Source organism: Etheostoma cragini, chromosome 13, assembly GCF_013103735.1.
Source record: "Etheostoma cragini isolate CJK2018 chromosome 13, CSU_Ecrag_1.0, whole genome shotgun sequence".
Lineage (NCBI taxonomy): Eukaryota > Metazoa > Chordata > Actinopteri > Perciformes > Percidae > Etheostoma > Etheostoma cragini.
The window spans coordinates 3600692-3661639 of record NC_048419.1 but is presented as its reverse complement, the minus strand read 5'-3'; the positions used below and the strand labels follow the sequence as shown (position 1 = coordinate 3661639).

The 60948-nt window shown below is 40.7% G+C and overlaps 4 protein-coding genes across 28 annotated transcripts in view; all 4 read left to right on the top strand.

The window, feature by feature from the left end:
- The first annotated feature begins 818 nt into the window (after positions 1-818).
- On the top strand, positions 819-30779 carry LOC117955263 (kinase suppressor of Ras 1-like). Of its 5 annotated transcripts, none has more exons than XM_034889641.1 (21): positions 819-1374; positions 10384-10524; positions 15962-16109; positions 16201-16690; positions 18704-18885; positions 19317-19386; positions 19522-19605; positions 19823-19884; positions 19974-20083; positions 20723-20891; positions 21262-21303; positions 21622-21670; positions 21797-21860; positions 23177-23443; positions 23883-24079; positions 24520-24616; positions 24890-25023; positions 25436-25567; positions 25705-25840; positions 26974-27107; positions 29114-30779. In XM_034889641.1, the coding sequence occupies exons 1-21, from the start codon at positions 1165-1167 to the stop codon at positions 29118-29120; spliced, it is 2925 nt and encodes a 974-aa protein (XP_034745532.1). In that variant the 5' UTR covers positions 819-1164; the 3' UTR covers positions 29121-30779. The 5 variants fall into 5 exon arrangements, with proteins under 5 accessions (XP_034745532.1, XP_034745531.1, XP_034745533.1 ...); XM_034889640.1 differs by having other exon boundaries at positions 10384-10528; positions 15966-16109; XM_034889644.1 differs by lacking the exon at positions 819-1374 and adding an exon at positions 3590-3685.
- Positions 30780-35254: 4475 nt separating this feature from the next.
- Positions 35255-40181, top strand: LOC117955281. 2 transcript variants are annotated; one of them, XM_034889682.1, is made up of 2 exons: positions 35255-35381; positions 39017-40181. In XM_034889682.1, exon 2 carries the CDS (start codon positions 39065-39067, stop codon positions 39812-39814), a length of 750 nt encoding a protein of 249 aa, XP_034745573.1. In that variant the 5' UTR covers positions 35255-35381; positions 39017-39064; the 3' UTR covers positions 39815-40181. The 2 variants fall into 2 exon arrangements, with proteins under 2 accessions (XP_034745573.1, XP_034745574.1); XM_034889683.1 differs by having other exon boundaries at positions 35276-35381; positions 39057-40181.
- A 1181-nt stretch (positions 40182-41362) lies between these two features.
- On the top strand, positions 41363-44978 carry LOC117955269 (oligodendrocyte-myelin glycoprotein-like). Of its 2 annotated transcripts, none has more exons than XM_034889654.1 (2): positions 41363-41664; positions 42539-44978. In XM_034889654.1, the coding sequence occupies exons 1-2, from the start codon at positions 41657-41659 to the stop codon at positions 43953-43955; spliced, it is 1425 nt and encodes a 474-aa protein (XP_034745545.1). In that variant the 5' UTR covers positions 41363-41656; the 3' UTR covers positions 43956-44978. The 2 variants fall into 2 exon arrangements, with proteins under 2 accessions (XP_034745545.1, XP_034745544.1); XM_034889653.1 differs by having other exon boundaries at positions 42536-44978.
- Positions 44979-54383: 9405 nt separating this feature from the next.
- msi2b (musashi RNA-binding protein 2b) overlaps positions 54384-60948 on the top strand; it is a 236699-nt gene continuing 230134 nt past the window's right edge. For all 19 annotated transcript variants that reach the window (XR_004658998.1, XR_004658996.1, XR_004658997.1 and 16 more), the window contains exons 1-4: positions 54384-54623; positions 54954-54994; positions 55288-55369; positions 55920-56004. Coding sequence is in view for 16 of the 19 variants with exons in the window: in XM_034889676.1 (XP_034745567.1) it covers positions 54562-54623; positions 54954-54994; positions 55288-55369; positions 55920-56004 (270 nt within the window). In the remaining 3 variants the exon portion in view is untranslated. The remainder of the gene's footprint in view (positions 54624-54953; positions 54995-55287; positions 55370-55919; positions 56005-60948) is intronic.

The following is a 60948-nucleotide window of genomic DNA, read 5'->3' as shown; positions in this document are numbered from 1 at the left end:
TTTCCAGGGCAGACCACTTGTTGCAAAAAAAAGCACAGGTTGAAACTGATACATAAATGATGGCTATTCCATTTCAAAGATATTATGACAACTGTAATTCAGCCGTCATTAATTCTATTATTTGCGTTTCTTATTGACACATATGTGTTTAGTGAACAAGGGTCTAGGCCCTAACCAGAGCAACTAAATGGAATGCAGTCATTAATAATCCAATTTAGGGCTGGGCATTCTATCAATATTATATGGATATCGTGATATGTGACTAAATATTGTCTTAGATTTTGGATATTGTAATATCGTGATGTGACATAAGTGGTGTTTTTTTCCTGGTTTTAAAGGTTGCATCACAGTAAAGTGATTATTTGCCTTTTCCCCACTTAGGCATTATGTCCACATTACTGATGATTATTTATCTAAAATCTAAGTGTGAGGATATTTCGTTAAAGCACCGTTTGTCAACCCAAGGATATGGTCGCAAAATCGATATCGGGGTATTTGGTCAAGCATATCGCGATATTTGATTGTCTCCCTATCGCCCAGCCCAGCCCTAATCTGATCACACTTAATCTGATCCCACCTATGATTTCTCTGTTATTGTTTTACAAACTGGTGCTATATAGCCTACTTTCCTGTACTTATATGCAGTAATTTCCCTTTTTTCCCCACGTAATCAAGGTATTGTTGTAATAAATGTGCAAAACAATAGCTCTGTTCCTTCTTTAAGTGTGAGCACGCGCACGAGATGGTTTGGGGGAAGGTTGAGTGCCCGTGTGACTTCGTTTCCCAGATTGCACCGCGCCCCATGATGTTCCCAACAGCTGACAGACGGTGAAAGCCTCTGCCAGAGCTGTCGGTGGAAGAGAGTAGCTCGTCGTCGGTAGCCTACACGGACCGAATACACAAGTCGGGCACTGCTGGACTTCGGACCGCTTCACAGCCTGGGCCGCCGTCGAGCATCTTGTTTTGATAAAAAAAAAAATATTAATAATAATAAGTAGGCTAGATTTCGTTTTGCATCCTGACTTTTCCCACATTGGGAGCTGGGGACATTTGCTGTCAGCTAACTTCCACAATAGGTCGCTGCGTCTGCTGGACTGCTGCATGTGTTTCCTTTTAGCCGAACAGTTCGACTCCAGCACTTCCAGCCGTGCCCGATGCTGAGGCATGGATAGTGTGTCTGCTAAAGGTGGGAAGATGGTCGAGAGTGATGAGCAGCCGGAGAGGGATAGTAGCGGTGGCGCAGCCATGGCCGCACTACATCAATGCGAACTCATCCAGAATATGATTGAAATCTCCATCTCCAGTTTACAGGGGCTACGGACCAAATGCGCCGCGTCCAACGACCTCACACAGCAAGAAATACGCACTTTAGAGGTAATGAGCTTTTCACATATGTCACAACCCCGTCCTGCGATACAGAGCAGTCTAGTCAAATTGCGGAGTCATGAAGCCCTAATACTATGTCCGCCTCATATATATAGGCTGAATATTGGCTGCAAGCGACGCGCTCTGCCGCTGAGTGCCAGTGAGCATGGGCGCATTTTGTTGCTTGCAATATCCTACTGGGTCGATGCATTGAGGTGCAAAGACTCCCCAAATGATATTCGAGTGTTGCCTTCGTCATTGCTGTAGGCTATAAGATTCCTAAATGGTCGAGATGTGACTGATGTCTGCTCCGGTTATTTGCGTGACCTCTTTCTCTAGGTGGAGATATTCAGGAGCCCCCCCGCGGTTAGTTCACATGCACCGTGGCGTGCAGCTGAATTCAGCCTGGCCTAATGGCACACATTCAATAATCTGATACTGCTATCATTTATGCCGACGTGTGCTGTTCTCTGCGCAAGATTTCGCGTGTGTGCACAATAGGCACGCTCCACATATATAGCTACAAAACGAATTGTACGACGTGTGTGTGTGTCTGTTTCCCAGGCGTAATACGTGCACGGTTGGTGTGTACGCGCTGCTTTTCCAGCATCTGCATCTGGATCCGGATTCAGTTCAGTCGTGTTGGGACGACTTGACATTGCTTTGCTCAAAAAGCCATGGCTTTTTGTCGGGCCTTTTGTGTATTTGACTATAGTGCAGTGTGATAGAGAAGTCATGCCTGCATGGTCGCGTGCACGCATCAGCAAAGGGTGCACCCAGTATTTGCTATCTCTAGCCTTTCATCCATCACCTAACATACAAACAAATCTTCATATAAAATCCAGATGCAGATTTGAAAATGCTTCTTTTTTTTAAAGTAACTACACCAGAATGAAATGTGGCTTTCGGGCCCTTATTTATCATTTTAAAATGATTTTACTGTGTGCATTTTATAAGCGGTGGTGTTTTTTAGTCGTTTTGTGTGTTTTTTTTTTTAAATCTCAGGCCTGCATGTTTCCACCCATGGGATGTTTACAGTCACATTGTTTTTGTAATATTCTCAGCTGCCAGATGACTGAGGGAATCATGTCATGGATAGCCCAGCTTCATGTTGTTGCAACAATGCATGATGGGACAACAGGCCCTGCTTCTGCTGGGGAGGGGGGATTAGAAGAGGGGGTTGGTGTGTGGGTTTAAAAGTTGATACATTTGAGGAGACATGGAGTTGTAAAAGACACTGAAGGCAACACGGTTAATGCTTACAAATTTGAACTTTGTATGTATCTTTGCTCCACACATACTGACATTCTAGAGACATGGTAATGGCTCATGGTTTATTTAAGCGTTAGCATACATTGGATAAAAGGAATAGTCATTCCTGATTGGCTGGAGGCTATTAATTATCCATGTCTGTTTTATTTCTGTATAACTGAACACCCCCATGAACAATTGTGCCGTTGCCCCTAAAACTAATGTTCCAGAAAGCTCTGAGCATTTAGTTTCAGCCGCACAGACACGCAACAGCCTGGCTGAACTGGTTTTTAAGTGACCTTCACAATGGTCAAGATGCAACATTATTTAGTTGCCAAGTTACAGTGTATCTGCTGTAACTTTCTCATTGTTTGCCTCAGCAGGCCAGGTAGCAACACAAAAGCTCTATTTGTATTTGGGATGGTAGTATCTCTATGTCTAAGCCTGCAGGATAAAGGGATACACAATCCTAGGTTTCTAGATGCATCTTTGTTAAATGCATTTTCACAATTTGTCCACAAAATCATTTGGTAGCTCCTTAGCTGTCTGGCAGGCACGAGGTGCAAGTTGGCAAGCCACTGTGTGGGAACACCTTCACACAGGCTCATGTGAAAAAGCCCAGTGTTAAAAGCAAAAATTCAAAGTATTAACTGAAATAGAAGCGAGACACGACCGGTTTGCCAGTTTGCATGTTGTCCATGTTAGCCCCCTCCCCTCTCTTCTTCGTCCTTTGTCGTGAGTATCTTGTCACTGCGTGGGACAGGATGTGATCTGGCAGAGTACTTCCTGTGGTACGCCGTCTTTTTTTAGATGCATTTTTGCACCGGCATTGTTTTACATGACAATGGGCGGGCTGTGCCGGCCTTGCATGTTTCTTGAAGGCTACTGCTCTGAGGTCTCTTTCCTGTAGTTGTAGGCCATTGGGAGGGGGAGGGGGACAGGGACGGGGACGGGGACGGGGGGTTAAGGGTCAGAACAACTAGGAACCTTTTTGATTTGAAATCTACCACTTCCTGCAGTGGACATGATGTGACTGGTCACTTGCTTTTAGCTGCAGCGCTGGGAACAGGTATGGTAGACGCTTTCCTATCTACAGCCCAGCTGAATGGAGATCTTTAATCTCACTTTCACTAAATTATAACTGTACTTTTGTCTCAATGGTCAACCCGTTTCTGCTGTTTAGCTTTACCTAACTTAGTGTCTGTAGTAAAGAAAAAATACGGGAGTTAAAATGGGATTAACTTGTCTAAGAACATATGAGTGGCATTGTTTTTTGTCAAAACTTTAAGTGAACTAATCATCATTTGCTCTTGTTCTCGTCATGCCTCAGCAGAATTTCTGATTCATTTGAAGAAGTCTCACATGCTTTATTAACTTTAACAGTTCCCGTTGGATTTTTGTTGTGATGTGTAAATATTATCATGGTTTGCAATTCATAATTCATGTGTTAACTTTACTTGGTTGTGTGAGCTTAAACTCTTCCCTTTGTTGTAGCGGCATGTGTTTTGGGAAAATCATCTTCCATTTTTAGCTGTTTTAACTGGTTTTTACATTTCTACCACCTGTTTTACTATTACTCACGGTTTGCCTGTCACACTGTTTTTCCTCATTTTCTTCTTGTATGCCATTACAATGTTTATGTTGGTACAAAGGGGGTTGAACTGACCACAAAGCTGGTGATTGGCTCATCTACTCTACATCTACAAAGATTTGAAATGTTCATCGTCATTGCTGAGAAGCTCTGTCTTTCAACAAGCTTTTGAGAGGAGCTGGCACGGCATGGTGCACTGTCTTTATGAGCAGTCTTCTTACTTCCTATGTCGTTACTGGCACCCCATTTTGAAACCACGTCTTGCCACACGTGTGCACTTTCACTTCTTCATTCAGCCCGTCCTTGAGTTTCCAATTGCTAAATCCTTCAAACCGTCAGCTGATTGTGGAGTTAATCATAGATCGTGGCTGACTCCTGGTATACGATTCCAAATTTCAGCCGATAATGTCGAGTTCTATATTTCAGACATGCACAAAACGTCCCTAAAAACTCATCTCTGTTGTGCCTGAACCTTGACCCTTTTGATGTGAAAGGTTTTACAATAACCCTCGCCATGATCTTTTAAAAATCTAGCAAGCACACTGTGATGCAATGCCCACATCAATGTCCAGGTGATCGCATGCAAACCATCTAGACATGATAGGTGTCATTACTACTAAAGCTTTAAGCACCGTGAGGTCATAGTAGTTGTCACACTCGAGGTGCAAACGGCCATCGCTCCCATATTACACAGGAGGACTATCAAGAGATGCTTGAACTCACTTTATACTCTCATTGAGAGAGCTTTATTATTTCACTCGAACTGTGTGTGTGTGTGTGTGTGTGTGTGTGTGTTTTTTCTGCCCTGCCAGTGAGAGGATAATGATACAGGCCTCTTAAATGGAGTGCTAACTAGTACTTCACTTTTCACATGCTAATCCCACTCATCCTGGTCTCTGCCTCTCATGCTGCCTCTGTGTTACATTTACTGTAGCTCTTTATGTATGCCTGACTTTTGCTTCATCATACCCACTTGAATGGCCTTAGCAGCTTGGTTCTTAACCATCAAAATCAGTCTACATGATCCAAACCCTTAGAAACATGAACTCAAAACATCCTGCAAACAGTAGAACCAAAGTGCATTGCGTATGTGCTGTGTTTTACACAACCTTAAACCTCGTTGCTGTAAATCTTTACATAAGAGCAATTCACCACCTTATCTTTTTTTAATCACTGCTTTCTGAAATGATCGGCAAACAGCAAAGCGTCACTCTGTTTTGTCTCCTCGTGGTGTTGGAGAGAGTTTGCTGTGCGAGCTGTTGTGGCTGCATCTATTTTTAGACATCTTTTCTTCCTACGCATTTTCAGGGTTGGTTGTTAAATAAGAAAATCAAATGACGCGCAAAGAGCCTGTGCAAGAGGGGAGAGCAAGGAGGAAAGGGGAGGAGAGAATCAAAGCCAATCGGCTGGTCTGCTTCTTATGACATGACAACCACTCTGTGTGTCTGTCGGAGGCCTAGGAGAAGACAATGGAGAATGTCCACACATGAGGATATAGAGGAAACACAACTCGAGAGATTGTAGCAACATTTCCTTTTTTTGTGGCGTAGTCAATAAGAATGGACTGCATGATGTGGAAATCAGGATGGTTGAACAGTGTAGGAAGGCCTTAATCTATTCTTAAACCGACTCAAGATGAGTTGCGGTACATCCTGTAATTTTGAGGTCTGCTGTACTTCTTCTTTTGTGGAAGAGGCAATTGACTTGTTCCAAATTGTAAGAAAGTTAGCACGATGTGTGTTGTTCAGCTTAAAATAGCTGCATGATATAGCTGTGTGTGTGTGTGTGTATGTGTATATGTATATATATATATAGATATACTTCCTTTTAAACTTTTAATTTCTTTAATCTTTTTTAGTTTTCACCAAACTTGTTTTATTGTCAACTATTATCAGCGGTTCCGTTACAAATTGGTACTCTGGTATATATTTTGAGATCTACAAAAAGGGGTCACTGACCACATGGTCTGTCAGATCCATCATAGTGGAAGTCTGAAAGAGGACAAGGTCTGTCTGTGTGTAGTAGTTTGTAGGCAGGGACTTACCTTGCACAACCTTACCACAGAGAGTTGGAGGCCACTCTATCACCTCCTACCACCCCCCCCACCCCCACCCCTCCCCACCTAGCCAAGCCCAGCCCAGCACAGGGGTCAACTTGCGATTGGTGGTAACAATGACGGAGGATGGGCAGCAGGCCATTGTCCGGGTCTGTCAACCATGTTAGTTCAATCCCCCTTTCACACTAGGTCTCCCTGAGTCCATTGTGTTTTTGTCTTTTGATATTTTCACCTTTTTTTCTAAAATTGTGCATGCATCAGTCATCGGTTTACTTGCATGATCCTATATGAAATGTGAAACCAATACTGAAATTACCCTTACATTTGTCTTATGTTTTAGCTCCAGTGCTACTGTTGTACACTGCCTATTACACTGACTGGAAGCGCCTAAAAGCTGCAACCTAAATAACATATCTAACAGTGATAATTTTGTGTAGTTAACCCCAATTGAGATGTGGTTTTCCCCAATTGCATTTGATCCATTGATTACACTGTTAAGCAAATGGCTGTCAAAGACATCTGAGAAGGGCGCCCACATAGCTCAGTTGGTGGATTGGGCAACCATATTTGAAGGTAGACGCAGCAGGCCCGGGTTCGACTCCAACCTGCGGCCCTTTGCTGCATGTCGGATGTCCTATCAATAAAAATGCCCCCAAAAAATCTTAAAGACCTCTACAAAGTTCTAGGTTTTGCATGGGCTTTTAATGATCAATAGCTAATATGACACGGAGTAGAAGTGCTTCGCTAAGCCTGTCCTGACAACAAGAAACATGAGCATTTTCAGTCTGAGAGAAATAACTGACCTTCCTGTGCAAATATCATTTTCTGGAATAGAGCTTTGTTACTCAGTTCCCAGACAGGTCTTGCTATCCTTGGCAGGTGCACCCAAAGTGGCTGTGTCAGCAAGAGCCTTGAGAAAACAATTGGAGCAGCGGGATCTGCTCCCCGAGTCTGCTGTGACTCGGGCAGGCCACTGCTAGGGCTCCTTCTCTCCCCTCTCTGGTGGCAGACACACTGGTTGTCACTCATCTCCTCACAGCTTTAGGCCGTTGCCATGGTGTTGTTTAGCACTGCCGACAGGTGGGCTCTGACGCCATTTCTCCTCCCCCTCCTCCCACCCCGAGGCCACACGTCAAACGCTGCTATCTCCACTCTGCACCAAAAATAATACACAGGGCCTGTCGTTATCTCTTGGTTTGTTGATGTGCTTGTCTGTGCTCTCAACACCAACACACACATCACTGATATCAATGATGGATTTGGGGACGTGCATGCTCGTGTAACTCTATCCACCTTATTTATTTAGGATGTTAATGAGAAAAGTAAATGCTCTGCGTGTGACGGGAGATAAAGGAACGTTGGTCATGTTTTATTGCAACTGCTGTTATTGTTGTGCGGAGACACACGGTGACATTTGTATTTTGCTATGTGTTACGTCTGAGCACAGGGTTTCACATGTATGGGAAAATCCCACTGAAATGTTGCTGACGACTCAGAAGAGGGGTTGCTAAGTAACCAGACGTCACAGGATTGCACTAGTGTATAGGGGGGTAAAACAGGGGGCTAGCTCATTAGCCATGTTGAGTAAAGGCCTCTCACTGCTAGCCATGCTAGTACAAAGAAACACTATAGTCAGACACTTAATGAGAGCTCTGAATAATCTTTGTAATTTAGAATTTCGGTGTGAAATGAATTGGATGTACCATTATCACAGCATTACATAGTTTGCTCTCCCGTCTATATACATGCTTCTCTAGCAGTATGTCCGCATGTGTGCTGCAAATACGTATTTCCATTCAAAATGTGTATAAAAGAGAATATCAAAGGTACCAAGCTGCCAGTTCTTACTGGCTCATCGTTGTTTGCACATCTACACAGCCTCTTTCTTTTCTTAATGTCACATAGGTATGTGTGTGTTACTTATTTCTGTATTTATTGTCTGTTTATTTCATATCAAAGCTTTAATGTCTAACTTTCTTTGCTATGAACGTACGTCAGTTACATTCAAGCCATTGCCAAATGAGTTGCTACAAAGCTAATCAGCGCCACACGACTCTCTCTGTATTTCTCAGTATGGATGTTCAGAAGATTGTGGTTGTTCGAGGATAATTACCTCTTCTGAAGAGTCCATGTTTTTTTAATCCTCCATGTCCTCTGTGGCTACTAGAAACTGCGTGGGAGGAGGGTGGGACCACGTGCGCCATCACAGAAGGCTTGTATGTGGTCCTGCGGACAGTGTGGTTGCCATTACTTCGATTCCTCATTGGGGGAGACATAAACTACGCACTATAGCTTTAATGTTTAATATGTGTATGTATGCACCAACAACCAAAGCAAATCCCACAAAAGTGCTACTTACTTGGCAATAAATCTTTTATGATTCTGATTCTGGCTGGGCTCTAAGGTCAAGTGCATCCAACTAAAACTCTACAGATATTTTGGACACAGTAGGGCATTTTAATGTTAAAACAAAAAAAAAAGATTATGTAGGCAGTCACATTTGAGGTGAGCTTTGTTTTTTTGCATTTATTTTCTTCTCAACAAGCTTTTATGACATGGTCCTTGCTTGTAAGTTTTGAAAACATCCCTTTTTTTTATCAGTTTACATTCAATATTGCATGCTGTTTGTATTATTTGATTACGCTCTCTGAGTGCAATTGATAATAGCTGAGTATTTTCTGAACTGAAAAGCTGCAGTCGGAGTCTACACGGAGAGCATTTACTTCGTTTTCATCCGCTTTCATCCCTGTGGCCCTCGGTGGAGATGCTTTTGTCAGCTGCCACGAAGCAGCCTTTTCACATCCCAAGGCTACACATTTGGAGTGCAGCGTGGCTGGATGAGTTTCTGTACGGCTGGCAGGTGGATGTGTCACGGAGCACGTTGAATGAGCGGAGAAAGACACACGCTCCTCATTGTTGCTCAGGCACTCGAGAGTTGCGTGGTGGGTTGAAAGCTAGCTGGTGTTGCACAGCTCGACTAAAGGTGCTGCCTGCTGTAATGGACTCTTACAGATAGACTGCGAGATAAGGAGACACACTATACGGCCGCGCTGAGCTGCACAACGCGGGCCGCTGCAAGCCAATACCGCGGCGTTCATTGTGATACTTACTCACAGGACCACTGCACTTGACATTGGCTTTGAAAGCGCAGGGGTAAGAGTCTCTCAGCGTTATATGTCGTTGAATATGAGTGTTTTGAGACAGGTGACGGTTCTGTCTTTCAAACACAGCTGTGTTTGGGGTGTTCTGGTTAGGTGATGCGCCCCATGTCATGAGATACTACAGCAAAGGTCTTCACCAGGGCTTTAGTCATTAATGTGGTGATTAGCAGATGCAGGCCTCAAGAGGAAGATTGTAGGGGGGGGGGGTTGCTGTGCATTCACTTGCCTGCTTCATTAGCTGCACGTCCACAAAGTGGAGACATTGGTGATGCTTTCTGCAGAGGATGAGGAGACTCAAGTTAAAGGAAGGCAATCATTCCTCGTAACTCATAGATACATAATATGGCGTGAGAAAAAGGTTCAATTCCAAACCCTGTTTTTTAGAGCTGGTGAAACAAGCAGAGAGAGTACAGTACCTCTAACACTTACTGGAAATTTGACTTTCCTTCGTCATTATGTCACTGAGCTGCTTCCTTGTACCGCATATACTTTCATTAGATGACCAGCTCATTGTTCCTCTGTACGATAATAGCTGTTGATATCTAATTAACCGTCTTGTGCACTGGGAAATTGGGTTACAAACAAACACTGGAAACATTATGCAGGTACATAGAGTTCAGAATAGAGAAAAACGAGAATGGAGTAATCCATGGATCAGGTTAACCTTTATCGTACTGAATAGGCATCTGTTGATGGAAGATGCAGTATATCAGCTGAGGTGATGAATGTAAGATGGATTTTGCATGTGATGTCACTTTTATAGACGTAACTGTAGTAATTGTATTATTTTTCCAAAGAATTACTTAATATATGTGGTATTGCAATAGAACACACATACTGCATCATTTCTATGTGTGACAGTGAAGTCCTGCTCCTCTGCTGTAGCTCCCTGCACGCTGCGAGTCTCCCCTCTAACCTGCCCCTCCCATCTGCGCTGTGTTCTCTATTGCTCCCTGCAGGTGAAGCTGATGAAATACATCTGTAAACAGCTGCAGTGCAAGCAGAAAGTGCCCGAGACGGAGAGGCCCGAGGCCCTGGACAGCTACCCGCATTTACGAGACTGGCTACGCACCATCAACCTGCGACCGGAGCTCATTGAGGTGGGTCACGTTGTTTTGTTTGAATATCAATATCTCTCTCTACCTCTCTCTTTCTCTATGGCCATGACGACTTTGTTGGTGTCACATTTATGTGGATTCAGAATGTGTACTCAGTACGCGCTCGCATGTGCATGAGGAATACTTGACCGGTGACCATAAAAATGTCTTTCTAAGAGAGGAGCTCGGTCATTTTTTATGATCATCATATTTAAGCAGCAAACGGTGGGAACAATTCTTAACTAATTAATTTAACCCTTGCGTTGTCCTCCCGGGTCCAAAACAGACAAAAATTTGACATTTCTTTCCCTTTTTTAGACTTTTTCCCCTTACTATCACTAGTTTTACAGTACTTTTTGGAACTCATGTTCAATAACCCTCATTTATATAGAATTATACCTAATGTTTGAGTTGAAAAAGCAGAAATTAGGAATTATTTTAACTAAAAATTAAGATCAGAGGAAAGCACAGATGAGGTTAGTCAGGAATGAAAGTGATCAATTGTATTTGCATAGAGCGTTGTATGGAATCCAATCCATTTTCTTGTGGTAATTTGGTTAAAAAGAAACCAATATTTCAGATATAAACATTTTTTTAACCCTTGTGTTGTCTTCCCGTTAACCATGAACTTGTCCTTCCAGGTCAAAATTGAAAATGAACATTTTTGGGGGGCTTTTCCGGTGTTTTTGTTGCTTTTTCTGATTTATTTGTCACTTTTTCCATGATTTAAAAAAAAACCTGAGTTGGTTTAATGATAGGTTTTACACTTATTCTTGTAAATTATGGTCAACAAACATCAATAATATGAAATTATACATAAGGTTTTAGTTAAAAAAGGCAGAAATGTTGAATTATTTTGACTAATAGGATCACAGATGGGTATATGTGAAAGTGTAGTCCAGATACTGTTTTGAAACCATTAAAAAACACCCACAAAGTTTAATGAAAGTAATCTTTAATTTTACCTGAGAATGTTGTATGGAATCATCCATGTATTGTTTGGGCAATTTAGTTGAAAGAAATCCATACTTTGGATATAAAACACTTTAAAACACAACGGGTCAATTTGACCCGAGGACAACACAAGGGTTATAGAGGTCAAATTTGACCCGAGGACAAAGGCAAGTTTATTTTCCATATTTCTTTTAAGGCAATATATAAAGCATCATTCATGAGGCTAATATGGATAGCAAAGTGACACCTCACTACAATATTAACTTGTCGTCTTTTAGGCTTAACTTCTCTGAGTTGCCTTAAAATCTTGTTCTAAGCCTACTGCCATGTATATTTTGGGCCATGCTAGTGAGACTGGAGAGAACTTTTTTTTACAGACTCCCCACCAGTTAATCGGACCTATGGCCTCTTTGTTGAGGGCCCTAACAGACATAATGCCGACAGAAAAACCTACTTAAAATCAAACATTCGCTCACTTTTTGCTGCTAAAAAAAGAGGTTACTGGGTGCCTGGGTAGCTCACCTGGCGGAGCAGGCACCCATATGTAGAGGTTAACTCCTCAACGCAGCGGCCACAGGTTTGACTCCTCCCTGCGGCCCTACTACTGCATGTCTTCAGCTGTCCTTTTCTAAATAAAAGCCTAAAAATCACCCAAAAAGGATCTTGCAGTGTGCAGTTATCTTAATACTGAGGTTTCTATTTAGGTTGTTCTGACTTATGAGGTAACAGTCTTCTGTTGAGTGTCTTCTGGATCTCCACTTCTCCTTACACCAGCATCCAACAGCTTATTCACCCCTTAAAAAAATTAATTAAATTCCTTATTTCGCAAGTTTAGTCCAATTCTCATTCCACCACGCGATTTGTTTAATGCTCCCCTTCCTGCGCTGCTGTAAAATCTTTAAATACCTCTCATCGACCGTATGTTTGTATTGTTCTTGTCTGTTTTTCTTTGTTTTGCAACCTTACCGTAACCTGCTTATTTTAATTCTTTCTGCACTTGTTATTCTTTAATATGTCCCTAGCTTGAGCTCGGTTTTTGTTTTGTTTTTACTGTCTTTTTTTTTTTCTCCATATCTGATTATTTGTCTTCTGTATATGGCTTAGTCATATCAATCATGCTGAGTGCTCTGTTTGCTTTTCAGCTTTAAACTCACCAACTTTCCTGTTAAAGTCTGTGAGTTTTTGATAGTAAAATTGAACATTTGTATGTGTTGTACACAACCTGGGCTTTCCCAAAAAGATGTCAACCCGTCATGGCTTGTTGAGGACCCATTTAGATCAAACATGATTAGATTGAGATTTCTACAGTGCATAACATTTATCATCCTAAATATGGAATGGCCGGTCCAAAAACATTACATTGATTACATTTAGTTATTGTTATTTTTATTAGATTTATTGTTAATCAAGCATGTGGATTCCATGTTGGCTTAAATGTGTCTTTATGGAACTAAATAATTATGCCTGTGTATCTTTTATATTGCTTTAAGATAAAAGATTGCCAAAGCATTTTAACCATTGCCCATATGAGAATAGAAATATCCCAAAATTGTAAAATATGACCAAAAATAGAGTTTTAATGTACATTTTGCCTGGGTGAATGTCTGTTTGTATGATAACCTTCAGAGGTACATTTATTAGTTCTATGTCTACCTAAAGTATGCAAATGTAAGTATTATATCCTGAAGACTTCTAAAATGTCAAACTGTAAGGGGCCTTATGACCTAACACCTTAGGCTTAATATGTACTCAATAACCATGTAATGATAATGGCTGTGCACACATACATAACTATACAGACCAATAATACTGTATCAAGGAGGCCCGCAGTAGTGCAGGCATGTATGCAAGCTATGCTGTTCACGGTGCCTGTAATGTAATGTTATTATGAGTGAGTGTGTAGGTGGGAGGAGAGGGCCCACAGCTGCTTTTGAACATTGTGTGTGTGTGTGTGTGTGTGTGTGTTTGTGTGTGTGTTTGTGTGACAACCTTAACACCCAAACTCAAGTCACGAACAGTGTCATCTCTGTGGTTTATACCCACACGCATGCAAACCCATGTGAGCATTCATAGTTAGAAAAATGATTAATTTCTCTAATTTGATCTGTTCTGATCAATCAGCTATCAGACCTCTGACTGTTTTCGTTGTATCATACCATGAGGATAGGATAGCAGATGTGTGTGCGCGTTTGCATGTTTGTTTTCTTTTGCTTACAGTGTACACATGACTGTGGGAGGTTGCCCTAGTTGTGTGATCAGTGTTTGCCCTCTCAGAGCAAGAGTTTAACCTGACTGATAAGCGGTTGTGTACTTCCCATGTCAGAAAAACATTCTAAACTCACAAGACTATCTCCACTAAATCCCTCTGTGATCCACACACTGTTTGCGCTGTCATTTTGCCTACTGCCTCAGTAACTAAATATAAAATAAACAGTAAAAACCTCAGGCGTGTAGCTCTGTATCCACATAGCTTCAGTTTATGTTTTCAACCACCTGATCCTCAGCTATTCTTTTCTATTCCATTCCAACTATTCTGATTGTGGTGTGCATACTGTGTAACCAATGGAAATGAGAGGAAACTGATGTGGGAGTATGTGGAATTAGCGTAAAGGTCCCATGGCATGGAAATTTCACTATGTACATTTTTTAACATTGATATACGTTTCCCCCAGCCTGCCTATGGTCCCCCAGTGGCTAGAAATTGTGATAGCTGTAAACTGAGCCCTGGATCATCCTGTTCTGCCTTTGAGAAAATTTAAGCTCAGATGGGCTGATCTGGAATCTTGCCCCCTTATGAGGTCATAAGGGGCAAGATTCCAGATCAGCCCACCTGAGCTTAAAGTTTAAAGGTTACCTCCCCTTTCTCTGCTTTGCTTGCCTAGAGAATTTGACCCACCCATGAGAGAGAAACATCAAGGCTATCAAACAAGCAAAGTGGCAGTTGGTCAAGGCCACACCCCCCAGCCTCCACCTTGCCCCAACCCCCCTCCTCCTCAGAAGCTACAGACTCAGCAATGGCATAAACTAAGCAGATTGTGGGACTGGCTCTAGTGGCTGTAATTCTGCAACAAGGCAGAAGTTTTGAGAAAGAGACTTCAGATGTGGTTTTAGGGGACCACTAAGGTCTATATAAAAGCATCCAAAGACCACCATGTCATAGGACCTTTACAAATTGTTCTTACATGTATTGCATACCGGCAACGGATCTTCCTTTTTTAATAAAGGTTGTTCTAAATACTATGAATGATCTCAATGGCTATCAAGCAAAGTTGGATCAAAGTTACAATTGTATTCAAATTCATTTTTGCTGCAGAAAATGTCCTATATATTTGTTAATTACAGATACACAATCACACTGTTCAGTGTGAAAAGGCGTGTTTCATTGTTGATTGTGAGCACTGTTTGCTGTCTAATAGTTAAAAAAGAACTCTTCCAGTACCCTCTTTCTCTCTCTCACTCTCTTCATTGTACGATAAAAGAGTCTATTTACATTATAATTTGATAAGTAGTCAATTACTAGTTGTTTGCATGTTGTCACATAATGTGTATCTACTTGGGGGGGAAATGTGATTGCAAGTCGAACTAAGTAGCAGTGTATTCAGTCCCAGCAGCCATGTATCTGTGTCTCGTCTGAGTGTTATTCTCATAATTTGTAGCCTGCCAGCTCTACTCAGACTGCCTCCTACTCAGATTTAGCCTTTCTAATGTACTTGCACAATGTTGTTTTGTGTGATGTCTGTTGTCTTCATGTTAACTGCTGTCATTGTTTCCTTCACCCTGTGTACGGATCATTCTTTCTAAAGACAGCTCTTTACTTCATCCATTGCATACATGTTAGGAAATCCTGAGTGAATCTGAATGATCACAACTGACTCCCAAACAGACAATATTGCTCAGACTTGCTGGACCCAAGTCCTACCTTTTGTGTTTACTACTACCTTCTACTACAGGCTCATACTACAGCTGTAGTACCAAATAATCCGCACAGCCACATAAAAGGAAGAAACGATATGATAAATTCCCCAAACACACAGGATTACCACCGATTTCCAGGAACAGAGCGAGTCAAAGGATTTTGTGACCTATTTAATACTGTAAAGAACTGCCCTTTTAATACTGACTTCCAGCCTGCTGCAGGCGATGGTGTTAAGACCACTGCTGTGTTGGAAGTTTTCTAACAAGTTTTTTTTTAATGTTATTTAAACCAGAGAGAGAGAGAGACTTCAAGAGTCTCTTTGCTTTCTCCTGTGGCACAAATGTCAAGAGTTGTATTATGGAGTTAAGTTTTAGATACAGGAGAAGGTTTAGCAAATAATCACCAACAGCCTGAAGACCATTTAGACACTGTAACTGATTTCTCCTTAGTGCTATACCTGCTGATTGTTTCCCACTGATACATCATGTATATTGCTTGTGTTTTTACTCTTAATTATGTAGTTATTGAGCTCTCAAACCTTTTCTTTTTCTTGGTATTGCTCCTGTGCAGGTAGTGGAAGCAAAGTTGTCTCTGGATGCCTTACTGCAGATGTCAGGTGTTCAGGTGAGGGATACACTGCAAAGACTTGGGTCCAGTTCAGAAGAGTGTGCCAGGCTCAGTGCTGCCCTCTCCTGTCTAAAGAGTGCCACTGAATCAGGTATGTGTTTACTCCGTGATCAGCGTGCATCGCATTGTATTCTTCTCATTCTTTCTATTCATGGTGTTTTTCCATGTTGTCTGCCGTCCAGGAGGAGAGCTGAGGGACGACGGCGGTCTCTGGCTGTCTGAGCCCTCAAGGAGGGACAGTGGTTCTCTACTGACTGCAGACCAGCTAACCAGCCTGGGAACTCCACTCCGCTCTCACAGTCCCTCACCTCTCGCCCGCCCATCCGCCATCCAGTCCACACCCTCCACCCCCTGCGCTACCTTCCCTCATCCTCGCTCGGGCTCTGTGTCCGGGGTGCCCACGCCTGAGGCGCTGGCATCTTACTCCTACAGTGAAAGCCCTCTTACAGATCCCTTCCCGATGTCCTTAGCTCGCACAGCTCGGCTCCACGGACACACTTCCACCCCACCCATAACTCCGCCGTCAAAGAGGCGTCACCGACTGAAGCCCCCATGCACCCCTCCACCTCCGTCCCGCAAAGTTCTGCACCTACTTCCCAACATCACCCTGACGCGCAGCAAAAGCCACGAGTCCCAGCTGGGCAACCGCATCGAGGACCCACCCACCAACAAGTAGGTGCTCACAAAGCTGTTTAATCTAACGTACTCTTGCAGAATTCACCCCTGACAAGAGATTTTCATAAGTAGGTCAGACTAGAACTAGATGGGAATCCTCAGATCACATTGTGATTGTAACAGACCTCCGCTGTTGGCTTTGTTAGCATGGGGCATCAGGGAGTGTGGGAGGAAAGTGTTGTGAGAGGAGAGCTACAGTATCTTTTAGTTAGCTCGCATTGTTTTTGCACTTCTCTGACTATATTATTCAGGCATTATCAAATCCTGAGGTCTCATTTGAGATTTACACCTTAATTCCTTTATTATTTTACTTAATAGGGTAAGACGAGTCTACATATTTCTAATTGAAGGATCCATTGACGTTACTACAAATGTCCTGTTAAGATCCAAGCTTAAATTTTTCTCAAATCTCAATTTATTCTAGCAGATTTATTGTTTACTGGAGTCTACTGCAAGTTCTGCTAATCCATGACTAATAGATGAAGCAATACAATTCATTCTTACTGACATACAGTAGTCGTATTAGTAGTAGTAGTAGTAGTAGTTTGTTTAATTGGGGAAGTGGTTAATTGAGCCACACAAAATTAATTGGCAACAATTTTATGGATAAATAGGAATTCATAATTGTATTTGATTTAACAACTAAACTGGAATCATTAGATTTTTTTTCCCCCTGTTTCATACCAATGTCCATTTATTAAGACGCTTTAGATTTTTCTTGACAGTTGGTAAGACGACTGTAATTAATAATTGTATACAGGTGGATACGATGTGTATGAGCTCTGTAAAAATTAGACAATTAACCTGTAATAATTCCCCGCCCAATGGGCAAATGGAGGGAACAGACAGCAGGAGTGGGTTCTGTAACCTGCTTAAACGAGCACGATAAAGGTGGTATAAAGGTTATTGGGTTACTTTTGCAGCCTCATGTTTCTTGTCTCCTACTGATGAAAACAGTTGCTGGTGCAGTTTTCTTAAAAGCAGTTTTGCAGTGTCTGGTTCTCACCTCAGTCTTACACTGTGTCAGGACAGAAGCAGAGCTTTCCTCAGAAACACTCGCATTCCCCCTCTCTCCTTCTTCCTCTCTCACATCCTTTCACATCCTGCCTGTTGCTCCTTTGCTCCTGCTGTATGAGTAAAGCTAATCCCCCCCCCCCCCACAGATTCCCAGAGATTATGACTCATGTCAAAACAGGAAGGTTTTCCTAGGACTAATGCTCAGAGGTGGAGAGACACACACAATCTCTCTCTCTCTCTCTCTCTCTCTCTCTCTCTCTCTCTCTCTCTCTCTCTCTCTCTCTCTCTCTCTCTCTCTCTCTCTCTCTCTCTCTCTCTCTCTCTCTCTCTCTCTCTCTCTCTCTCTCTCTCTCTCTCTCTCTCTCTCTCTCTCTCTCTCTCATATATTTGTTCTCTCTATTGTGATTGGAGGCACATACACAAACAAGCCACATGTTTATCCATAATATCCTGTATGTTTATGGAAGCTTTTGTGAAAGAGAAAAAAAACGGCATAGGCAGCAGAATTAAATATAGCTGTCATAGATCCAAAGACAGACACACACACACACACACACCCACACACACACACACACACACACACAATCCTGCTAATATATCCTGTCTTCGTACACTGAATGGTGTATTACAATGACGATTGGAAAACAGTCAGAGTTCTGATGAAATAAAAGTTGAGGTCTGATCAGATAAAATTAGACAAATTGATGATTTTTCAAACTAGGAATACTCACATGTGTTTGCATGTGTGTGTGTGTATATAATGATGCCACTGCTTGTGACTTGAGTTTGGGTGTTAGGGTTGTCACCCTTTTTATCCCGTGCCAATGCTATTTAGGTACTCTCTCTAGCCCTTACATAACATGCCTTATACAGATCAGTCCGGTGTTGAAGCAATGCTGCGGACCTGCTCTGCACCCAGTCTAGCGCGTCAGAAATGCAAGTTAAGAAAACACCGAGATTCCATTTTTTTTCTTTTGCTTATCATCTCTCCAGGTGTGTTAAAAAGAATAAGTTGTTACTGAATATGCAAGTTAACGGGAACGGATGTGAGGACTCGCCTTCTCGTTACCCCGTCACGTCAGCGCGTACCCCAGGAGTCACCCCGGCTACCACCACCGCTTCTTACACCCTGCCTGGCACGCCCACCCTCCTGGAGGAGCACAGCACCATTAAGAGTGAGTCATGCACCTGTGTGTGCTTTTCTGGACAATATCCACATATGATGTGTCATAAATAGTCTGTTTATCCAATTAGACCCGTGATGAATAAGAATAGATGGTTTGATTGGGTCTGAAAAGTTCTTACTCCTCATCTTTATTTCATATGCATTTATGTGCGTGTGCGTGTGTGAGTGTGTGTGTGTGTGTGTGTGTGTTTGTATTAGTGCTTGCACGTGACCAAACATCTGAAGCATTTCAATGTGTGGGAATCACACCCCAAATGTGGGCTGACACTGTTCTAATGACAAAATCTGAATTGTTAAAGTTAAATTGTGATTAACTACCCGGATCATTATATACCAAATTCTTTCTCAACATAACTTAATCCTTCCTCTGATCTTTCTCTCCTTCTTCCCGTCCTTCCCTCTCTCTCTTCCCCTGGCTAGATAACATAGCAGGGCATCGCAGCTCCCCACAAGCAGTGAGAAGGGACATTGGCTTAGCCGTCACACACAGGTAGATGTTTTGCTCACATACACCGCCTATCCTAAGCTTATGTCTTAATATACAGTATCTAACACACCAGATGTGTTATTAATGAAATACCAAAGAATATTATAGGTTTGATAGCATTTCTTGTGTTTTATGTAGGTTTTCAACCAAGTCCTGGCTGTCCCAGACATGTCAGGTGTGCCAGAAGAACATGATGTTTGGGGTTAAGTGCAAACACTGTCGGTGAGTTAAGCGCTTTCTTTTTTTAAAGGGTACGTCAATCAACTTTTAAGTGTTTTTGTTATTGACTAAGACAGTAGAACAGTAGCGTGTTAGAAATGCCGGTTAAGGAAACACAAGAGCTCTGACAGGATTCAATCCTTGGTCCTGAGAGTGCATGGAACTGGACCACAGGAGTGTTTTAGGTGCCATATACTGATACTCTCTACTATCTGTGCAGGTTAAAGTGTCACAACAAATGCACAAAGGAAGCCCCATCCTGCAGAATCTCCTTTCTACCAAGTAAGCTTTGTTCTTTTCTCAATCTGCATGATTCAGTGGACGCAGTGCACTGTGCATAGACATTGTGACACTTCCAATTTCTTTTCCAGTCGCCAAAATAAGGAGGACTGAGTCCGTTCCGTCTGATATAAACAATCCTGTGGACCGGCCGCCAGAAGCGCCGCAGTTTGGAACACTGCCAAAGGCCATTACAAAAAAGGTAAAATAAATATATATAAAATCTAAATGGCTTAGGAGTTCTGCATCACAGCAAACAGTATTCCTTTGTGTAGACTTATAAAACATCACTGAATCATTGTGGAATTGCAAACTATGATACCTGGAAATGAACTAGATAAGCCATAGCGTAGAATGCCACAAAAATACCAGTCTAGAGTTGTATCTCCATCTTAAGCGTTTGTGTGTGTGTGTGTGTGTGTGTGTGTGTGTGTGTGTGTGTATATATATATAATATATATATGTATGTATGTATGTATGTATGTATGTACCAAACAGATATATGTGTATGTGTGAAAATTAAGACAATATTTGGACAGAAAACCTCTCTAATTCAATTCTACATGTGTTTCTTTGGAAGCTACAAGACAAATAGTTCTGCAAGTCACTTTGCCATTGGCTTTTTCCGTCTTTTTTGCCATCCGCCCTTTAAAAACATTAGTGAAGCTCACCCCATGTTATGCCATCATGCAATTCTTATCTCTGCCATAACACAATCCAGCAGGTTTTCCTTGAAATCACATTGACTGCTGCGATGTAAAAATAAAAGTAAAGCAAAGTGGGAAAGTCACCTCAAATATCAACTCTTGATCATTGTTGGTATCCATCTCTGCCCCACCAGGATCATCCCCCGGTGCTGAACCAGCTGGACTCCAGCAGCAATCCGTCCTCCACCACCTCGTCCACACCTTCGTCCCCCGCACCCTTCCAGCAGAGCAACCCTCCCAGCGCCACGCCACCACCCAACCCCTCGCCCAAAGGCCATCGGGACAACCGTTTTAACTTCCCAGGTAAGAGACACAGGTGGAAATCCACGAGTCCAGATAGCCTGACAAACACAAACAAATCCAGAAAACATATACTGTACGTGATAAAATGTGTATCTTAACGTTTATGATCTTAATTTCTCTTAATTATATAGATTATTTTCCTGAAACCACTTTTCCAGTTTAACAGTATTTAATAGTATAAGCCACAAACAACCTTTCTCTCTCTCTCTCTCTCTCTCTCTCTCTCTCTCTCCATATATGACATTAACACTGAAGAACTGTGCTTTTTTTTAACAAGATCTGTTAATGTGAAGCTTCTCTAACCAAGAGTCTCTCTCCCTGCCATGCTTGTCGGTCTTTCCCTCTTCTTCTTCTTTTTTGTGTTCAAAAGCTGCCTGTTACTTTCAGCATAGACAGCAGTTTATCTTCCCCGGTGAGTCCCAAAGTGTCATGCTGTCCACTCTTCAAACCTTAGATTCCCCCGTACTGTCGTTTTCCCTGTCCTCTGCATGTTTGCTTTTAGGGTTGTCGCACTTAACTGTAGCTGTGTTTCACTGTGTGCCAGCACTAGGATTGCATGTCAACACCTAACAACCTTCTGACACCATCTGCTGGTGGTTGTGGGAAAATGCATGAGCAGTCATCTTCTGCATGTGGTGGGATGAGGCCTTCCTATTGGGAAACGGGGGAACGTAATGGCGAGTTTTTGCTCACCTCATTCCTTCCTGAACCATTTTAATCTTCTCTACAGATGTCTCCAGTCCTGCCCATTTGCACCCTGAAGTCCTCCAAGACACTCTGTAAGACATTTATTTATATATACTGTACAGTAGATATATATGCAGTATTTATAATAAAGTTCACTCAATACTTTGTTTTATTTTTCTTGGTTTGTACCACTCTGATATCAATTTTCTGTATCACAGCAGTGAGATAGAACAATCAGTGGATGACATACATGCTGACCTGGTAGAAGATGAGGATGAAGAGGTAATGTTGCAGTCCAGAAACTACAGGTTTTACCGTCAGTATAATGAGGTTGTTCAGAGTCATATTTTCTAAAAGTATCTTTGCATCCCATTCAGACGTTCAGGGACTAATACTGTCATCCATCAAAGGTAGCAGATATTAATAAGATGGGTTGATAGGCAGAAAGACTACGATAGTCTGTTAACCAGACAAAGCTAAAAACGGTGATGTTGACCCATGACAGACAAACTGTCTCATTCTGAATGGATGTTTGTTATGGCACCAAGGTAAAAAAAAAAAAAAAAAACAGCCGTCAAACCAGACAGTCATGTTTCTTGTAAACACATTCTAACATGAATGGCCTGGTGTTGACCAAAAACAAAGCTCCACTGACATTTGTTCAAATCCGGTTTGACCTGTTGGGATGATGCTGGTGCTCTGTTGTCTTGCTGACATGTAAATATCACTGCAGAGCTGGAGACCAAAATATAGTGGGGGAGAGCCGGGACAGTTGAAACACTTTTTAAATTAAACGTAAATTTACAAAGCGGTCAAATCGCACTGAAAGCTAATATTTTGTCAGTAGCAACCTACACCTGTCGTCTGTCAAATACAGCTGCATTTTCAGCTTCGAACAAAACTGTTCAGGAGTTAATACCACAAAACTAGGACGTGCTTAATGTTTTATCTGTCCCTCCTGGACGGGACGAATGAAACAGCATGCGGGGACATATGAAACATGCAGTTTAAGCCATATAAACTTCCCACGACTTTATTATTTTACTGTATATCATGGCTGGTGCTTCCAAAATGTGTTAGTTTAGATGGATTGTTGCAGGGCTGTGCGTCTTTGTGAATGTCTTTTAAGAACTAATTTGAAGCGGTTAGTGAAATAGCATTCACTGTGAATTATTTGACCGTTTTTATATCTAGAACAGTAGGTTTTTCTATTTATATCATGTTTCTAGTGGGGAAAATGTTGTTTCACTAGGTTTTTACATGGGTTAGACCACTGGACATCGAAATCACGCCCCCCAACCCGTCAGTCTCCACAGGTTAACATGCTCTATGTCCAGACCTAAGGAAGTCATGAAAACTGGAATGTTTCATCCGTCCCACTTTTCAATTGTCCCAGCTCTACCCTACTTATAAGTCAATGATGGCTCACATTTATCGAATATATTGAGTCACCCTATAAGACCACATGTATACCCATCCGATAGGAAGATGCAGATGCTATATGTCATTTTTGCTGTAGAAACGTAGTCTTAATTCGTCCGAATATTGCCACTAAGTAAGCTAAATAGATTTACAAAGCCGTCGCCAAACTCTCGCAGGAAGGGGAGGAGGAAATTGAGGTTGAAGACGAAGACCCCGACGCGGAGGACGATAACGAGGACGAAGACGAAGGGGAAGATGGGGAAGAGGACATGAGGATGAACGTGGGCTCAGACGGTGAGTGCGACGAGCTGGATGATCTGCCCAGCTCTCGGGGAAACCAGTGGAAGGGCCCCATCTCCCGCAAGGCCAGTCAGACCAGCGTCTACCTGCAGGAGTGGGACATCCCTTTTGAGCAGCTTGACCTCGGAGAACTCATAGGAAAGGTGAGAAATCTGACCTGAATGTTAAACAATATACAGTATGTATCGTGATAACCTATGTCGGATTGCAGGGACCCAGACACCATACAGGAAGATTATTTGTTCTGGGGAGATGGTTTTCCAGGTTGGATGTCTATGCTAGAAAATGGGGAAAGGACCTGAACTTTCTGGAGGGCTCCTAAAAAGCTTTGTGGTGGGGAGAGACGCCTATGATGGGCTTATGGTGTTGTCATTTATACATATGTTTATCTGGTTTATTGTCCTTTTTGTTTCTATTTTGTTGAGTGGTCTGAAATATTGCAGTGCACACACTCCTGTGTCATCGTTTATTGGCGGTTCATATTGCAAGTTTTATGTTTTTTTGTAAAGAAAAAATAAAATTGTTAATGTGTACGTATGTATCATAGGCACTTCAAAAGGCTCTTGTTGTCTGTTGATGCAGGGCCGCTGGGGCAAAGTGCACAAAGGTCGGTGGCACGGCGAGGTGGCTATCCGACTCCTTGAGATTGATGGGAACAATCAGGACCATCTGAAGCTCTTTAAGAAGGAGGTGATGAACTACAGACAGACCAGGCACGAGAACGTGGTCCTCTTCATGGGGGCCTGCATGGCTCCGCCCCACTTAGCCATCATCACCAGGTGAGAGTAGAAATATCTCAAACTCACCTCTGAAATAGGGCTGTGCAATTAATTGAATTTCAATCGGGGTTACGATTTCAGACGCCTAACAATCACAAAAAAACAGACTATCGAAAATTATTTTGCACATCACATTTTGCAAATGAACTCTTATTTTGTCTAGTGTACTGAATGAAAAAGGAAATTTCACATTCAATTTAAGGTGTTTTCACTGTTGATTTACGCAATTGTTTTACTGTTTTTAAAATGTAATAATTGCAATTTTTTTCCAAAAGTCAATGAGATATTGTGTTAAATAGTCGTGATTTAATTATTGACCAAAAATAATTGCGGTTATGATTTTTTTCTTCCTAATTGACCAGCCCTACTCTGACATAATTTTAACCTTTGAGACATATGTTTGGATCTTGAATTGATTCTTTTCTTCTCTCTCACCACAGTTTCTGCAAAGGGAGGACACTGTATTCAGTTGTTCGAGACACTAAGAACACTCTGGATATTAATAAGACAAGACAAATTGCTCAGGAGATTGTAAAGGTATTTTTTCTTCAACATGTATTCAGACCTCTCATTGATGAAGCCACGTTGCATGTCCACGAACTGACTTTCATTATAAGAAACAGGGAATAATATAACAAAGCCAAATATATTGAAATGATAGTGTTTATTAAATCATTTTCCATTTTTGTTTTCTTTGTATGTAATTCATTTTCCAAGAGGATGTTTTCAATTCAGACCAAATCTTTATGTGTATGAAAAACCAATGCCACAGCAAAAAGACTCAAACTGTCCCTTTGTCCTCCGGCACAGGGAATGGGCTATCTGCACGCTAAAGGAATTGTTCACAAGGACTTGAAGTCAAAGAACGTTTTTCATGATACCAATAAAGTCATAATCACTGACTTCGGGCTGTTTGGGATCTCTGGAGTTGTTCAGGAGGGGAGGTAAGAAAACGCCACTCAGGAGGCCTTAAAAACACAACCTCAGCCAAAGTGCTCTTCACACCACACTGCTATTACCTGGGGAGGTCCAGTGATTTGTAATAATTGCTGCCGTCCACAGTGGCTCCAGTCCTGCAGGTATATCCCTTTTGCAAAGGCTGAACTCTGCTGATTTTAAAATCTGAATACTTTCCAGCACACTCTTTGTTTTACGTACGTTTTGAGCACACAGCTTGCTAATGTTATACTCCCTTTGTGTATGGCTTCATGAATAGCCTTTGTTCACAGAAGTTGGAAATAGACTGCATTTAGTTAATGCATTTTCCACTCCATTTAATGCATCTCTCCACTCAGATTTTCCACTCCATTGATTTGTTACTGACAAATATATATACCCTTTTTTTTTTTCTTCCAGGCGTGAAAACAAACTCAAACTTCCACATGGCTGGATTTGTTACCTTGCACCAGAGATTGTGTGCAGGATGAGCCCAGGTAACAACGAGGACCGCCTTCCTTTTTCCACCGCAGCAGATGTGTACGCCTTCGGGTAAGTTCTGCACACTCATCTTTCTTAACTTAGTTTAAGCACTGGAGACCTACTGTTGTGTCCCACGTGTTTGACTAAAACAAGCTTACTTTATTGAGAGAGTTGACAGTATGATCATACTTTTTTTCTCCTTTAAGCACCATTTGGTATGAGCTTCAAGCTAGGGACTGGCCCATCACCAACCAGCATGTGGAAGCTACCATCTGGCAGGTGGGGAGCGGAGAGGGCATAAGGAAGGTCTTGGCGGAGATCAGCCTCGGCAAGGAGGTCACTGTGAGTTCAAACACAAGCACACGGCGTGTCAGTCTCTAAGAAAATGTCTTGTTTGTCTTTTTGTTGTGCCTGTATAATAGTGGCAAATCCTCAGCCGTGCTCTAGTGATGGACAGGTGGGAAGATGTTGCCACACTTTTTATGGTCATCGTTCATCTCCAGTTCAGCGAGTGTAGGGGTAAAAAAAAAAAAAAAGAAAGAATTGAATGTATCCTGATTTTTTTCTTCAAAAATTTTTGAACAAGGTTTAGTTTCACCTAGGATCAATATTATATTGATGTATTTTTTAACCATAATTCTCCTTAATAGTTTTTTGTTTATACGGTAATACTGACGCCGACTACATTCTATCCGTTTCCAGCAAAACAACAAAAGCAGAAAATGCAGAATATACCCACGTTCTGTACAAATGAAATAAATGTCAGACTGACTGCCATGTTGATGACTGATATGGGATGTGCATTCTTCTTAGAAAACAATACGTTTTTAGAAGATTCTTTTTAAGGGGCCTTTTCAGCCTTTATTTTGATAGGACAGTTGAAGACATGAAAGGAGAGAGAGACATGCAGCAAAGGGCCACATGTTGGAGTCGAACCCTGGTCCTCTGTGTCAAAGAGTAAACTCTAATAATAATAATAATACATTTTATTTATAATGCCCTTTACATTTCAAATGAAATCTCAGTGCTGCAGTAGCAAGGAGTTAAAAACAGTTCCCAGAATACAACAAAATAAACAAATAGCGATAAAACACCATAAGACTCAAATAAAAACTATGACTGTTAAAAGGCCTTTTGAAATAATAACTCTAGGTAGCTCTACCAATAATAATAACTCTAGGTAGCTCTACCAACTGTGCACCCAAGTTTTTAGAAATGTTTAATGATATAGTGTCTCTAGAAGTGTTCGATTTTTTTTTTTTTTTTTTTAATTAGGAAAAGAAAATTACAATACTCTGTACTATCGAATCGCAATACTTCTAGAATGGCAATAAATGAAAATCGCCATACAAATCCAATCGGCACACATGTATGGTGGAAGAATTGAATCAGGTCAAAACTGTTTGGCCCCAGCAAAGTGAATGCATGGCTCAGTGGGTCCTCAGGTGCATTGACTGAGTGGTTTGTCGTCTCAGGAGATCCTCTCTGCCTGCTGGGCGTACGACCTGAGAGACAGGCCCACCTTCACCCAGCTGGCCGACATGCTTGAGAAGCTGCCCAAACTCAACCGCAGGCTCTCCCACCCTGGACACTTCTGGAAGTCTGCAGAGTAGGTATCCAGAAATAATGGACAATGGGAAGACACTGGACGTGTGGAAAATAATATATATACCGTATGTATGTGTTATTGGATATTTTCTGGTTCCTTGTGGTACAATCGTTTGGCGGTGAGGCTCCTATTAGTCTTTGACTCCAAACTCTACAAAAAAGGGACTGAAGCCTTCAGAGGGTTAGGGTTACTGAGTCTTGTTTATAAATGACATTATATATAACACAAGGTTAAGTTTTTCATAATTTCTGTTCACCGTCACGCGTGACCTAAATACACTGCACCAAAGCACAGCTCGTCTCAGCTCGGCTGTTGCTTGCTCTCTAATGAAATGTGAACTATGTGGTTTATATGTGTAAATGTGAATAGTAGCGTTTAATTTATTTATTGTCACACAACACCCTTTTTGACAGAAAAATGTATAATAAGAAATAACTGCAATCATATGTTTAGTTTTAGAGATACACATGACTAGATAGATAGATAGATAGATACTTTATTCATCTCAAAGAAAACTTTAGCACATAGCACATTTTAGCATATAAATTCACATACATGTACAAACACATACATATGCTGTGTACACACTGTATATACATACACACACACATATATATATATATACATACATATACACATACACACAAACAAATCATCTACAGATCATCTCAATGAAGAGCCTTTAAGTGTTTTATGAGTGTAAGACATATATGAGAGATCCAAACTAATATAAAGTGATAAGTTGTATTTTTTTTATTTATTTCTGTCCTTGTGCGCGTGTTAAACATTTTGCGAGCAACATCACATGGAAGACGTCAAGTGTGTGATCCCTCAGTTAATTCATTTTTTGTTCTTACTTTTCATCTACCTATAAATACAGGCCATGTTGTGTCACAGCATCTGAAGTAGAACCCAACCGATATTATCTGCGGGCCGATATTATCAACCGATATTAGAGATTTCCCGATCTATCGGCATCGGCGTTTATAATGGCAGATTTTTTGTTATAGTCATTCATCAGAATTATTTATAATAAAAAAATAAATTATTCTGACAAATGAATATTAAAAAAAACGGACGGTCAACCATGTTACGAGTGTTGGCGTTGCATAGTTTGTCCACCAGAGGGCGCACTACAACATCCCTGTTGGCATCACTTATTTTTTTAATTTTAATGTGTTTGTGTTTAAGTTTCTTATCTTAAGTTTGAGGAATTAGAACCAATATATTTTGATGTTCTGTTGTGACTATAAAATAAATTATTATTTTAGTGAGAACTCATAAATAACTACAAATAACTAATTTTAGGGAAACCTGTTTTATTTTTTAATTAAAATAAATATCTGCTGATATATCGGCATATCAGATTTTTTAATAACCAAATATTTGTATCATATCGGCCTTAAAAATCCTTTATCGGTCGGGCTCTAAGCTGAAGTTGAGTGTAGCTGTCCAAAGTGTAAAACAACCAAGTAAAAATAGAGTTTGAATGCTTACAACAAACTAGATGACCAGTAAATCTTGAAGAAAACAACATTTAGAACTTATTTCTCGCATGTTGTCATCTCCATATGTACAGTATATGGTAATACTGTACAGTTCTACACTAGAATGGATTTCATCCTCTCTTTAAGCAGACCAGCTCTTTCAGTTCCTGTTGCTAATCACCATCTACACATTTGAAACATGACTTCATTACAACTTTGCTTTCGCACCATGTTTCTCACGTTTCCGCTTCTTATTCAGGACTTGCTTCTTCTTTTTACAAATACAAATCACTTAAATCGGTCCGCTTTGTCATCAAATTGTGAAAGGAATCTTAAAACAATTTTTTGACCTGTTTTGATGTAGTGAATGTCCTTTAACTAATACATGTGTGCAATGTCTTGCTGCTTTTCAAATGATGCTTTCTCCACTGTAAAGCCGTTACACTTCCACTAACCGTCTAACGTTTGTGTTTTCCTTTTGCTCTTTTCCCTCTTTTCTTTTTCTGTTGTCTAATCTAGGTTGTAGCAGTCACTCTGAAACATAAGCAATGCAAAACAAAGCCTGGGTCTGCCTTGCATGCTCCTGTGTCCTTAACTCTTGCAGGATTGATCAAAGCATTGCCTCCGCCTGAAACAGACACCGCTCCCACTAATCCACAGTCTGATCTTCCATGTCTAACCGTTGCGCTTTCTTGTTGGGAAGAGAGGATTGGTGGAGCCAAGGTGTGGCAATGGGGTGTGGGCACCTGCTGTCGTTCTTCACGCTTTCCCTCCTTTGGTCTAATATCTCTTTGCCTTTCTTTTAGTTTTGTTCTGTAATGTTGTTTGGGGGACTCTGGGGCTTGTGCATAACTGACTTGTGGTGTCTGGGCTGAGACTGACCGACTGGTGTGCTGTGGTCTGTGCCTGCCGACGGCTGCCATGTTCCCGGCCTGCTCATCTTCTCTGTGCTGCTGTGATGTGGTTGTTTTCGCCGAGGCTCCGACCTCACCGCTCTTTTTCTCTTTGAAACACACACACACAAACACACTCTGCTGGACATAAAATGGACCCTACCACCAAATGGACCACTTCATTTAGCTGTGTTTTCCCTGAGGGGGAACTGCCCCTCTGCTCATCTCCCGGCTTTTAATGGTTGCGTGATGGCATGCGCGGAGACGGTCACCAGCCCATGTCTCCACACATTATGCACTTTGTCACCAGGAGAAAAAAAATAATCATGCACTCTTTTTGTTGTTGTTGTTTAGTTTGGTTTTGAATAGTCATATTTGCAGTGTTTTTTCTTTACCTTTTAGGAGGGTTTTAAAGGTTTGGACAGTGTGATATGCTCTCTTGTTTGTTGTCTTTTTGGAGTATAATATGGTAAATTCACTGTTTATTGGATGCATTTTAAAAAGGGGGCACTGATGAAGACTTCTGGAAGCTAAACGGCTAAAATGAAAAGACAATTGAAATATTCCTATCATCATTCACAATCCACATGGGAATACACTAATGCTGGCTATTTCTAAGACTTTTTTAAAAAAATAATGTCCATCCATTGAAGTGTTAAGTGCACCTTATAAGAATGAGTTAATTTGAAAGATCCGTCTTTCAAGAAGTTGAGTGATTTCGTTATCTGCTCCCAAAAATATATATAAATCAGGAACCCGGCGCAAGTGTCCTATATCTTCCTTAAACATTGCCTCTTGTGCGCGCTTGTGTATACTGTTCGTGATCGCTGGCTTCAGTTGGAGTGCTTGTATTTATGTGTTGTGTGTGTGTGCGTGCACGTGTGACTGAGTGAGCGTACCGTGTTGGAATACGTAGGGTTGGTTTTTTTGTGAAAGACTGCAGTAAATGTTGTGTTGCAAATCCAATGGTATGTAATGTACATACATTATTTAATGTAAAGCAAATGAACATGATTCTTCTAATATTTGTATGAACATTTTATATGTAAAATACATTGACATTTTTGAATAGGTACTGCTATGGCTATTACAGATGTGTATATATATTTATATTTTTTTCATGTATAAAATACTGTATAAAAGCTGTACATTTTTTTTTTAGAATGGGCCAATACATGTTTTTTTATGTTATTGTAAAAATTCATATTTTTGTATTGCATGTGACTACCATTCTGTACACGCAGTTTCTGTTTTCATCCATGAAAGACAATAAAATGAGGCTTGTCATGTAACAATGGAGTGGACACACTAATTTTACTGTTGTAATGCAGTTATCTCCTCCCTGGCAGTATGAGGCTACAGAGTAACGGATGTTGATGTACGCTGAGACTAATTTTGTTTCTCACTTCCAAACAAGAGATTTATATATGCTCGATAGCACGTTCCAGTTCCAGTTGTTGGATTTCACTTATGTACGCTGGGTGTGCACAGTAAAGAAAGACAAAAGAATGGTGAGCTTTTACTGAGATTTCAGTTTCATAAAAAGAGAAAAAATGCAGACTGTTGTAAGAAATGCCATAAAAACATGCAACTTAAATCAACTTGTGATTGTGCTGAGTTGATTTGGCTTTATCTAAGAAAAAATATGGATTATGGCAATTGATAGAACTGGGACAAAGATGGGAAGCCCATGCCTATGTGGATTCAAAGCATATTTATTAAGTAAGACAATAATTTCAGATTGTACAAACCAATCAATGGGAAAGTTGATCAAGAAGGATCATTGTAGGAAGAAGAGTGAAAAGTTTGTATGTATATGAATGTAATGTTTCAAGTCTCAGTTTGCCTCTAGGTGGCATAAAGACCCAACAGAAAGTACCAGTCATCTTCAGTCTGTGGTCTGAACTGTTTTTTTTAGTACAGCTGTGCACATTTTACATGAAGTTTGCTCATATCTTTTTTTTTTTTGTGGTGTGGTATGCTATGCTTTTTTCATGTGTGTATTTATTTATGCAATGTTAAGGTGGGAACCTAGAACAGCTGAATCAGCTAAAAGGAAAACAAGCTACTATCTCCTACATCTGGAAACGGCTCGAGCTTGTGAGTTTGTAAGCTAAAATGTCTGAAGCTCTTCCAGAAATAATGCGGGGTGATTTAGAATGCATTTAGGAAGACATCTCTGCATAACAGCATATTATCTGATTCCTAACGGATTCACTTATACACAGTTAAGTGGGACTGCTTGCATCCGCATTGTCCAAATATGGCTTGGATATTGTATTGATCCACATTTATCCATAGTTGTACACTATAGCAGTATGGACTGAACTGTTGGCACAGGCAATGCTTTAAAAGCTTCAAAAAAAAAAAAACTGTCTATCTTTGTTTTTCATACATTTGTGCTCATGCAGCTTTTAAGCCATGACTATCAAAGGTTTTTAATATGAAGCCTTGGGAGCTGTCAGTAAAATGATAAATACTGCTTGAATCCTAAGTGTGGCTATGACCAGGATAATGATAGATTGATTTATGCATACTGGTATCAAAGGACCTTATATCCTGGCTGATGATGCACTGCAACCAAAAGCTCTTTGACTCCGACTGGTACTGGAGCTCAAGGCCAGCATTTGGTGAGAGGAAACTGTTTCCTTCACTGGGAGGCCAGACACAAAATGTCCTTTCTTCCCTGCATGGCAATCAAAGCAAATAACAATAAGTCATTTGATTGTTTTTGTTATGTGCTGTTCCCAAATTCTGGGTCTAATGAATATTGATATACGCAGAACCAATGCATGTGCTTTTCCTCTCCATCTACACTTTAACAGACGGAAGATAATTTATGACTCTGGGTTGAGATTATCTACTCTGAACTGCCTTCTGTAGCCCTCAATGTGAACACTATCTTAGTCAGTGGTGGAATGTTTATAAGGACATTTGCTCAAGTACTGTACTTAAGTAGAAATTGTAGTTACTTGTACTTTATTTGAGTCCTTTCATGCCACGTTGTACTTATTCTCCACTACATTACAGAGAGAAAAATCCCACTTTTTACTCCACTACATTAATCAGACTTTGTTGGTTACTAGTTAGAAATGAAGAGTTTAGCACACAAAACAAATTTAATTTATAAAATATGATGTTTTCATTACAAATGAAACTACCCAACAATCTACAGGCCTAGAATTCCAGCTGAACACAGAACTGTTTGGATCGTTGGATTGGATAAAACGTGAGTTCTTTTACTTTTAATACTTTCAGTGCATTTTCCTGATAACTAAATACTTTTCAACACAGGATTTTTACTTCTAACTGAGTATTTTTACTGTAATTTTACTTAAGTAAAGGATCTGAATACTTCTTCCACCACTGAACCTGGTGTACTACTGATAGCATTGTGCCCTGGACTGCACTTAGTCTCTCTGCTCATCCCAATCGATAAAGTGCACAGACTGTCATAAATTGTTTCAGAAGATTGCCGTGCTCAACAAATTTGAGCTGGAGAAATCTACTGAACTCCACGACACATTGCCAATGTCTTCTGCTGGCGAGTTTCTTCATCAGAATTCAACTGTTAGACTGGTCTTCCACAGAGGGCGAGAGATATGGATTCAGGTCAGCCAACTTTAGAAATAAATGGAAAATTCAAGTGATGAGCAAGTACTTCAAAATGAACTCAGTTAATTTGCCATGTGGGGGGCCTGTGAGACAAAGATTTAATAGAGCTGTATTATTGTCTGGACAAACTGGGGGTCCAGTTTTTTGTGAGTAGACCATTGCCAACGATCAACAGAAGGATCAACCATTGTTAAGCAGACTCTTGGGATGCCACACATGGCTCAGCAAAACCTGCGATCTGATGAAAGCATCAATTACATTGATGTCTTCAATCTGTTCTGGGGACGCAGGCGTCTTTTGTCGTGATTGTTCCGGTGCCGTTGTATTTCACTCTCTTCAGCCGGATGTTCTTTACCTTCCGCTTTCACTGTGTTGAAATCTTTTGTATTTTTCCGGTAGATTTTTGAGGACAATGGTCATCTGCTCTTCAGATCTCTGCAGCCAGCTGGGCTATCTGTCCAATCCGAGTTTTCTGCTGCATTACTAAATCAACTTTTGAACGCACACACCTTCCACCAAAACAAGTTCCTTCCCGAGGCTATTTTGCAGTAGCACCATGGCTCTGCCAGATGCATGGCGCCGCCCATGATGATTGTGATTGGTTTAAAGAAATGCCAATGAACCAAAGCACGTTTTTCTCCCATCTCGGAAGAAAGACCCTTTAAATTGTCTTGTTGTTGAAAGGTGATATACACTTAAAACCTACGATTAAACTATTAATGTTCTTAGTGACAAATGGGACTTTCCATCACTCAGAGAAGATGTGTGGGGCTTGTGAGATGAAGTCATCCTTCTATTCTCACTTCCTCTCAAACATGTTTAGCCGTATTTCTGCTTCATCAAATTGAATCAGCATCAAGGGCAGAGGCTGAATGAACACTCAGTTATCTAAATTGGGTCATTTTTGAATTTGCAAGTGCATTGGAAAATTATTAAAAGGTTTTTCTCTTCAGCTTGTATAGAAAACACGGGCCCTGAACTACTTTATTTTCTTCAGACAAATCTAAAACAGTATTTACAGTGCTTTTATTTAATGTCTGTGGCCACTTCCAATATGATGAAAGATAACTGACTTTGAATGGGACTGCCTTGTATTGCAAGTAAAGGGACTTATGTGGTGTAGTACAACAGCAAATAGAATTAGTCATTTATAACACTACTTATGACAGGCTTGTACGCATGTAATCTCTACCCTTCTGTCTGAATACCAAGATGCTGTCCAATATTATTATTCCATTATGCATTTGTACTATCAGTTTTATTATAACAATTTTCATGTTAATGAGAATTTGATATTTGGTTTCATTGCCTTGATGATAAAAGCAAAACAGATTGTCCAGCAGTGTTATACACTCAAGGGTATTTAGCTGAATACAAAATCACATGGGAAACAAAGTTACAGTTAAAGAGGAAACAAGAAGGGGAACTTTATAAATTAAACACGTGCAATGAATGCAAATCAATGATATGGTGTTTTTTGCTCAGTGAACAGATGTTGAACAGGGTTTTTTTTATTTTTATTTTTTTTTACATATTTCCGTCACAAATTTATGTGCTTGAGTTGTCCTGCAACATTTTCTGCCACATGGGGTATTAAGTGACGGAAGTGCCGCAAGGCCTTGTCTTATTGATGACATGACATTAAACATGAACTATGATTAAAGTCAACTGAGAGAAATTGTGGCTTGGACGGAAATAAGTAGACAAAGATTACGGATGTAAGCATTTAAGTCCAACCATCTCACCTCACCCCACATACGTAGCCGCCGGTGAGAAGACAAAGTTAAAATAAACTATACGAGAGATATAATAGCACGTCTATGTTTGTTTCCGAAATGAGAGACCTGTCATAGGTTTTAAAGGTTACGCCACTTCACTAAATAAAGAACTGTGCAAATTGCAGCTTTACTGCTTGTATTGCAATTTCTAACTTTAGACATTTTACTCACAGACCTAAAGCACAAAATGGCTAATAACCTTAAGTAAAATTGTTCATGATCAATAAGTTAGAACTGTTTTACCGTAAGCGAGCTACTCAGTGATTATTAGGCTGGCTGCAACTTGTTATAGCCTGCTGCACGACAGATGTATGCATGACCAGCTACAGCCTCAAACAGAACACCAAACACCACTTCCTTTTCTAATTATAATCCAAATGGAGAAGTAAGAACAAGAGAGACAGATGAGGATGCCGTTGATTTGGGTTACTGTCATTTGACACTGTTCCTTCATACATCGCTCATCTCTTCTATTCTTCCTGGAACCACACCACCAACAATGTAAGTAACAGATTGTCTTAACATGTACTTTTATTTTGAAACCTGTAAACAGTAACAGTAATAATTGTATCAACTGGGAACCCTAAGAAGAACAAACATGTGCTGACATCTATATTCAGTGATGATACAATTGTTACAAGTGATGTTTTTGCAATTTTAGACTACTTTAAAGATACCTGTGTACATTATGAAATATACAGTAAACTGTTTTAGGGTTAAAGATCACTTTAAAAGGAGTTTACATCATTGTCAGGAACAATTTACAATCATGTATTCCTAAATACAGTATGTCATCAAAATGCAAAGAAAATGTGAAAAGGGCTACTGAAAACTGAAATGCATACATAATACAGCTAAACTGATAACTCATTCTATGGAAAACTTTGGGGGGGGGGGGATTTTAGACCAATTACAGGGACCTTAGCACACAGATTCAAAGCTTATTCAATTAAAGGATCAAAGAATTATTACTTAAAGGATCGTTCAAATTACAAATAAATTACAGTACATTGCAACTGACTATTTTCTAACCATGCTTTCTTTTTTAAGATATTTAAAGGGCAGCTGGTTCCAGTGTGCAGTACTGAAATGAACTTGCTTGAGATCCGTGGAGATATTGCCTCACACTGTTAGCCATAATAATTGTTAATTTGATTGGACATAATTTTCCATGACATGGGGTAGTTCAGTGGCAAGTCAGACCTTCAGCACATTGGTCTTTCAGGCCAGCATGCATTTAACACTAACAAGAAATTCATTGGCAACCAAATACTCATAGTGAAGGATTCACCAGTCAATCTTTACCAGCTTCTTTATGTACTATACATGGCTGTGTAGGAGAAAATAATCCATTTAGAAATCCTTGTGTATTGTTTTGGAAAATAGTTACACAGAATCTGAAGTATAGGCTATGTGATTTCCACAGTGTGGACCTACTGTACTACAAGTAAGTAAAAGTCCTGTTTTCAAAATTTTACTTCAGTGAAAGTACATGAGTATTAAAATAGGAATATAGTCAAAGTACCGGAAGTAAAAGTACTCAATTAGTAAAATGGCCCATTTCAGATTAACATACTGGTGTGTTATAGTAATTATTTAATGCATTAATGGGTAAGCATTACTTAGTTGTTACCTCCGGTAAAGGTGGGGCTTTTTAACCACACACTGCTGGGTAGCTTAATCTATGATATTGTAGCATAATTTGATAACATTTTATAATAACCTTTACTAATGAATGGTAAATTGATGGTTAATTAAACCTAAGTTAATGGTTAATTTTACTGTTAACAGACATAATGTTATTATCAGCAATGCTTTATGTCATTTTAACAGTTTATTGTTGCACAGGTCATAACATTTTATATATTACATTAAGTATTTGTTAAAGATTACCAACGGATGTGTAAACCTCTAAGAAGACTTTGGGGATGTCTGGGTAGCTAACCTAGTAGAGCCTTGGCCTATGTGCAGAGGCTCAGTCCTCACCACAGAAGCTGCTGGTTCGAGTCCGACACGCGACCCTTTGATGCACGTCATTTCCTCTCTCTCTCCCCCTTCATGTCAAAGCTGTTCCGTCATAATAAAGGTCCTAAAAGGCCACAAAAAACATTGTCAAGCCATCAGTCAACTTTATTTGGATGGCAACTATAAAGTTCCAACTGATGAGAATAATACCTTGTAAATGGTTAACAAATACTTTGCAAAGCACGTGTTAGCATGTGTTAGCTATACATAAAATAACGCAAATTATAACATTGCTAACAATTCGTAAATATGATTGGTCATCATTTCATTGTTTGTTTAAAGTATAATATAAATATTAACTAAAGTTTACATGAAACATGAATTGAAGTAAAAAAATTACAACGTTTGCATTAAAAATGCAATCAAGTAGAAATTTAACGTAACATGAAATGGAAAAAATCCGTATTGTGCCTCACATAGGAACAACTAGAGTAAATGTCCGCCACCTGTCCACCATTAATGGTTTGATTATGACAAGTTAAGGCAAGCCAGCTCCTTTTTAACCCTTGTGTTGTCTTCCCGTTAACCACGAACTTGTCCTTCCAGGTCAAAATTGAAAATTAATATTTTTTTGTGCTTTTCCGATGTTTCGCTGATGTTTTCGTCGCTTTTTCTGATTTATTTGTCACTTTTTCCAGCTTTTTGCACTTTAAAAAAAAAACTGAGCTGTTTTGGTAACAGGTTTTACACTTATTCTTGGAAGTCATGGTCAACAAACCTCATTTATATCAAATTATAAATACGCTTTTAGTTAGAAAGGCAGAAATTATGAATTAGATAAGTAGTTAACTAGTTAAGATCAGAAGATGTTGAGTGGATCTCAGATGGGTAAATGTCAAAGTTTAGTCCGGATACTGGTTTGAAACCTTTAAAAAAAATAATTCAAATGCTATAAGATTCAATAAAACACCCCAAAAAATCAATGAAAGTAATCATTAATTTTACCTGAATAATGTTATATGGAGTCATCCATGTTGTTTTAAGGCAATTTGGTTGATTTGGTTCATTTTCCGATATAATACACTTTGAAACGGGTCAATTTGACCCGAGGACAACACAAGGGTTAAATTAAAATAGGAAAATAAAAGTTTTATTGCAGTGTTAGAAATTAAACATTGAAGAGCAGTTAAAAACAGGTAAACATATAAAAGCGGATAAAATAGTAGATTTTAGGCTGCTAGTATGGGACAGGGTATAAGCCGCTGCCCCACACATGTTGTCGAGACGCAGTAACCTTTGTTGACCGACAAGGTCGCTCTATACAGACGGAACCAAATGTCTTTACCAACTCATCCACCACGGGCACCGCAGGATCATGTGACTTTGTACTGTGGTTGCCCATAACTAAGAGTGGAAGTACTTCTTGTTACACTAGAGTATAGTTGTCACCGCAAGTTTTAGTTTAATCACGGCAAACTTTTGCCAAATCCTGAACAGCGCCAACTTTTTGTTGTAGATTTTACCGTAAAATCTATGTCACACTCATGTTGCAGAAAGTCTCAGAAATACATTTGTTTCCTGTTCAGAAATCCCCCAGAATGGCCACAACCCTAATCTCACAAGTTGTTAACAAAAACAACCGAAAAGGCACCAAGTTACTCAGTTCACTTCAATATTTGCTTCAGCCAACACAAAAATTGACTTTTTGTTGCTTAATTGTTTAGAAATGTTCATCAGAACAGTCAAATCCCTGTCTAATCAAGTCATTTATTTTTGATCTTACCCTTTCTGATTGTCAGTTTCAACAAAAATCAACTTCAGTATAAGAAATGAACAATTACTTAAAGAAAGGCAACATTAAAATGAAAGGTCTTTAGCAATGATTTAAAAGAACGGAGAGTTGCAGGGGACCTGCAGCTTTCTGGGAGTTTGTTCCAGATGTAAGGAGCATAGAAACTGAACGCTGCACCCCCGATTAAGTTCTGACTCTGGGGACAGAAAGCAGACCTGAGAAGTCTGGGTGGTTCATGGTGCAAGACAAGCAAGACATGGTACTGCATATTGTACAAAAGGAAGATTTGCTGTCCCAAGTCATGGAATTGATACATTCTGATTTTACTATGTCTGGGCTTCTACCTAATTTTCCTCAATGTATTAAATTTGTATTCCAGATCTTATTTGAAACCAAACTGCTACTCCATGTCTTCTCAGATACCAATATGAAGCGCCTCTTCATCCTGTGTGCACTGTTGTGTGGAACTCAAACATCATCAGAGAACATCAGTGCTGGTTATTGGGATACTACTACTGAGCCCTCCAATTCTTTAGCTTTTTCAGCAACACTGTCCACAGATGAAACCACCCATGTTACCAGCTCCACGCCTGATGCCACCACACCGTCACCAGTCTCCAAAAGTCAGAGCACGTCGCGTTCACCTGCCACAGAGCCACCCATCTCAACTATTTTTATGTTTAGCAAGGAATGTCTTCCAATGTTCATGGTGGCTGGCGGCCTGATCATAGCCTGTGCCATTCTGCTGGCTTCTATTGTGGTCTTGATATGGAAGGTGTGCCAATTGAGCAGGCACATCAAGATGCTGAGCAGCAACGCTGACCTGATCAGCACCAATGATTACTGGATGGGAACTGTCAAGAAGAACAAAGAGACAGAACCCGAAGAGACCACTGTGTTAATGTCTGACATCAATCCAACAATGGAGGAGATGGGTAATGGTACCACCAAGGAAGACGGAGGGAAGGCAAAGGAGGATGGACAAACAGAAGGGGAGGACAAGAAGGAGGTGGGAGACACGAGTGCCAAGAGTGAGGACGCTTCGGCTACACCTGAAGCCGTTGATGAAAAGGCAGCCTCCTCAAAGCCACAAGAGGAGGCCACTGATGCCCAGTCCACCAACGCAGTAGCAGCCTCCTCCTCTGAGGACACAGAGGAACCAAAGGATGGGGTGTAGAGTTGTGTGTGTGGGTGTGTGTGTGTGCCAAAGAGTTTCCTGAGCACCTGGTTGTACTTCCCCATAGTTTTTTTTTAACTATCCCTTTTACAGGAAATTAATGGTACTTCTTTCAGCAGCTTTTGCTTTACAGTAATTGCAACAACTGCGTGTCAAACTGGGCACTGAGCATTTCTGGCTGAAAACAGCTGGTTTATACTGTGTTTCTCCATTAGTTGTGTATGTTGGAATACAGTAATATTATCATGCATACATTTCTGTGCAAGAATATCTGTGTCTTAACTTACTCTTGTGATGTATATACATTTTTATTACATTTGTGATGGATATGACAACAGCCAGAGGAATAAAAGATAACGTGACCTCAGTCTTGTATTTATTGCTATGCAGCCATTTCCCATTTAGATGTGGCTGTATATCGTGTGCGTGTGCCTGTGTGCGCGTGTGTGTGTGTTTGTGTGTGTGAGAGAGAGAGGTTGATTAGCAAGCAGAGAATGTGCCTCCTCTAGGCAGTGCCACTCAACTCAGAAAGAACGCTCTCTTTCACCTCAGCCAGAGCTGACAAAGCCAAACAAAAAACCTTTTCAAAAGCCCAACATGTGCTTGTTTCCGCCGTCTTTTGCAGATAATCGTTCATCTCCTTACTCGTGACGTCATGGTGGATGTGCACCCTTCATTAAAAGTCTGAATACTTTGTCCCTTCTCTTTGCTTTAAGTCCAGCTCAACTCTAATAGCAAGGAGGTGGGAACACATTGCAGTAGTTTTGGGTGTTGTGCAAGTTTAAAGATGGGAATGCAGTATTATAAAATCAAACATGTACAGCTATGTGCTGGAAGTATATGCCGGCATGAGAGGAAAGTACAGAGACAGTTAACTGAGGAATTAGTGAGCACATTTCAAAAGAGGTATTTTGCACCATTTACATGACAAGTGAACAAAGACAAGTAAAAAATGAATACAATAGAAAGATGATTCTCAACTGCTGTGGTTACATGAATCAAAATGATATTTCTTAATAATTGTTTTGTTAAATTTGCCATATTTAACCCTGATCACCGTCTGTATCCCTGTCCCTTAGAACCCGAGGTAAATGATGTGTGGCAGAAGTGCAGCAATGCAGCTGCAGAATGGAGAGTTGCTTGTATTGTTGATGACAGGTAGGAAGCTGCAGTGGACTAGAGTACCCTGCAATAAATCTTCAATGTGGCAGTGTCTAAATTTACACGGGGAAAATAACAACCAATTACAGCAGAGTGCGCTTTTGCAAGAGAATGCTTTACAGAAGTATAATTGATTTAGGTGATAACTGAACACAGTCTAATTTATTTTGAGTACAAACAGGACTGTAACCAGTTAATTAATCTAACCACAACAATAGTTGTCGCTTTAAATACAGAAGTAAGACCTGAAAGCTGCCAGGTGAGGGATTGAGGAGTTTTCTTTGTAGCAACCTTGTGTGCAGGGACCCCTCCATTATGCGCTCCACTCCCCCCCCCACCCTCCCCACCCCACCCCTCTCACCCCACCACCCCCCAACACCCCACCCCTCCCAGCTCACTTCCACAGCACAGAGTAAATCCAGAGCCGGCAGTGCCTGATTGCGCTAACCCAAAGATCCATACAGGCAATATCAAACTCTCGGCTCTTCAAAGAGGACAAAAGGACCAGGTCAACCTCAAAAAGCCCGCACTGGACAAGTGAGCAAGGGTCAAATTCTATGAGTGGAATTCAGGGATAGGAAAAAAATTCAACATCAGCAGAGCAGCTGCTGGTCCCGGGCTTGAAAGCAGGACAGAGAAGAGTAAAAAAAAGGAGCAGAGAAAAGTGACTGGAATGATAAGATGAGAAGGTGAGTTATGGATACATTTACAGACTCTTTTCTACACACACATTCTGCCACACCCTGGCTCACATACTGCAGTTTCAGCAGTGTGGAGATCCTGGCCGTGTCTTTGCCTGCCTTTGCACCAGCTGATGCATGAGTTCTCTGTGGAGTCGTTAATACAACCCATCTATTGAGCTAGTTCTCGTCCTCTGAGAGCAAGGGACTGACTGCTCCGACAACCACTGATGACTGAACACGCAAACTGATGCCAGCGAGAATGACTGCAGGGATTTCTCATCTTTTATGATGAATGATATTCTTGAATAGACTCGAAATATCCCCCTGCACGATCAGGTCCATTTCAACCTGCTACTGATTATGCATATTTAAAGTACAGTATGAAAATTTCTCAAAAGGACACTGACTGCTGCAAGATTTCTAAAAACATTCCTGCTTGGTTAGGGGAGTCCGTTTTGCATGTGATGCCAATGTAAGTATCCAATAGCATGGCAGTGATGTGCAGCAAATGTTGAGCAGTCTGTTTGAGTATTTGCAGTATGCATGTGCCTAAGATGTGTGTGTGTGTGTGTGTGTGTGTGTGTGTGTGTGTGTGTGTGTGTGTGTGTGTGTGTGTGTGTGTGTGTGTGTGTGTGTGTGTGTGTGTGTGTGTGTGTGTGTGTGTGTGTGTGTGTGTGTGTGTGTGCGCATGTGAAACAATGAAACAAGTTTTATTCAGCACAGCCCTCTGCAGTCACTGTGTTTCTACAGATGGCAACATTCCCTGAATTCACTTTCCAAGTACACTGCAGGCATCATTTCAGAGCATGCCTCAAGGAGTTAAGGAGGATGCTGTGCCCTAACATTCTCCTGTCCTGTCTCCCTATCTTTCTTTCAGCAGGCATGTTCTGCTGAAGCTCTCCCCTAATGAGGCCCTTTTGGAACTCCTGCTTGTGTTGTTGCTGGGGTTGCATGTCCTGGCCGTGTGCCCCTCCATGTGCTCGTGCGGCCGCAGCCACAGGGAGGTAGACTGCTCATGCAGGGGTCTGAGACAGTTGCCCGATGGCCTGCAGCACAACATGCGCTCCCTCAACTTGTCCCACAACCGATTTCACAACCTGGACGGCCAGCTCACTGCATACACCCATCTCCGCATCCTCGATTTGTCTCATAACCGGCTGAGCCACCTGCCCGCCGGTTTGCCTCGATCCCTCTGGCAGCTCTCCGCTGCCTCCAACCGCCTCCAGTTGCTGGACAAGAACGACACGGTCAACCAGTGGAATCTGCAATTGCTCGACCTCTCCAACAACAAGCTGGAGCGCGCCATCTTCATCAACAACACACTGATCAATCTGTGCACGCTCAACTTAAGCCACAATCAATTCTGGACTTTGCCCACCAACATGCCAGTGTACCTGGAGAATATTGACCTGTCCCACAACTTGCTTGTGAAGGTGCTTCCGGGCTCTCTGGACCGTCTCCTCAGAGTAACCCACTTCTATCTGCATGCTAACCGCTTTTCCACCCTGCCACATGGAGTGTTGGACAAGATGACATCAATTAGAGTCATCACTCTGGGCGACAACCCTTGGGACTGCCACCTTTATGCAGACATCACCTACTTACTCTCCTGGACTCAGCACACCCCTGCCCGAGTCCTGGGCTGTCCCTGCCACACCCAGCCTGTCTGTGGAGGGGTGCACCCTGGCAAGGCTGGAGGGTGGCACTTTGCTTCCTACAACCTACCCCCTCTTGCAGCGAGTGCACAGGACCTGAGCTCCATGCCCCCTGACACTAGTGTGACAGGGTGGTGGTACTCTGTTTCACTACAAAGCACCCCCCACACCCTCAAAGAGATCTTAAACACACAGCACGTCCCTTTCACAGCCACACCCATGAGCATCTCCACCCTGCAACCCAGAAGCACAGGCACACACCTAACTATTAATCACCTCTCTGCATCTGCTAGCCCAGCTGCCGCAGAGCACATGCTCCACACTGATTCCCATCTCATCTCTGGCACAAAGCAAGGCTCGTCCATTGGCACTGACACATTCTCTTTCTCTGACACGAGCTTCATTACTGAAACATCCATTAGGGCTGACATGACAGTGGCCACAGAGAGTTTCTTTACAACAGAGAGCCCCTCCATCCAAACAAAGAAGACAACCACTCTTCGCACCAGGAGTGTGAGGAGGAAGAATCAGTCCCTTCCCAGCGGCATCAGCAACAGAAGCCCGACTCTTGCTACCTGCTCCTCGCTCCCTTTCCTACACGGGCTAGGCCTTCTGTCTGTCATTCTGCAACAAGTCCTCTGAAAGACAAAACTATGCATTCACAGCACAAACAAATAGGGCACACACACAAAACTCTTGACTGTTGTAGTACTGTCATGATTGCATATTACCAGCTTTTTTAGCAAAAGGCCATTTACAATACAAATGCGTCACGACATGTTTAACCATTCCTGCTATTCTGAACATGCTATGATGTCACTTTTATAATGATTAGTTAAAAACACAATGCATCATCTTTTCTAAAAACATTCTTACAAGCCTCCACTTGAATAAAAAAACAACGTTGTAATGAGTACAGCTAAGCACATGATGGCACTATACATACAGGTACTAGTTTGCTGTGAATGTAGCCTGGTGATCATCTGCAACTAAAGTCTACCCATTTCAATGCTGTCCAGTACCCATAATGATCTAAAAATGATTCTGTATGTTTTCTTTTCCCAATTTATTCTACAACTATTGGCAGGATCTGGCTTTTGTTGCTTTGGTCACATTGTGGCCATGTCTTTTCTTACCTTGTTTTATTGCATTGGTTTTCAAAAAGGCATTACTCTCTTATATCTAAATCTTGATTTATTCAGATTCTGTTGCCTTTTTGCATAGATGTCCTTGGTGCCTGCCTGCTTGTTTCACTTAACAAACCATGTCCCTTACCAGCTGAGGACATGGTGTATGTAAGAAACTGGTCATGACAGGAAAAACACAGAGTTCTGTGGAGTGGAGGGGAAACGAATGGACAATGTTGCATCACTATCTTTAACAAAGTCTTAGTGCCAAGTACTGCTTCTGTATTTTGATCACATCTTAAACTTAAGTGTCCTTCATGATTCAGTGACGCTCGTGAAAATGATCTGCATGGTGATTGAACGTTCCAGGAATGCTAACCCACCGCTATATTGCCGCAGAGCATAAAAGCACAGACATTCTCAGCTTATTTATATGAAATCCTAAAATATTCCAATCTCGATTGCATTAAGAGTAGATAACAGTGATGTGCCAGCCTATGGGTTTTTACATTTTAGATGTACCTTTGCATTTGACAGTTTTGAAGAATACATTGCCAGCCAGGGTATACCTTTCTCACGCAATTTCTGTATGGTCAAATAAAACTGATGAGATATTTACAGCTTTTGATGATTTTTTGAATTTTTTTTACTTTACAGTTGTCTTTATCCCACACTTTTTTAAAACAGCGTTTTCACTAATAGCTTCTCAGTGGAGAGTGGTCAACATCTACATATCCCATGCATCTTTGACATAGGTGTCAGCCATCGATTCTGTGGTGTCAGCCTTAAGGCTGAAGTTCAAAATATAAAAAACAAGGTTATAAAAATCCAACTCAGTTAACAGTGACCTATTCAGCAATAACTGTCAGGCATACATTTTTTTTTTCAAGTGTATTTATTAAGAGAAGAAAAAGCCATCTTCACTACAACGTTTTCATTGCAAAGCAGCGTTTTGACACAAAAAGTAGCACAACTGATGCTGCGTTCACGTGGGGTCGGACACATTGGAAAAACGAGTTTCCAACTTGGAAGATGCACGTGAAAGCCTGCACATATTTGAGAGTAACTTTTTGCTAAAACATCATTTTTCATATGGTATCACCGTTAGCTAGTGTCCAGTTAGAGTGACTAATTACAATAGTTTTGTATCAACGTTAACACAGTGTTTAACCCTTAATGACAAGTCTACATTGATGTTTTCTAGAGTGAGATACCCCACCGTAAATAAACAGTAGCCTACTTGTTAACGCTTTAGTAGTTAAGATGCATTCAAGAAGACTGTTTTCATAAAAGCCGTATTTATGAGTTACATCGAGGGTCATTTTAATGGGCAGCGTGTGTGTGTGCAGGGCAGGCTTTGTTTAGTTTTGTTGTTATGATTGCAAATTATCAACTTTCCTACTTGGGAGCACGTAAGCACACCAAAGTCAGGCCAACAGCTTCCGATATCGGAAACTCGGATCATCCAGGTTGCATTTAAAAATGCCACATTCTCCATAAACATCTGACAACGCATATCACAAGACCTTTTGCGTACATTAGGCATTCGAGGGCCGTTGTAAACAGGGAGCAAATTGTCTAATGTTACCCTGGATGTGTAAATTAAAAGTATAGAAACTACTTTGGGGACATGGCAATAATAGCAACAAGTAATACCTACAACAAGGTGGAACTGTCACTAAAATGTATGTAAGCCTGCCTAACGATAAGGTGGATTGACTTGTATCATCGTTTCCAAAGGTCTTCGTTTCTTTCCTTTCTAGACTACAACACAACCCGGAGTTTTCTCACTAAAATGAGGGCATCTGAATTTCCAGTGCTTCCATTTTAGGGGCTTGAAAGCGGCGTATTATTTTTGACGTGAGGCCTCATCTTAACAAAAGATGTTTGTTTTTAAACCAAAACGTAGTAGTGTAGATGTAGCCTAAGCAACACTCATTCCAGATAGACCTTGCTTCACTGCTGGAAATCACCTTGAACAAACACATTTTCACCTGGAGGTCATTAAGCAATAAATCTAATATGTCATTTCTAAAACAGAAATGTGAGATCAGTGAAAAAAGATTCTTACATACATCTATTTAACCAGTTACATTGTTTATTTATCTGTCATCTATTTATCTAGTTACATTGCATTCTTTGTGGAACAGAGACTAGCCAAGAAGTGCATGCTCTTTAATAATATTCTGAAGAGAAGTGAACAAAATCTCACATAGATCTTTGAAGGTATAAGTGATGCAATGCCATGAATAATAACTGAACAGCTAGCTGAATAAAGAAATGCATTGAAATGGAAATTAAAATACATCCATTTCTTTGAAAATTCTTACTGTCACAGAGAAATACTAACTGGATACATAGATGTCATTCTTAAGATTTACTGAATACACGCACTGTAATAGAAGTCACATAGAGGGAACTTCTGAAAATAACTGATCATTGAATCTGCGCACCAGCCTTCGTTCTAAACACTCGAACACCTGCGGAATAAATTCTGTGTATTTATAGCTTAGAAAGCCAAAACAGAAAGTTACTTGGGGTTGGTGCTCTTTAAGCATGATTCAAGTCTCAAAAGAAAGTGAACTTTCATTTCTCCCGTCAAGTCCCAGTTTCTCCTTTAACTTGCATAACGATTTAATCATTTCTAAATTATTATTTTTATTGAGTTTAATCCAACCAATCCTCCAAATTATTACATTTCTGCCAGGAGAAATCACTATTAACCTGCCAGCCAGCTACTTTCCTCTGTTGACCTTGTTCATGGGATATGTGAAGTGATTCATTTTGCACCATTTGGGTTTTATGGATTTGTTGTTATGGTTCATTTTTGCCCAAAAACAGATGTTTGCCGGGAAGAAATGTTAGAGTTACTAGAAATTCATTTTGGTTTATATCGGTTTTAATTGTCAAGCTGAGGACAAACAATACAACAACTAAATGAATTGTTCTTTTTAGTTTCCATAATCGCAGCATTACTACTTTCTAATCCTTGACAAATACGTGATATATTTTATTTACCTTGTGGCTCCCTTCTTTTAGCTGTCCCTTCTTTAAAACATCTCTTCAAAGTGCTATAGGTGCCAGTGAGCTGGACTGCTATAGCCAATTATTTCCTCTGTAGACTACACAAAGTAATGTCAGATTTCTCTTCTGGCTTCTTCTAATAACTGACAAGGTGTAGAAGGCTAGCTTCATTTACTGCTGCAATGCCTACCTTCTTCATCTCTCCACCCGGACTTGTTTTGAGAGAGCTGCCTTCTTTCTTTCAGCCACACTCAATAAGACTCCTCACTCTCAGTGTGCTTCGTGTACCCGGTAACCCCACTGCCCTCTTGTGTCTCTCTCATACGTTCCCATAAGTCCCCATCAGCTTTATACATTTTAAGAACATATGGCATATTACATTCCGATTGCCGGCAATCTATTTGAGTGTTACTTTTATGCATCTTTGTGTGTGTGCGTTGCTGAAAAAGTCCCCTTTCTTCTGATTTTGAAGAGCACTGCTGACAAAGCTGGCTCACCACCAAGCCATTTGAGTTAGATTGGAATTGAACCTTTTTTTTCTGAGACTGTATACAGAGATAACAGGGAGTCTAGAAAACAGGCCAGTGTTTTGGCTTTAACAGGCAGTGGAAGTCATGCAGTCTATCCCTTCAATTGAAAGAAGCCATGAGGCCACTGTAGGTGGTGAACCTGGGTGTGATTTTAGTCTCACCACTCCTAAAAGGAACACACGAGACGTGTCACTTCGAACCACCTCCGTAAATACACACGCAGACAAAGGCACAATTATGACATCAGCTCCTATTATCATTACATGTGCTCTAAGTGCCCTCTTGTGGTGGTGGGGCAGAAATGAACGTTGATGCCAAAACAGTACAGCTAAAAATCATTCTTAGAGGGATTGTGTTTTTCACCAGGACACCATGCACCAGATGCACAAAGAAAGTGTTTTTTGGAGTGTGAAATATTTGCTCAACAAAATAGTTCAGTTCCTTGCAATCGGAATCAGAATTAGAATCAGAATCAGAATTAGAAAGCAGTTTATTGCCACATTAATGGAACTACATGGCATTTGCCTTGGTGATTGGGTGCATACTGTACATACAAACAAACATATTAAATAAGAATATAACAAATGACAGGACTTGATAATTCAACACCAAACATGCAACATGCAAATGCATCTAAAACCCTTAGACCATCATGATAAACCAAAGCTCACACACGTTTAATGGTGCACACTAACATGCCCTGAAAAGGTCACCGCAGCCTGCTTAAGGCTAAAACAATGGCTGCCAATTTCGGCGTCCTCAGAGCCACATGCGTCACATTATCAATTGTGCCCCAGAATTAGGCTGGTTCCCTACCAAAGGACGCTCAAATGTTGCAGATAAAGTTTATCTGATAAACCTAATCTGTATTGACAGCTTGGGTCAATATGCCGAGGCTCGCCCTCTCTTTGAGCCAAGAGCAATGTTTTCCAGTCTGTGCACTGATCAGCTGAAAAGCGAAACGTGTAGGAATCGGGAAGAAATAACAAGGCGTACTCCAGCAGCCGAAAGACTGATGAGACAGGGGGAAAAAAATCAAACCCTGCAGCAGGGGGGGGGGAAGCTGGGGAAATGGTATCTCTTGCTCTCGTCTCAATGGCACAGACAAGGCAAGGTCAGTGTTAAGGTTGGTGGTTGCAGAATAGGAAGTGGTTTGCAACTGAGAGAATATGTGATGGCAGCCAGTTAAGGGTGTGTGTGTGTGTGTGTGGGGGGGGGGAATTAAGTAAAAAGGAAAAGCGAGAGAAAAGGCTGGTAGAAAGCAAAGATTCAGCCAGAAGACAGAAAACACCACTTAGCTGGTGTGTCCAGAGAGGCCTGCTTACTGTGCCATTCTGCCTCTGGAAGATTTCAAAAGGAAGGCCTGAGGTGTATGCACTCATATAAACAAACTCAAAGAAAGTGAATAAAACTGGGTTTAAGAGTTCTTGAGGATGGAAATCCGTTGTCTTATTGTGTTTCAGTTGGTCGGTATTGCATCAACAAATGCAGCTGCGAGGCATGAACGAGTGTGTCTTAACACCGTTATACAGAGGAAATCGTAAGGGTAGCGTCAATTTGCATGATAAGCCAGAGAGCATGGTGCACATCTGTCCTGAAAAGCATGTCAACTAAATGGGCTTTGATGTACTTTGGCAGTGGACAAAAATAGATTTGGGGAGATCAAAATGAAGCTCACTTTAGAAACAATGTCCAATTTAAATTTTAAATGTTCAACCAATCCAAAGGACAGATTGATAGAAGATTGATGTAACTTACATGGAACCTAGATATCCAACTTCCTGTCTTGACAAAGCTCTCCAAAAGACCAACATGCACATCTTTCTCCCCGCTGCTGACTTTACAGGTGATAGGATGGCTCCTCGCCGTGCTTTAATGCCACTTGTCATCATCTGTAACACACAGCTCTCTCCGGAGTCGTACAAAACTGCAGCCAGAACATTCCAGGGAGCAGCAGGGGCATGAGCTTATCTCCCAGCCCAGTGGAGCAGGTAAATGATGTCGTCATCATCCACTTGTGTTGGAGCCCGATTGCTCTAAAGAGCCCCACATGCAAATGGTCTGTCTTTTAATACTGAGTTCCAAAATGCAAATCCACTTCCTCGGTCTAGTATATTGTTAAAACGGAATTGTATGCTGTTGGAGTGTATCTCAAAAACTGCTGTGTTCTGATCTGTGATTCTCTGGAGTACTACAAGCTATTTTGTGGTACCTTGAGGTACTTTTGTGCACTTGGTACAAGGAAATACTGCATTTTGCGGGGATAATTTGCAGGCTTTGTGGAGCCTCATATTCAAATGTCAATATTAAAGTTTCATTTTGTTAATAATGTGGATGTCAGAAAATCACAGTAGCCCATCTACCTGGATTCTAGTGCGTAGCCTCTGGCACCGCTTAATTAACTCATCTACGTAGTTACAGAGGGCATAATGAGAGAGAGAAATCTCTCATCATTAGAACATCCTTCCTACTGATCTGACTTCAAACAATGTCTCTATGTGGTAACAATTGTTCACAGTCCCCGTGATCCTCCCATACAAGTGACAAGTCTGCAACATTTTTACACACCATCCTTCAGAAACATACAAATCCATGAGGAGAACAGAAATTAGAATTATTAAATTCATCAGTTTACCATTAAATATGGCAGTGATAGACTTTTATAAGATGCTAAGTTATTCCAGGCAAGATGACAGAGCAGGTAGGCTGCAGTTTGGTGGGTGGCTAATTCCTGAAATAGGACTGTCAATTATGCATGTTTCAGTTTGGCTCTCTCGCTGCAGTCTGAGAGGTGCTTTAGCTCAACAAAGAAGGAGCAGAAAGCAGAGGACACTAGAGGGAGACAATTTGTTCACATGTGCAGCCTTCTCCACAGCTTTCCCCTGATTTCTGAATTCCACTGTAATAGGCCCTCCTGAGAAAAGCAGAGATCACTCAATCCACTGTGGTCAATATGACATCATTCACAAAATCTGGTAGGATCACATTAACAGCCTCTGAGGAGCGTTTGAATAATGTCCCCCAAAAAGATATGCTAGTTATTCAGTTTGAGCCATCTTGTAGCGTTGGATTGATATAATATTGGATTATTTCACATGTCAGAACATGCCTAAAACACATGGTGAGCCTCTGTGAGAGTTATGCAAACTGTGCATAAAGAATCTAAATCCCTGTAGACTTTGAGTTTCGCTTTAGAACATCTCTGTATATCCATCACCCATATTTCTGTCTCCAGACGTTCAAAGGTTAAAATATATTTTGTCGTTCATGCACAGATTATCTGTAGGAATCTGGGTGGAGGAGAGGGTTTACGCATGATCCAAAAACAATTTCTCCAAGGTCAAGTGAGGATTCTGAGGGTGTAAAATGATTACTGCGACAGGAAACAGGATGCCTCGTCTCAAAACAGCATCTCATAACATTGCCAGCCACTGTTGCTTCTCTCACTTTCTTTTTCCCCTCAGCTCTTTCACACACTATCAATTTGACTTCTCTCTCGATCCCCAAATCCTCCAGTTTTCATGCAAAGGCTCGGTTAGTTACAAGCTTTTTTTTTTTTTTCAAAATGCTGAGTTCCTCTCTATTGAGAAGCGGTTCATCTTTTCAGCACTGAATACAAGCTACAGTTGCAACAATATAATGTCAGAAACCTTTGCATTTTCCTTCATTCTAAAGTGAATGGTGAATAACGATTCAGCCCAGATGAGTTCAAAGCACGCAGGGTATAAAAAGGTGTCTATTTCTTGAAATTCCTCATCCCCTCATTAATCAGAACAGCTTCAACAGCTGTCACCTTTATAAACGCTTCCAAGCCATGATGATGTTACTGTGCGATCGGCATCAGTTTCAAGGGAATTGGTTCGTACGTAGAAAAATATAACCCCTCTCTCTTTTCTCCTCACTGGATACTAAACGCTCAGCTGCTCTTTAAGCATTGCTGTCACAGCGCCTAAACTTGCTTAAAGAAGGATAAACATTTTAGGCACTTTCATCAGGCAGTGGTGGCTGCTCAGATTAAAGGAGAACACCGTTCTATTTAAAAATCTATACATTTTTCAACTTCAATCAGTGTCTAAAAGATCTGAAGAAATCCTGAACTAGAAATTTACTGGAGATTTTTGCTGAAATAAATAGAATAGGTTTGCTTTTGCATCACTTTTGGGTTCAGACCTTGTTCCCAATCCTTGATCAAATATTGTACAAAGTCACACCTGATGTATCTTTCCTTTCACGTTTGACTTTGCTATCTTCATGGTATAACAGCAGTAAAAAGCTGGGCCATGATAACAACGTTCAAAAAGCAAAATGATTCACAACCACACTGTAAAACCTGGGTCTCTGGTGATTTTATTTAAGCATAAAACAAGTTGCCATTCATGTGTTAAATCCACTGTAAATTTTTGCACATCTTGTGATCGCTTGCAAAACTGTTGTTCCTCAGAGCTCACATTCGGCATCCATTTATAAGCTCCCTCACTCTCTTCTCCCTCTGCAGCTGCATGAGTGGATGCAATTCTTTTCACATTCACATCATATGCTGTAGGACGCTGTCACACATTTGACAACTTATGGAAAATGCAACTCTATAATAATCTGTAATACACCACCAAATGGCATGGGACAGAACAATAGTGCATAGAAGGAAGAATAAGTAATAGTGTTTCACACAAGGTGTCACATTTCCATTTTCTTTGACACTGTGCTATGAGGAAGTACCACCATTTGCCTTTATACAGTAACAGACAACGGCTATGTGGAGTGTTCTCTGGCTAATGACAGCGTTTAGCTGTTTAACTGTCAAAAGTCTTGTTGTTTGGATTCAAATAACAAAAAAAAAAGAAGTCTACATTGTTTCAAAAAATGTGCTGCTTGGCTAGATAAGAAACTCTGGTAGTGCCCTCAACATCACACACCAGCAGGCCTGTTCAAGAAACTTCGCTTAATGGGAAAAAAGAAATAGAATCACTTGTCAGGTTTCACGCGGAGCTTGGATTTTGTTGTAATTATTCTCATCCTAAGCTGAATGACAATTGTGTTTACATAGAATATATTGTCTGAGTTCTGTGAGCAGTAACGTGGTATGGATACAAACAAATGTATCATACACAATGTAAAGCATAATTTGACTTGTTTTTACATACGATTTGCTTTTTTGAATTCTATTGATTGCCTGCTGTGCAAATAATGTGTGTCGAAAACAGATTTTCCCACTACAAATGCCATGCATGTTCATTTTATTTCTTATCCTTCTTCTTTTTTGGGGTCATGCGGGTCAGAAGCAGTTTATCTCTGAATACAGTACATTGTGCAGGGAGCAGGGCTGGCAGCTCGTTACATGGAAACATTCACAATTACTCCACTGCATGTATGGATAATATACTTTATTGATCCCCACAGGATACGTCTGTGTGGGCTTCTATAATGAATGCAACAGTTAAAGGTCAGACCTCGGGGTCAGATGCAAAGATTCAGTGTCATGCTCAGGGAACCTTTTTCACAGGATCTGAACCGGCTTGACGTAGATGTTATGGCTCAGGAGACATTATCAGCACACCTCACCGCCTAAAGGCACCTTTTAATACATTTCAAAATCTGATCTTCTGCATTATCTAAGCTGTATCTGAAACATTAATTACAACATCTTTTATTGGGATATCAACACAAGTATAGACTTGCTCTGTTGGTGTTATAGCATACATGTATTTGTCATGTTTAAAGCTGGAAGTACCATTAAATGGGCACCTACTGTAGTACAAATGGAAATGCTTCAACCAAAAATCACCTCTTATTGGAAAATGACTTTGCCATAATATTGTTTGCCACCATTGAAACATGATACAGTATTTCTGGGGGAAAAAAATTCAATAATTGTTGTAATTATTCAATTATTGTTCATCAGCATGCATTACAGATGACATTTGACTGGTGATGCGCAATACGTATTGCCTCACATTGCATGCAACTTTTAGCTGAATTAAAATTTGCTAAAAAAAAAATAACAAAATTGTGCGCCAAAACAATCAGGATCATACAATTATGAATATGCAAATAGGAATTGCCCCATTTTTATTTGCTCCTTTCTGAGGGAGCATACTGCATGGCGGAAGAATAATAAGTTATTGTAATTAATCACGCTGCTGCTTTGTAAAGGTTTACTTGTCAGATGAACACTAGTATATAAACATTGCTAATTAAGAAGAACGTTTCTAATACAAAGATTTTTTTTTTTATGCTACGTGTCCACTGATTTAGAAGAGCAATAAGCCACTTTCACCTCTAGTGGCTTAGTGCTTAATTAAATGACAAATCGGAGGATTGGTTTGCAGATTGCCTGAATTGACGTCAATTGGATTGGTTAGGTGACAGAGGCAGGCTCCGCCCCCCTGTGGGCCAAGGTAGAGCGTGCGGAGAGAGGGAGGAGGGAGCAGGGGGCTGAGCTGATCCCACGTGTGACGCTTTCATTCCCGGCTCAGTAATATTCTCATAGCGGGGCTTTGCATATCTCCTGCCGTATCTGTGTGTGTCTGTCACTGTTACTGTAGTCCCAGCCTATAGTTTGAAATAGATATGGAAGGAGACGGGAGTCAAGCCACATCCGGAAGCCTAAATGATTCACAACATGACCCGGGGTAAGAATCTTTCAAAATTTCTTCCAAAGGTACGTTTTTTCCCCATGTTACAACATCTTAAAGAGGACTTCGACTGCCGTGCTGGATTCGTCCCCACAGTAACGTTACGCACTTAAACCGTGCACGAGTCTGTTTCCAGATTCAGTTAAAAGACCTCAGCTTTGTAGCACGAGTGGCCTCCCCCTTTGATGTAGATAGACAACAATTACTAAGCGCGAATGTGTTTTCCTAGTCTTCCTTTATCCTTTAAGGTCGCTTTTAGAAGTAGTTAGTCGTCAAAATGGCCGAACTGACATCTGGACTCACTTCTGTTGTGTTTTCCCCTTACAGTAAAATGTTTATCGGTGGCCTCAGCTGGCAAACCTCACCAGGTGAGACTGTTATTCTCTTTTACACCGTGTCCTGTATTTCTTGTTGTTTTGTCGCTGTGACTGAGTGCTCGGTGTAGCTACCGGCGGTGTATGTGCTAATGTGCACTGTGCAGTAGTGTACTGTATGGGATATCTCACTAGTGTGTGAGCACGATGTTATTTTTGATCTCCGTCCATCTGAAGTCCTCTATTCGACCCCTATGCGCATCGCGGGGTGTTTTTTTGAAATACAGTGACAACAGCATGGCCATATGTTTCTGTCAAATGACCCGACATATTTTCTCTATTCACAGACAGCCTTAGAGACTATTTTAGTAAATTCGGGGAAATAAGAGAATGTATGGTGATGAGAGATCCCACGACAAAACGCTCAAGGTAAATATAGGGCTTTTCTACTTTTCCTCCCCAGTGCATGTAACGATATCGCTTACTTTGTCCGTGTTTAGTGTTAATCCCGCGTGTATGTGTGTTTCTGTGTCCACGCGCGCATGTGTTCGTGTGTGTCCCCGTGTGCGCGCGCGCGCCTGCGTGTGGTTTCACAGCGAGCCAGATAAGCTTAAATGCTCACTGCTGTAAAGCTGCAGCCGAATGCAATTTGACATTGACTTTGTGACTGCACCACAATGTTGGTGTAGTGTCGTCTCATATTGTTACATACCAAATAATGATCAGCAGTGTCCCCAGTTCGATTCAAATCGGCTACAGGACGTCCATAATGTGGATTATAAATACATTAACACAGAAAAAAATGTATTTATACTAAGGTCATAGGACTATGATGCCTACTTGTATGCAATTTATTGTGGAAAGTCACTATATATATTTTAGTTTTTAGCCTTTTGTATTTGCAAGAACCAACATTTTGTAATTTTGTATGTGTGCATTTTAACATTGTTGTTTTCGTCTTTGTGTGTTTGTGTTGCAGAGGATTTGGGTTTGTTACGTTTACAGATGCTGCCAGTGTAGATAAAGTCTTAGCCCAACAACACCACGAATTAGACTCAAAGACGGTGAGTTAATTTCACGTACACTTACATAAGTGTTATTACTTGTCAAGTGTTTGCTGTTCTGCCGGTGGAGACCCCCTGTCCTAACTGTCTGACTTTTAACTGCCTAAAAGCCTTGTGGGTAAACACCTCGTAGGTTGACAGGCTGTGTAGATCAAGGTCATGTACAAAGGCTAAGTGCATGATGGTCCCTTCAATACTAAGCTTAGCAATAAAACACAACTCCAGGGTCAATATCATATGTGTTCACTTTCACTTCTCTCGATGAATGGGGCAGACACACCCCCTTCTTCGCTGCAGCCACATGTGTGCAGTGTGCACATATCTCATGTTCTACTGAAGGGCGTGCTGGCTCAGGCCTGCTGCCTCGCTACTGTTTGACCCAGCAGATATTGCATTGTATCACGTCTGATTTGCACTAATACTTGAAGTGTGCAAAAACCAGGTTTGAAACACTTCCACTCAAAAAAAGATCGCCCTGATGCCAAAAACTGTTTATATTTGTAAGTAACAACAACAACAAATATGGTATTCAAACTAGTGGCTTACTGTAATGTGAACTAATAATTGGATGTAATGTAAATGCAGCCATGTAACGGCAATCCCTTGACCTTTTTTTTTTTTTTTTTTAAATGTATTTTTAAGTTAGAAATAAATGTCTGAACTCACATGCATAGATAAGGCAAATGATCCACAGACATGCATCTGATTCAGGAAAAACTTTGAACTAATGTGGATTCTTCTTGCCCTTTTTGAAATGTGTCAGTAGATGAATAATTAAAGAGGCTAGTCATTTTTGAGAGATGTCTGTAGTGATGGATGAGACAGGGTTCAGCTGAAATTGTGTTTGTCTGGGATTTCTGCTCGGTAGGTGGTAATATCCAGATATGCCAGCATAGTTTTGGAAATGGAATAGTACATGTTGAGGAAACATACTGTGTGTGCTACACCGGCTAAAGGCAGCTCTAGATGGAGGAATATTGTTAAGGATTTTCAAAGACAAATAGATTGTACTCTGAAAGGGATAAGAATATGCCAAAAAGTAAATTTAGGATTAATTGTCTATTGTTACCATATTCTTAGCTCGAGTGTATGTAGCACAGATCTGAAAACCTCGCATTTTGTTAGACAGTGAACCTTTCAGTTATTTCAGCTGCATAGTTCCTAGGACTGTGGCTGATCTTCTTTTTATTACGAGGCTCTGAGGTTTCTGGACAGTTTTCAGAACAGCTCAGTGATGGAGGCGTCACTTCTCCAAATGGGCTTAGGGCTTTACTTTTTCTACTGGTCTAAAATTGAGTTATTTACCAGTATAACACAGTCAAAACACATTATGAGGAAAAAGACAGTGGACATACAGTTGATAATAAGTTTCCTCTCCCACCCCCCCATTCTATTAGATCCTTCTTCTTATGTTATTTCAAGTCTCAGGTGGGCCAGTCTATCACTTAAACCTTGTGCTTTAGTGTTGCTATGTGTTAGTCATAAGGCTGATAAGGACAAACAGTGGTCCCTCTGTTGTGAATAAACTATAGAGGGAAGACGAGGTTCTTAGCAGTGAAACGACCAATAAGTACGACAATGGTGTCGCAAAAATGTAGAAAGAGAGGAGTACATAGAAGCAGGTGAAGGAGCTGTTTGGAAGGGTAATGATATAAGCATACTTTAAAGCAGAATCTAGGGCAGTTTGATAACTTCAAGCTTGACATTTGGACTGAACAACTTTGACAGCTTGACAGAATGCATGCATGCATATATATACTTGATGACCTCATGGGAAAATACATTTCCAACAAAAGACATTAAATGTCTGTCTGTCTCCGTCCACCTTAGCACAGTCCCAAACCACCGCACTTCTGTTGCTACTGACTTATTGATTGCCATGTTGTTTTTTTCACCCACAAGAAAAAGGTCTTTCATACTTTTTTTTTTTTTTTTTTAACTCATATTAAAGTTACTCAACTTTCGGCTGACAGCTTCTATATATTGTAAGTACCAAAATGTAGAATATTCTTTTGTTTATTTTCTTATGTATTATGCTGGAAAAACACAGATTTGTCTTGCTCCTCTGAATCATATTAAGTGGTATGCAAACTCTGTAATGTAAAAATCACAATTTGTCTACAGAAATAATTGTGTTCTATTACATTTATTGAAGGCTGTATGTCATGTTTGGATAAATGTGTCATACTTGTCCAATCTGACAGTCCGTCACCTTGAAAACTGAACAGGGACATTTTGAGGTCTGCCATCCAATCATCATTTTCTCTGAATTGTGGCGTTGGTATACAGACACAGTAAAGTTCTCTTAACTTGTTGCACGTCTGTCATTACCTAATTGGCAATTTACTCGGGGCTTGATGTGAGTCCTTTACTTCTTTATTATGTAAATATGTATAATTTCCTCTTTCACACGTAAACAATCTATATGTTGTGGAAGTGGATTTTCATTCCAAATTTGTTCACGTATTCGTGGGGGGGGATTTTTTTTTTGCCTTTTTATTAGATAGCATACAGTTGAAAGCTGACAGGAAATGAAGGGAGAAAGAGACCTGGCCAGACTCGATCAGGGGACGTTGTGATTATATGGTCAGTGTCATAAAAACCTTAGGCCACCAGGTTGCCTCAAATAACTAGTTTGTAATGACTAGTATCGTAATCATATTGGACGTTGACGTTTACAAAGTATATATTTCAAAAGATATGGAGACAAATGAGATTTGCATTCCTGTCTAATGTTAATGAAACAATTAGTTGTGTGTATGATTTATTGTCTTTGTTTCCATGGCCGTGTATTTTGTACCCCCCAAACCTGAAATATATTGATGATGCGAATAGTCCTGTAATAAAAGGGATAACTAATGGCTTCATCATAATAAAGAACAAAGTGAAGCTTTGTGTTATTTTGTTTTTTTTGCTTGACATTTTTGTAATCGGATGAGTGTTTGACAGTATAATTGACATTCCAAAGATCCTGACGCAAATACTTGCAGAAATTGATATTTCCGAGCTGCTAATGTGCTATTGTTTATCCGTCGGCGTGCAATAGGAGATTACAAACCTAAGGCAGCTGTCAGCTGTGTTGTTTTCCCCACTATTAGTCATTGGGCTATATCTGCTGTGCTGTTGTATATCTTAACGCTCACACTATCACGATTGCATTGCATTAGGCTCTATCATATCTCTTTACAAAGTTGCTCAGCACAAAAGAAAAGAACGAAACCGATCCAGCAAATGTGGATGGTTCTCGATGTGTTTGCAGATGTTGGTTTGATACAAGCCTCCTACTTTTGCAGTGCTTGAATGAATCCTCACACGTGTTTTTGTCCTTAGCAACCTTGAAGGGAGTGAGTGGCTTGAGGTGCTCTGACTGTGAACAAGTTGAGTCATATTATTTGTACAGGGAAAGTGGAAATCATAGCTAATATAGTGTTTTTTTATCTCATTTTATTTTACAGATATAGTTGGAAATGACAATTTAACTTACACACACACGGTATAGTAATTATTAAGTGTTATTAGTTAAAAAGCAAACACAAAAGAGAAAGTTCTTGATTTGATTACACTGAGACATCACAAAAGATTTCAGTATGGAACATTATTATTTTAGCATAACATTTCCAATTAATGTAGCATCCACAAAAAAATGTCAGGATGTGCAATAACAGGAACACCATCACAGTCTTCCTCTTCTTTTTTGGCACTTGTTTTTCTCCTTTTTTTTGTACCGGGTCCTCCTGCCTTCTGTCCGGTTATGAAAACACTTGAATGTGAATAAGACACATGGTGAAGCACAGCCCGGGGCTTCAGAACACACATGCTGGTAATTCAGAACATATTTACCATTTTTCATTATGCTTTGTTCAGTTTAGAAATATGTAACTCACAGCATCTGCTCCCAAGGATGGGTCGATGCAGGCCGGTGTGAACAGGGGAGATCATAGTACATGATTTTGCGTTTGAGAAGTAACAGTTGAGAGCTTAAAGCGCCCATGTTATGCTCATTTTCAGGTTCATAATTGTATTTTGAGGTTGTACCAGTAGGGTTTACATGGTTTGATTTTCCAAAAACACCTTATTTTTTGTTGTGCTGCACATTGCTGCAGGTCCTGTTTCCACCCTGTGTGTTTAGGTCTCTGTTTTAGCTACAGAGGGAGACATCTTTGGGGGGAGTCGCAAACGCGCAGTAGCTAGCTGAGGATCACATCGGCTAGATAACTCTTTCTCCAACTTGGGTCAGTACAAGGTAAGATTAGCTGGGAGACTTCTTTTAAACCAGGGACTCTTGTGGATACCTGCAGAACAGGGACCTGGAAGTAGTTATTTTGGAGATTATGGTGAACTATTGTGTGTTATAGCAGTATTTTGCCATTCAGAACGAGCTAGTATGCTAGTGCTAGCATGCTACAGTTAGCCACCTCATCTTGGCTAGTGATGTGGAAACCCGTGCAGATTTTGAACAGCTCACCTGGAGACCGAGGCAGATATTCAGAAACCGTATCTCACTCAAAACAACATATAGTTTTTTTTCCCAAAGTTTTTTTTAAATAATATATGCACTTTAACAAGGCAGTAGATTGATTCCAGGTTGGCATCTTTTTAATTGTTTTATGTAAAGCAGTTATAAAGAATTTAATAAAAAGTGTTAAAATATTTATCAGGGACCTAACATATGGTTTAAGTCTCAATTTCTTGAATGACCAACGGTCATATTTACCTTGCAGTTCTGATGTTGTAAGTGAGGCAGGAAAAATATGGATGAGCAGCTGTTCTAGGCAGATCTAAATCGGTTTCATCAGAGTTTGGGAGTAAAGTCAAATCAGTGAGCTAAACTCTGACTTGCTCTTGTTTAAGTATAGCAGGTGCTCTGTCATCTGCAGTTAATTATAGCTGAGGGCGTTATTAGTGCATGCTGCATCTTGCCAGTACATACAGAACATCAGATGT

Bases quoted from the DNA above. Each gene is read 5' to 3' on its own strand.
- LOC117955263 (XM_034889641.1), top strand. From the start codon at position 1,165: ATGGATAGTGTGTCTGCTAAAGGTGGGAAGATGGTCGAGAGTGATGAG. The intron at 19,606-19,822 runs GTGAGTTAAGCG...CTATCTGTGCAG, and splicing joins GTTAAGTGCAAACACTGTCG to GTTAAAGTGTCACAACAAAT. The intron at 25,024-25,435 runs GTAAGAAAACGC...TTTTTCTTCCAG, and splicing joins GGAGTTGTTCAGGAGGGGAG to GCGTGAAAACAAACTCAAAC.
- LOC117955281 (XM_034889682.1), top strand. From the start codon at position 39,065: ATGAAGCGCCTCTTCATCCTGTGTGCACTGTTGTGTGGAACTCAAACA.